At 44.2% G+C, this 71,152-nt stretch overlaps 5 protein-coding genes and 1 pseudogene across 8 annotated transcripts; 4 read left to right on the top strand and 2 right to left on the bottom strand.

The window, feature by feature from the left end:
- Positions 1-21,165: 21,165 nt before the first annotated feature.
- LOC123107920 (MEIOTIC F-BOX protein MOF) lies at positions 21,166-22,978 on the bottom strand. The gene is made up of 3 exons (XM_044529808.1): positions 21,935-22,978; positions 21,673-21,834; positions 21,166-21,593 (listed from the first exon to the last, which is right to left on the bottom strand). Exons 1-3 carry the CDS (start codon positions 22,772-22,774, stop codon positions 21,387-21,389), a joined length of 1,209 nt encoding a protein of 402 aa, XP_044385743.1. The 5' UTR covers positions 22,775-22,978; the 3' UTR covers positions 21,166-21,386.
- A 2,970-nt stretch (positions 22,979-25,948) lies between these two features.
- On the top strand, positions 25,949-27,514 carry LOC123107919 (GDSL esterase/lipase At3g09930-like; annotated as a pseudogene).
- Positions 27,515-35,903: 8,389 nt separating this feature from the next.
- LOC123105261 (probable ribose-5-phosphate isomerase 4, chloroplastic) lies at positions 35,904-38,321 on the top strand. The gene is made up of 9 exons (XM_044527301.1): positions 35,904-36,186; positions 36,281-36,408; positions 36,558-36,627; positions 36,715-36,822; positions 37,120-37,215; positions 37,297-37,353; positions 37,503-37,620; positions 37,734-37,800; positions 37,960-38,321. The coding sequence occupies exons 1-9, from the start codon at positions 36,013-36,015 to the stop codon at positions 38,033-38,035; spliced, it is 894 nt and encodes a 297-aa protein (XP_044383236.1). The 5' UTR covers positions 35,904-36,012; the 3' UTR covers positions 38,036-38,321.
- Positions 38,322-38,538: 217 nt separating this feature from the next.
- LOC123105262 (uncharacterized) lies at positions 38,539-39,749 on the top strand. Its single transcript, XM_044527302.1, has 2 exons — positions 38,539-39,032; positions 39,409-39,749. The coding sequence occupies exons 1-2, from the start codon at positions 38,856-38,858 to the stop codon at positions 39,577-39,579; spliced, it is 348 nt and encodes a 115-aa protein (XP_044383237.1). The 5' UTR covers positions 38,539-38,855; the 3' UTR covers positions 39,580-39,749.
- Positions 39,395-44,396, bottom strand: LOC123105259 (pentatricopeptide repeat-containing protein At4g21300). Of its 4 annotated transcripts, none has more exons than XM_044527297.1 (6): positions 41,772-44,396; positions 40,993-41,196; positions 40,700-40,839; positions 40,087-40,274; positions 39,932-39,988; positions 39,395-39,540 (listed from the first exon to the last, which is right to left on the bottom strand). In XM_044527297.1, exons 1-2 carry the CDS (start codon positions 44,310-44,312, stop codon positions 41,182-41,184), a joined length of 2,556 nt encoding a protein of 851 aa, XP_044383232.1. In that variant the 5' UTR covers positions 44,313-44,396; the 3' UTR covers positions 39,395-39,540; positions 39,932-39,988; positions 40,087-40,274; positions 40,700-40,839; positions 40,993-41,181. The 4 variants fall into 4 exon arrangements, with proteins under 4 accessions (XP_044383232.1, XP_044383234.1, XP_044383231.1 ...); XM_044527299.1 differs by having other exon boundaries at positions 40,087-40,249; XM_044527296.1 differs by having other exon boundaries at positions 40,087-40,241.
- Positions 44,397-44,404: 8 nt separating this feature from the next.
- On the top strand, positions 44,405-47,708 carry LOC123105260 (ribosome-binding ATPase YchF). Its single transcript, XM_044527300.1, has 11 exons — positions 44,405-44,771; positions 45,215-45,403; positions 45,507-45,560; positions 45,939-46,049; positions 46,134-46,196; positions 46,269-46,523; positions 46,621-46,767; positions 46,849-46,876; positions 47,000-47,070; positions 47,188-47,247; positions 47,346-47,708. The coding sequence occupies exons 1-11, from the start codon at positions 44,499-44,501 to the stop codon at positions 47,412-47,414; spliced, it is 1,320 nt and encodes a 439-aa protein (XP_044383235.1). The 5' UTR covers positions 44,405-44,498; the 3' UTR covers positions 47,415-47,708.
- Positions 47,709-71,152: the final 23,444 nt, after the last annotated feature.

Raw genomic sequence — 71,152 nt, 5'->3', positions numbered from 1 at the left:
TCTTCGAATTATCCGTTTGGTTTGGCCAACTAGATTGGTAGTTCTTGCCATGGGAGAAGTGCTTAGCTTTGGGTTCGATCTTGCGGTGTCCTTACCTAGTGACAGAAGGGGTAGCAAGGCACGTATTGTATCATTGCCATCGAGGATAACAAGATGGGATTTATTTCATATTGCATGAATTTATCTCTCTACATCATGTCATCTTGCTTAAGGCGTTACTATGTTCTTATGAACTTAATACTCTAGATGCATGCTGGATAGCGGTCGATGTGTGGAGTAATAGTAGTAGATGCAGAATCGTTTCGATCTACTTGTCATGGACGTGATGCCTATATAAATGATCATGCCTAGATATTCTCATAACTATGCTCAATTCTGTCAATTGCTCAACAGTAATTTGTTCACCCACCGTAGAATACTTATGCTCTTGAGAGAAGCCACTAGTGAAACCTATGGCCCCCGGGTCTATTCTCATCATATCAATCTCCATTACTTTAATCTTGCTTTGCTTTTTATTTTGCCTTTACTTTTTAATTTGCATCTTTATACCAAAAATATTATATCTATCAGATCTCACTCTCGTAAGTGACCGTGAAGGGCTTGACAACCCCTAATCGCGTTGGTTGCGAGTAGCTATCGCTTTGTGCAGGTACGAGGGACTTGAGCGTGGGCTCCTACTGGATTGATACCTTGGTTCTCAAAAACTGAGGGAAATACTTACGCTACTCTGCTGCATCATCCCTTCCTCTTCGGGGAAAACCAACGCAAGCTCAAGACGTAGCAAGAAGGATTTCTGGCGCCGTTGCCGGGGAGTCTACGCAAAAAGTCAACATACCAAGTACCCATCACAATCCCTATCTCCCGCATTACATTATTTGCCATTTTCCTTTCGTTTTCCTCTCCCCCCACTTCACCCTTGCCGTTTTATTCGCCCTCTCTCTCTCCATCCTCCCTCTCTATTTGCCTCTTTTTGCCCGTTTCTTGTTTGCTCGTATGGTTGCAATAGTTGTTTATTTACTAAATAGAGAACCTAAGATCTATGGATCCTCATCCACTTGCTAATCTTTTTAAGAGATCCAATTATGATGAACCAATTGCTAGTGAGTTTTGTGCACTAGATTATCTTTATGAAGTTTTGCTTGAAATTTGTGAATCTGCAAAGTGTGATGAATTACTTTATGAAGCGATTCACGATAGATCTTTGAATAAAAAGCATGATTGCAATGATTTTAATATAAATTCTCTTGATGTCAATTGTGCTAATAATATGCAAAACCCTAAGCTTGGGGATGCTAGTTTTGCTATGTCTACTACTTGTTGTAATGATCATGATTGGGGTGATTCTTCTTATGATATTGAAAATTTATTTAAGCCCCATGATGAATATGAGATTGATAATAGTGTTTGCAATATTATTGAAAGTGGTTTTGGAAGAGTGTCAACTTTAGATCCCACATATTTGGAGAATGTTCAATCTTATGAAATTTTTGATAAAAGTGGGTTTGGAAAGGTCATGACTTTAGTTAATGTTAATCCCACTATTTTGGAAGAGTGTAAACTTTGCATGCATATGGATCGTGTTGAAAATATTTTGTGTGATAGCTATTTTGTTGAATTTTCTTATGATCCCTCATGCAATTATTATGAGAGAGGAAAATATGGTGGTAGAAATTTTCATGTTACTAAATTACCTCTCGTTATGTTGAGATTGCTATTGTTTCTTTCTGCTTCCTTGCATATGCTAATTTTTGCTTGCCTTGACAATTTGTTTGCCTATAAAATGCCTATGCATAGGAAGTATGTTAGACTTAGATGTGTTTGTCACCTGTTTTATGATGCTCTCTTTGTGCTTCAATTCTTGTCTTTCATGTGAGCATCATTAAAATTATCAATGCCTAGCTTTAAGGATTTAAAGAAAAGCGCTTGTTGAGAGACAACCCAATATTTATCCTTCCTGTTATTCAATAAATAAATTATTTAGCCTCTGTTTTGGTTGTGTTTGTTTGTGTTTAATTAGTGTTTGTGCCAAGTAGAACCGTTGGGAAGACTTGGGGAAAGTCTTGTTGAACTTGCTGTAAAAAAACAGAAACTTTAGCGCTCACGAGAACTGCTGTCATTTTTATTTGAAGAGTGTTATTTAGTTAATTCTTTTTGAAGATGATTAATAGATAAATTCCTCACGTCCATAAATTTATTTTAGAATTTTGGGGTTCCAGATCTTGCGCTAGATACAGATTACTACAGACTGTTCTGTTTTCGACAGATTCTGTTTTTCGTGTGTTGTTTGCTTATTTTGATGAATCTATGGCTAGTAAAATAGTTTATAATCCATAGAGAAGTTGGAATAAAGTAGTTTTAACACCAATATAAATAAAGAATGAGTTCATTACAGTACCTTGAAGTGGTCTTTTTTTTTCTTTCGCTAACGGAGCTCACGAGTTTTCTATTTTGAGTTTTGTGTTGTGAAGTTTTCAAGTTTTGGGTGAATTCTTTTGATGGATCATGGAACAAGGAGTGGCGAGAGCCTAAGATTGGGGATGACCATGGAACCCCCAAGATAATCCAAGGACACCAAGAAGTCAAAGCTTGGGGATGCCCCGGAAGGCATCCCCTCTTTCGTCCACTTCCATCGGTAATTTACTTGGAACTATATTTTTATTCACCAACATGATATGTGTTTTGCTTGGAGCGTCTTGTATTATTTGTGTCTTTGTGTCTTAGTATGCCACAATCATCCTTTCTGTACACACCTTTTGAGAGAGCCATACATGAATTAAAATTTGATAGAATACTCTATGTGCTTCACTTATATCTTTTGAGCGTTATAATTTTGCTCTATGCGCTTCGCTTAGATCTTTTAGAGCATGGTGGTGGATTCGTTTTAAAGAAACTATTGATCTCTCATGCTTCACTTAAATTATTTTGAGAGTCTCTTAATAGCATGGTAATTTTCTTAATAATAATATGCTTGGTATTCAAGATTTGTGAAACTTTCTTTTGAGTGTGTTGAATACTAAGAAAAGATTGAAACATGATAATTGTTTTGAGATATGGAGGTGATAATATTAAAGTCATGCTAGTTGAGTAGTTGTGAATTTAAAGAGTACTTGTGTTAAGGTTTGTGATTCCCGTAGCATGCACGTATGGTGAACCGTTATGTGATGAAGTTGGAGCATGATTTATTTATTGATTGTCTTCCTTATGAGTGGCGGTCGGGGACGACCAATGGTCTTTTCTTACCAATCTATCCCCCTAGGAGCATGCGTGTAATACTTTGCTTTGATAACTTCTAGATTTTTGCTATAAGTATATGAGTTCTTTATGACTAATGTTGAGTCCATGGATTATACGCACTCTCACCCTTCCACCTTTGCTAGCCTCTCTAATACCGCGCACCTTTCACCGGCATCATACACCTACCATATACCTTCCTCAAAACAGCCACCATACCTACCTATTATGGCATTTCCATAGCCATTCCGAGATATATTGCCATGCAACTTTCCACCATTCCGTTCATTACACACTCCATCATTGTCATATTGCATATCCCGGTATACCGCTGGATGCATTCACATAGAGTCATATTTTGTTCTAAGTATCGAGTTGTAATTGTTGAGTTATAAGAAAAATAAAAGTGTGATGATCATCATTATTAGAGCATTGTCCCAGTGAGGACAGAATGATGGAGACTATGATTCCCCCATAAGTCGGGATGAGACTCCGGACGAAAAATAAAAAAGAGAGGCCAAAGAAGCCCAAAAAAAGAGGCCATAAAAAAAGAGAAAAGGCCCAAACAAAAAAATGAGAGAAAAAGAGAGAAGGGACAATGTTACTATCCTTTTACCACACTTGTGCTTCAAAGTAGCACCATGATCTTCATAGTAGAGAGTCTCTCATGTTATCACTTTCATATACTAGTGGGAATTTTTCATTATAGAACTTGGCTTGTATATTCCAATGATGGGCTTCCTACAAAATTGCCCTAGGTCTTCATGAGAAAGCAAGTTGGATGCACACCCACTTAGTTTCTTTTTGAGCTTTCATATACTTATAGCTCTAGTGCATTCGTTGCATGGCAATCCCTACTCACTCACATTGATATCTATTAATGGGCATCTCCATAGCCCGTTGATACGCCTAGTTGATGTGAGACCATCCTCTTCTTTTTGTCTTCTCCACAACCATCATTCTATTCCACCTATAGTGCTATATCCATGGCTCACGCTCATGTATTGCGTGAAGATTGAAAAAGTTTTGAAAAAGTTAGAGTATGAAACAATTGCTTGGCTTGTCATCGGGGTTGTGCATGATTTAAATACTTTGTGTGGTGAAGATGGAGCATAGCCAGACTATATGATTTTGTAGGGATAACTTTCTTTGGCCATGTCATTTTGAGAAGACATAATTGCTTTATTAGTATGCTTGAAGTATTATTATTTTTTATGTCAATATAAACTTTTGTCTTGAATCTTTCTAATCTGAATATTCATACCACAATTAAGAAGATTTACATTGAAATTATGCCAAGTAGCACTCCGCATCAAAAATTCTCTTTTTATCATTTACCTACTCAAGGACTACCAGGAATTAAGCTTGGGGATGCCTGATACGTCTCCAACGTATCTATAATTTTTGATTGCTCCATGCTATATTATCTACTGTTTTGGACTATATTGGGCTTTATTTTCCACTTTTATATTATTTTTGGGACTAACCTATTAACCGGAGGCCCAGCCCAGAATTGCTGTTTTTGCCTATTTCAGTGTTTCGGATAAACGGAATATCAAACGGAGTCCAAACGGAATAAAATCTTTGGGAACGTGATTTTCTCACCGAACGTGATCTAGGAGACTTGGACCCTGCTCCAAGGAACAAAAGAGGCGGTCACGATGGTGGGGGGCGCCCCCCCCCCTCCCTAGGGCGCGCCCCTTGCCTCATGGGCCCCTCGTTGCTCCTCCAGCGTACTTCTTCCTCCTATATATACACACGTACCCCCAAACGATCAGAACATGAGCCAAAAACCTAATTCCACTGCCGCAACTTTCTGTATCCATGAGATCCCATCTTGGGGCCTGTTCTGAAACTCCGCCGGAAGAGGGCCGTCATCACGGAGGGCTTCTACATCATCATAGCCTCTCCGATGAAGTGTGAGTAGTTTACCTTAGACCTTCGGGTCCATAGTTAGTAGCTAGATGGCTTCTTCTCTCTCTTTGAATCTCAATACAAAGTTCTCCCCCTCTCTTGTGGAGATCTATTCGATGTAATCTTCTTTTTGCGGTGTGTTTGTTGAGATCGATGAATTGTGGGTTTATGATCAAGTCTATCTATCAATAATATTTGAATCTTCTCTGAATTCTTTTATGTATGATTGGTTATCTTTGTAAGTCTCTTTGAATTATCCGCTTGGTTTGGCCAACTAGATTGGTAGTTCTTGCCATGGGAGAAGTGTTTAGCTTTGGGTTCGATCTTGCGGTGTCCTTACCCAGTGACAGAAGGGGCAGCAAGGCACGTATTGTATCGTTGCCATCAAGGATAACAAGATGGGGTTTATTTCATATTGCATGAATTTATCTCTCTACATCATGTCATCTTGCTTAAGGCATTACTCTGTTTTTAACTTAATACTCTAGATGCATGTTGGATAGCGGTCGATGAGTGGATTAATAGTAGTAGATGCAGAATCGTTTCGATCTACTTGTCACGGACGTGATGCCTATATACATGATCATGCCTAGATATTCTCATAACTATGCTCAATTCTGTCAATTGCTCAACACTAATTTGTTCACCCATCGTAGAATACTTATGCTCTTGAGAGAAGCCACTAGTGAAACCTATGGCCCCCGGGTCTATTCTCATCATATCAATCTCCATTACATTAATCTTGCTTTGCTTTTTACTTTGCCTTTACTTTTTACTTTGCATCTTTATACCAAAAATATTATATCTATCAGATCTCACTCTCGTAAATGACCGTGAAGGGCTTGACAACCCCTAATCATGTTGGTTGCGAGTAGTTATCGCTTTGTGCAGGTACAAGGGACTTGAGCGTGGGCTCCTACTGGATTGATACCTTGGTTCTCAAAAACTGAGGGAAATACTACGCTACTCTGCTGTATCATCCCTTCCTCTTCGGGGAAAACCAACGCAAGCTCAAGACGTAGCAAGAAGGATTTCTGGGTGATACAAGTCATACTGCTTACTAGTATGTCATACTTTAGTTCGGCGGTATTGTTGGATGAAGCGGCCCGGACCGACATTACGTGTACACTTACACGAGACTGGTTCTACCGACGTGCTTTGCACATAGGTGACTGGTTGGTGTCAGTTTCTCCAACTTTAGTTTAATCGAGTGTGACTATGCCCGGTCCTTGTTGAAGGTTAAAACAACACCAACTTGGCGAAATATCATTGTGGTTTTGATGCGTAGGTAAAAACGGTTCTTGCTCAGCCCGTAGCAGCCACGTAAAACTTGCAACAACAAAGTAGAGGACGTCTAACTTGTTTTTGCAGGGCATGTTGTGATGTGATATGGTCAAGGCATGATGCTATATTTTATTGTATGAGATAATCATGTTTTTTATCGGAGTTATCGGCAACTGGCAGGAGCCATATGGTTGTCAATTTATTGTACGCAATGCAATCGCCATGTAATTGCTTTACTTTATCACTAAACGGTAGCGATAGTCATAGAAGCAATATTTGGCAAGACGACAATGATGCTACGATGGAGATCAAGGTGTCGCGCCGGTGACGATGGTGATCATGACGGTGCTTTGGAGATGGAGATCAAAGGCACAATATGATGATGGCCATATCATATCACTTATATTGATTGCATGTGATGTTTATCCTTTATGCATCTTATTCTGCTTGATTGACAGTAGCATTATAAGGTGATCTCTCACTAAATTTCAAGGTACAAGTGTTCTCCCTGAGTATGCATCGTTGCCAAAGTTCGTCGTGCCGAGACACCACGTGATGATCGGGTGTGATAAGCTCTATGTTCACATACAACAGGTGCAAGCCAGTTTTGCACACGCAGAAATACTCGGGTTAAACTTGAGAGCCTAGCATATGCAGATATGGCCTCGAAACACTGAGACCAAAAGGTCGAGCATGAATCATATAGTAGATATGATCAACATAGTGATGTTCACCATTGAAAACTACTCCATTTCACGTGATGATCGGTCATGGTTTAGTTGATTTGGATCACGTGATCACTTAGATGATTAGAGGGATGTCTATCTAAGTGGAAGTTCTTAAATATGATTAATTGAACTTTAATTTATCATGAACTTAGTACCTGATAGTATTTTGCTTGTCTGTGTTGTTGTAGATAGATGGCGTGTGTTGTTGTTCCGTTGAATTTTAATGCGTTCCTTGAGAAAGCAAAGTTGAAAGATGATGGTAGCAATTACACGGACTGGGTCCATAACTTGAGGATTATCCTCATTGCTGCACAGAAGAATTATGTCCTGGAAGCACCGCTAGGTGCCAAACTTGCTGCAGGAGCTGAACCAGATGTTATGAACGTCTGGCAAAGCAAAGCTGATGACTACTCGATAGTTCAGTGTGCCATGCTTTACGGCTTAGAACCGGGACTTCAACGATGTTTTGATCGTCATAGAGCATATGAGATGTTCCAGGAGTTGAAGTTAATATTTCAAGCAAATGCCCGGATTTAGAGATATGAGATCTCCACTAAGTTCTACAGCTGCAAGATGGAGGAGAATAGTTCTGTCAGTGAACATATACTCAAAATGTCTGGGTATAACAATCACTTGATTCAACTGGGAGTTAATCTTCTGGATGATAGTGTCATTGAAAGAATTCTTCAATCACCGCCACCAAGCTACAAGAGCTTCGTGATGAACTATAACATGCAAGGGATGGATAAGACAATTCCCGAGCTCTTCGCAATGCTAAAGGGTGCGGAGGTAGAAATCAAGAAGGAGCATCAAGTGTTGATGGTCAACAAGACCACCAGTTTCAAGAAAAAGGGTAAAGGGAAGAAGAAAGGGAACTTCAAGAAGAACGGCAAACAAGTTACTACTCAAGAGAAGAAACCCAAGTCTGGACCTAAGCCTGAGACTCAGTGCTTCTACTGCAAAGGGACTGGTCACTGGAAGCGGAACTGCCCCAAGTATTTGGCGAATAAGAAGGATGACAAGGTGAGCAAAGGTATATGTGATATACATGTTATTGATGTGTACCTTACTAAAGCTCACAGTAGCACCTGGGTATTTGATACTGGTTCTGTTCCTAATATTTGCAACCCGAAATAGTGACTACGGTTTAAGCGAAGATTGGCTAAGGACGAGGTGACGATGCGCGTGGGAAATGGTTCCAAAGTTGATGTAATCGTCGTCGGCACGCTACCTCTACATCTACCTTCGGGATTAGTTTTAGATCTGAATAATTGTCATTTGGTTCCAGCGTTGAGCATGAACATTATATCTGGATCTTGTTTGATGCGAGACGGTTATTCATTTAAATTAGAGAATAATGGTTGTTCCATTTATATGAGTAATATCTTTTATGGTCATGCACCCTTGAAGAATGGTCTATTTTTAATGAATCTCGATAGTAGTGATACACATATTCATAATGTTGAAGCCAAAAGATGCAGAGTTGATAATGATAGTGCAACTTATTTGTGACACTGCCATTTAGGTCATATTGGTGTAAATCGCATGAAGAAACTCCATTCTGATGGACTTTTGGAATCACTTGATTATGAATCACTTGGTACTTGTGAACCATGCCTCATGGGCAAGATGACTAAAACTCCGTTCTCCGGAACTATGGAGCGAGCAACAGATTTGTTGGAAATCATACATACTGATGTATGTGGTCCGATGAATGTTGAGGCTCACAGCGGGTATCGTTATTTTCTCAGTATGTGGTCCAATGAATGTTGAGGCTCACAGCGGGTATCGTTATTTTCTCACCTTCACGGATGATTTGAGCAGATATGGGTACATCTACTTCATGAAACATAAGTCTGAAACATTTGAAAAGTTCAAAGAATTTCAAAGTGAAGTGGAAAATCATCGTAAACAAGAAAATAAAGTTTCTACGATCTGATCGTGGAGGAGAATATTTGAGTTACGAGTTTGGTCTTCATTTGAAACAATGCGGAATAGTTTCGCAACTCACGCCACCCGGAACACCACAGCGTAATGGTGTGTCCGAACGTCGTAATCGTACTTTACTAGATATGGTGCGATCTATGATGTCTCTTACTGATTTACCGCTATCGTTTTGGGGATATGCTTTAGAGACAGCTACATTCACGTTAAATAGGGCATCATCTAAATCTGTTGAGACGACGCCTTATGAACTATGGTTTGGCAAGAAACCAAAGTTGTCGTTTCTTAAAGTTTAGTGATGCGATGCTTATGTGAAAAAGCTTCAACCTGATAAGCTCGAACCTAAATCGGAGAAATGTGTCTTCATAGGATACCCAAAGGAGACTGTTGGGTACACCTTCTATCACAGATCCGAAGGCAAGACATTTGTTGCTAAGAATGGGTCCTTTCTAGAGAGGGAGTTTCTCTCAAAAGAAGTGAGTGGGAGGAAAGTAGAACTTAATGAGGTAATTGTACCTGCTCCCTTATTAGAAAGTAGTCCATCACAGAAACCGGTTCCTGTGACACCTACACCAATTAGTGAGGAAGCCAATGATGATGGTCATAAAACTTCAGATCAAGTTACTACCGAACCTCGTAGGTCAACCAGAGTAAGATCCGCACCAGAGTGGTATGGTAATCCTGTTCTGGAGGTCATGTTACTTGACCATGACGAACCTATGAACTATGAGGAAGCGATGATGAGCCCAGATTCTGCAAAATGGCTTGAGGCCATGAAATCTGAGATGAGATCCATGTATAAGAACAAAGTGTGGACTTTGGTTGACTTGCCCAATGATCGGCAAGCCATCGAGAATAAATGAATCTTCAAGAATAAGACTGAGGCTGATGGTAACGTTACTGTCTACAAAGTTCGACATGTTGCGAAAGGTTTTCGACAAGTTTAAGGAGTTGAATACGATGAGGCCTTCTCACCCATAGCGATGCTTAAGTCCGTCTGAATCATGTTAGCAATTGTCGCATTTTATGATTATGAAATTTGGCAAATGGATGTGAAGACTGCATTCCTGAATGGGATTTCAGGAAGAAGAGTTGTATATGATGTAACCTGAAGGTTTTATCGATCCAAAGGGTGCTAACAAAGTGTGCAAGCTCCAGCGATCCATTTACGGATTGGTGCAAGCCTCTCCGAGTTGGAATAAACGTTTTGATAGTGTGATCAAAGCATATGGTTTTATACAGACTTTTGGAGAAGCCTGTATTTACAAGAAAGTGAGTGGGAGCTCTGTAGCATTTCTAATATTATATGTGGATGACATATTGTTGATTGGAAATGATATAGAATTTCTAGATAGCATAAAAAGATACTTGAATAAGAGTTTTTCAATGAAAGACCTCGGTGAAGCTGCTTATATATTGGGCATTAAGATCTATATAGATCAAAACGCTTAATTGGACTTTCAAAAAGCACATACCTTGATAAAGTTTTGAAGAAGTTCAAAATGGATCAAGCTAAGAAAGGGTTCTTGCCTGTGTTACAAGGTGTGAAGTTGAGTAAGACTCAATGCCCGACCACTGCAGAAGATAGAGAGAAAATGAAAAATGTTCCCTATGTTTCAGCCAAAGGCTCTATCATGTATGCAATGATGTGTGCCAGACCTGATGTGTGCCTTGCTATTAGTTTAGCAGGGAGGTACCAAAGTAATCCAGGGGTGGATCATTGGACAGCGGTCAAGAACATCCTGAAATACCTGAAAAGGACTAAGGATATGTTTCTCATTTATGGAGGTGACAAAGAGCTCATCGTAAATGGTTACGTCGATGCAAGCTTTGACACTGATCTGGACGATTCTAAATCACAAACCGTATATGTGTTTATATTGAACGGTGGAGCTGTTAGTTGGAGTAGTTCTAAACAAAACGTCGTGGCGGGATCTACGTGTGAAGCGGAGTACATAGCTGCTTCGGAAGTAGCAAATGAAGGAGTCTAGATGAAGGAGTTCATATCCGATTCAGGTGCCATACCTAGTGCATTGGGTCCAATGAAAATCTTTTGTGACAATACTGGTGCAATTGCCTTCGCAAAGGAATCCAGATTTCACAAGAGAACCAAACACATCAAGAGACGCTTCATCCGCGATAAAGTCCAGGTGGGAGATATAGAGATTTGCAAGATACATATGGATCTGAATGTTGCAGACCCATTGACTAAGCCTCTTTCACGAGCTAAACGTGATCAGCACCAAGGCTCCATGGGTGTTAGAATCATTACTGTGTAATCTAGATTATTGACTCTAGTGCAAGTGGGAGACTGAAAGAAATATGCCCTAGAGGCAATAATAAAGTTATTATTTATTTCCTTATTTCATGATAAATGTTTATTATTCATGCTAGAATTGTATTAACCGGAAACATAATACATGTGTGAATACATAGACAAACAGAGTGTCACTAGTATGCCTCTACTTGACTAGCTCGTTGATCAAAGATGGTTATGTTTCCTAACCATAGACATGAGTTGTCATTTGATAAACGGGATCACATCATTAGGAGAATGATGTGATTGACCTGACCCATTGCGTTAGCTTAGACCTTGATCGTTTTAGTTTACTGCTATTGCTTTCTTCATGACTTATACGTGTTCCTATGACTATGAGATTATGCAACTCCCGATTACTGGAGGAACATTATGTGTGCTACCAAACGTCACAACATAACTGGGTTATTATAAAGGTGCTCTATAGGTGTCTCCGATGGTACTTGTTGAGTTGGCATAGATCGAGATTAGGATTTGTCACTCCGATTGTCGGAGAGGTATCTCTAGGCCCTCTCGGTAATGCACATCACTATAAGCCTTGCAATAAATACAACTAATGAGTTAGTTGCGGGATGATGCATTACAGAACGATTAAAGAAACTTGCTGGTAATGAGATTGAGCTAGGTATTGAGATACCGATGATCGAATCTCGGGCAAGTAACATACCGATGACAAAGGGAAGAACGTATGTTGTTATGCGGTTTGACCGATAAAGATCTTTGTAGAATATGTAGGAGCCAATATGGGCATCCAGGTTCCACTATTGGTTATTGACCGGAGACGTGTCTCGGTCATGTCTACACAGTTCTCGGACCCGTAGGGTCCGCACGCTTAACATTCGGTGACGATCGGTATTATGAGTTTATGTGATTTGATGTACCGAAGATAGTTCGGAGTCCCGGATGTGATCACGGACATGACGAGGAGTCTCAAAATGGTCGAGACATAAAGATTGATATACTAGACGACTATATTCGGATACCGGAAGTGTTCCGGGTGATTTCGGAGAAAACCGGAGTGCTTAACGGACCCCCCCCCCCCCCCCGCGGAGAAGTAATGGGCCACATGGGCCTTAGTGGAGAGAGAGAGGGCTGTCCAGGGCAGGCCGTGCACCCCTCCCCCTCTGGTCCGAATTGGACTAGGGAAGGAGGGCGGCGCCCCCCTTTCCTTCTCCCTCTCCTCCTTCCTTTCCCCCTCCTAGTAGGAGTAGGAAAAAGGAGTCCTACTCCTACTAGGAGGAGGACTCCTCCTCCTGGCGCCCTGTAAGGGCCGGCCGGCCTCCCCCCTTGCTCCTTTATATACGGGGGCAGGGGGCACCCTAGGACACACAAGTTGATTGTTCCAAGCCGTGTGCGGTGCCCCCCTCCACCATAATCCATATCGATCATATCGTAGTGGTGCTTAGGCAAAGCCCTGCATCGGTAACAACATCGTCATCGTCATCACGCTGTCGTGCTAACGGAACTCTCCTGTGAAGCTCTGCTGGATCGGAGTTCGTGGGACGTCATCGAGTTGAACGTATGCTGAACTCGGAGGTGTCCTATGTTCGGTACTTGGATCTGTCAGATCATGAAGACGTACGACTACATCAACCACGTTCTCATAACGCTTCCGCTTACGTTCTACGAGGGTAAGTGGACGACACTCTCCTCTCTCGTTGCTATGCATCACCATGATCTTGTGTGTGCGTAGGAAAATTTTGAAATTACTACGTTCCCAACAATAGGCACGGCCCCCTGGCCGCCGGGCCCGCACCCCTGGCGTGTCGTCGTGGTGTCAGACGCGATGACCGGCGTAGTCGTCCAGACGCCCGTCATCGGTTAGGCCGCATGCACCCCTTGTGCCTGCACGCGGATACATACAGTAGTATCGTATTTTCCTTGCCGCAGTTGCACATCACATGAATAAAATCCAACATTTGAAAGCAGGTTTCAGTTCGAGGCAGTGGGATGCACGAATAAAATCCAACATTTGAAAGCAGGTTTCATTACGTGGATGATAGAGAACTATGATTTTCATATTTGTCTTCTCTAGTAATCCTCACTGCATCGATCAAACATGTAGCATAGGTTCAGTTCTTGCGTCTCTAACATCAGGTTGAGGCCCACTTATTGAAGAGAATGTAGATTGATTTCGTTTTCTAGACTAATTTTAGAATGATCGAGCATGAAGTCTCAACTAATCCCCCTGAGGTTGATGGCAAGCGCAATTATGAACCGTGATATTTTACTATTTTTTCAAGTCTCCTTGAGGTTGATGGCAAGTGACAAGTAGAAGAAATCAATTATGGACGTGGCTAGCGGGCGCCCGAGCGCTCGTTGGTGGGATTGAGGGCTCTTCCAATTATGGAAATAACAGCTCACTAAAAAAGGAATTTTGTCTCACATGCATTTATTTGTGGGTCCAAAAAATTTAAAAACCTGTAACTTTTGTTTTATGTGTTGAAATTCAATTTCGTTTTCACAGCTGGGTTTCTCGTGGCGAGATCTTCAAAACTAGATTTCATATAGATAGGTTTCGTCAAACTTTTTTCAAGGCAACTTTGGGTACGATTGTGGCAACTTTAGTGATATAGAAAAGCAACTTTATTTTTTTGTCTAGTAGGACCGCCTATTAGGTTGGTTTGTGTAAAAGTAAGACAATTACACAAAACATGATGCACCTTTAGTGCTACAGATAAGTAACTTTATTGCACTATGTGTATCAATGAATTTTACTAACATTATCACAACTTGCCTACCATGGTTGCCCAGTTGCCTACCATGGATATTCAGTTGCTTATCATTGGTGCCAAGTTGCCTATAATACTACGAGATTGGCCTACCATTGATGTCCAGTTACCTGCTATTGATAATTAGTTACCTACCATTGTTGTTTAGTTGTCTAACTTTGCAAATTAGTGGCCTACAATATTATGAAGTTGCTTATCATTGCTTTTTTTCCTAAGTTGCCTAAAACACTATGAAGTTGCATATCAGTGATGCTCGGTTAACTGGCATTACTATTCTAGTTGCCTACAATACATTAAAAAGTTGTCTGTCAATGTTGCTAAGTTGCCTATATAAGAAACTAAGTTCCTTGCCACACTGAAAAAGTATTGTATGCAACTTAGGATAATGTCATCCTACTAACTAGCCATGGCAGTCAACTTAGGATGATGTTAGGCTACCTCAGAAAGTAAGTTTCCTATAGTACTATCAACTTGGAGATTAAGCTAGTTATGGTAGAATACTTGTGTTATGCACTCGAGTGCCTCACAAAAAAGGTTAGGAACTTTTGTGTGTCTTATAAAACTCTAGTGCACTCACCAGACACCTCATGTGTACTGTAAATTGGTATCTAGAAAAAAAATAAACCACATTTGGAAAATTGTAAGTTCATCATTGATGGGACTATTGGAGGCAAAACAGGGAGAATAACTTTAAGGTCGTTATGCACTCAAGTATCACATAAAAAAGTTAGCAACTTTTGGGGTGTTTTTGTGCAACTCCAGTGCATTCAACAAGCAACTCATGTGTGCTTTTCATCATTATATTTGGAGATTTCAATGATTTTCGTGGGCAACTCATGCCAAAATTATGAACAACTTGTGTAGGTTTGCGGGCAACTGTCTAATCCACCCCCTATAAAACCTCTAATCATCCCCTATGCAAATTCTCATATGTCCCTACTTATGCAACCGGTCAACACCCGTGTGCTCAGTGGGCAGACTCCCTAGAAAAGGAAAAAAATAAGGTTGTCATACCATCCATCCCCACATAGTTTCAAAATTTGGAATCATGATAGGCAACTTATATCCGACAAAAACTTTTCAACATTGTAGGAAAATTAGGTCCTTTGATGGACAACTTCCATAGTATTTTAGGCAATAGGGGATGTAGGAAACTTCGTAGCAATATAGGCAACTTGGTTTCTGAGGCAGCCAACTTAGAAACCATGCTAGACAACTTTCCACTCTACGGTAAGCAACTTTCATAGTATCGTAGGCAACTAAACTATCTACAACTTAGTTTCCGATGTATGCAACTTAGCAACCAAGGTAACCATCAATTATACTACTGTACACAACTATTAGTAGGCTAGTAGGTGAATTTACTAATACACTATGCAATTCATCTAGCATCGAAGTTGCTCCTGTTTAGCACTAAAGTTGCCTCATTTAGTATCAAAGTTGCTTTACAAAAAATATCAAAACATATTCATATGGGGTCTAGTTTTGAAGAGTTCGTCATGAGGAATCCAATGGTGAAAACGGATCATAATTCTGACACGTGGTTTGAACATTATAGCTTTTTGAATTTTTCGTACTAAAATTAATGCATGTTACGTCATCGTTGGGTTCATATGGTTGGTCAGACGAGTTGGAGAAAAATCGACATACTGTAGTAGAGGAATCTTTCCATATATGGGCAACTTAGAATGATGTTAAGCTACTCGCTAGTCATGGAAGGCAACTTATGATATTGTTAGCCTACCTCAAAAACTAAGTTGCTTATAATTCTATGAACTTGGAGGCCAAACTAGTTATGGAAGAATGCTTGCTAGCTATGGTGAAAACTTAGAGGTGAAGCTAGTTAACCTAGTAGTATGGTAACCAACTTTGAGGGGTTTTTTGATAATAGACAGTCATACTACACATACTAACAAGAAGTTGCTTCTGTAGTATCCAAAGTTACTCAGAAAAAAAGTTAGTCAAAACATACTCATATGAGATCTAGTTTTGAAGAGCTTGTCACGGGGAACCTAGCGGTGAAAACAGATCTTAATTTCGATACTCGGTTCAAAAGTTATAACTTTTTAAAAATTTAAAACACACATTAAATGCATGCACGTGTGATCTTGCTGAGAAAATCGCGGGGTGGGAGAGTGCAAGGATACGATGGAGGACCAGATGCTTTTCATGTGAGTTAATCCTCTATATAGGCCCTGTGATTGGATGGATTTAATTGCACTATGCATTAGTGACCATGTGGGCAAGGAGATTGGGGAGACCGAGCGTGCGCTCGAGACAACAAAAAAGCGCAGTTGCGTTTCTGAGCAATTAGGATCAATTATTTTCCTATTTTTTAGTGGAACCCCTCAATTTTGTTACTAAGGTCAGGTCCGAGTTATAAAAAATTAAGTCGGCCCCAAAGGATATCGAATTCATTATGCAAGAAGAGAGTTATTTCAATCTTAAGGCCAGAGTTATTTCAGTCTTAAGAGAAATACGCTTCTACGTCGCTGACTAGTTACAAGCCCGAGTGAGCAATTAACAGCTTGCATACACTTTTTACACAACAGGAAGGATCACTATCCTATCCTTTGAATCATCCGATGCACACAATTCATTTTACACATACGAAGCTCAAGACTTCGAGGCTGAAAACAACACACAGATAGAAACTAGCTAACATCGCCAAGTCTGGTTGAACGACAACATGCAAATCTTGCAACTTATTACTTGGTTTGAACCACCAAAAAGAAGCAACAAACATAGTATATGGATCAAGGGACCAGAGTCCAAGATAACACATTCGGAGGTAGCAACAGCACTACAACAACATTCCTTTCAACCAGTCAGAGAAGGCAGAACACATGATTTACCGAAAAGTTCACCTGACTATCATCTGCCTGATCCACCAAGTGAAGGATATATTTCACTGGAGGCATACTAATATTCCAAGACAAGCCTTTAGTAGGCGATGCCATATGACTTGTTGTTGTTACATCCAACCAATAAATGCCCAAACGAGGCTTTCGCCTCAGAGCTAAAACATGTGCCATCGCTCGACCCAACCAATGAAGGAAAACTGATGTGTTGTTGTCTGGCAAAGCCACGGTGGTTGAAGAACCTCCCAATCGCTTGTATCTGATTGGAAGAGTAGTCGTTCAGTGTACGCACTGCACTGCGCCACTGCCACACAACGTCGAAGTTGTAACCTGATCATCGACACCCTTTGTTAACGAAACGCTGGACTTTTGGCAACATATGGATGTAGGCATGGAAATTAGTTCATGACTATGTACAGTAAGGATAGATACATTGGCAAGATTAGTTATTAACAAACCAAGCCTTTGTTTTGCTGTAAATGTTATGTATATTGTATAGCTTTTCTCTCAGTCAATCAGACCTTGTATCAGTGTGACTGAAACATTGACTCTGTGACATGCTTCATTTTTCAATTAATGGGTGGTGCTATCAACAGCCAACTGAAGCTTTTAGTGTACATACCCAATCCAGTAATGCAATACTCCACTGATGAATAACATCATTCTATTTACAGTGGATAGTAGCCTTGTCTTGGGTACTGATCTTGCGCCGTTGCAAACATTTTTTATCACAGTAATGGGTAGTGCCTTCACGCCATTTGGATCACAGGAAGCAAGAACTGCTGCAAAACAGAGCTTAAAAGTCGGTAACATATCCCACAAAGCACAAGCCTAAAATCACCGAGATGAGGCGATACAACATACTTCCACTTCAACCAAAAAACCATCTCAAGCATCCAATATATTGTTTTGTACCCCCGTCCAAAAAAGTTAATCCGAACCTACCTACACAGGCAGTGTCTCAGTTTCACGTATAACCGCAAGATATGTTGTAGGGCCTTTTGCTTCATTACTGATGCCCCTTGTACACGTACAAGGGAGGATGAAACAACTTGTGCACGGTAAGCAAAAACATCTGCAGAAGAGAGCTTAAATGTGAATGTCAATACCACATCCCAAAGGTAACAACCTTAAATCACCTTGACTAGCTGATACAAGATACTTCCACTTCAACCAAGAATTATACATATACTAAATCTGACCAGGTTTCTTTTACCCTGTTTTTTTTTGACTTTTTCGTATCAGTGAAAATTTAGCCAATCGAGACATGACACGTGCTTTACTGGGGGACCTGACGGGGTATGCACCTGTGTGCAGCTAGCGATTGACGCAGGGAGTTCTACTTCAGTTTGGTATTGGCTGTATGTGCGCGCACGATCAGCCGTTGCTATTGGATTGCATGCATGGTACGTACCAGAGATTGATCTTCTTACGTCTTCCTTTTCTGCTTTTGTTAAGTCGGCCGCCGTTTTCGCCGTGCTTTCCAGGCTTTGCACGTCGGTTGCCGCTTTTCTCCACTTTTCTGGTCGTTTCTTCCTTAAGTACGGTGGCTGTCTTCAAGTTGTTTTCCGTTTCGTGGCTGCATGCTATAAATACGGGCCCTTCTATCCGTCCTCCTTCCATTCTGGCTCCAGCAATTACGCTATCTCTTTTGCGTTTAGTGCTCTCGTCGCCTCCATCTCCGTCGTCTGCTGCCGTCGGCCACCGCTGTTGTCTATAAGCCATACGGGAAGCGAGCAAGAAGAGCACGAGGAGGAGGCGGCGGCTGCTTCTCGCCAGAGTGACAGCGCAACACGGCCCAACCGACCCAGCCGGTGACGAAGGCGCCGGACGTGACTCCGAGGGCAGCTGCATGCCGGCCATGGTGAAGGTTGGTGGCAGCGGCGGGCGCCGTTGCAGGACCCTCTCCGACCTGCCGACATCCTCCTCCAGCTCCCGCACGTGCCACGGCTCCAGCCCCGATGCCAGCAGCCGCCGTGCGCGCAGCTCCCGCTGCCGTCGACGCCGCAGCAGGCGGTGCTCCTCCGGGCCCAGGTCGTCGTAGTAGTCGTCATCTCCGTCGTCGTCATGGTAGACGACTTCCTCTGCCGCCGCCATGATCACGGTTGTGAATATCAACCGATCCATCTTTCTTGCGACGTGCCCGGGCGCAGGAGCGAGTGGAGCAGCAGCTGGTTGCTGGCCGTGGTAGGGCTTTGGTGCTGACGCTATTCTGGTGGTGCAAGACCTCACTTGTCCTTCTGACCATGCCGCCGGCTCCCCGTGCCCCTTTCAGCGCAGCGCCAGCCTTCATCTTCGCTGTAAGCAGCCAAGGTGAAGCAGGAATGCAGGATCGCGGACCCTGAGGAAGGCGGAACTCAGGCCGAGGCGGCGCGAGGTCGACGCAATGGCAGCGGGCTCGAGCAGCTGGTGTGTGCGGTGCCGACCAACGTCAGAGGTGGACGCATCCAGGCGGTAGATGGTGCGGTGGACAGCCAGCGGTGGCCGAAGTGGGAGGCCCTGTGGTGCCGGCGGGCGCCTTTTAATTCCTCCCTCCCTCCTCAAACAAGCGGCAATGTAAGGAACTTGCCGAACGTTGCAACACACAACTGCTACCATCGACAAGGCGATGATTCCAGAGCTTTGCACTCCTATATGTCAATAGAAGATCTATTCACATAAGTGGGCACCTAGAAATATAATACATTTTTTCAGAGATAAAAGTTGACATGATTTCTTACAAAATATCCTGCTGACGGAAGCAACAAACGAAGACAAACTTTTTCCCAGGAAGGGAAATCCAAGGTCAAGGAAAGGTAAGGTAAAAAGATGTTTCCGTAAATAACAAGACGAAGGATCAAGTTTTGGCCCTTGGCTATCAAAATGAGAATCTAGACTATATATTTCAAGCATGTACAAAACCATACATGGAATCGGTTAATTAAGGAAAACCGACGAAGACCACACACACCGAAATAGCACTTAAAAGGACGTCGTCCGAGCCAGATACAAGGGTGCCGAGGTCCAAGGACCATCGTCAACACAACATACCCGACCAAGACAACCACCGCAACCTCAAGAACATGCCTGCAACTAGATGAGAACTCGCACCTAACCTTTTGAAAAATAAGATCAACCATTGACCTCCACCTCTATGTGTGCAAATTAACCCGCTCACATTTGTCATCGTCGTTTACTGAGGAAAGAATTAAGTATTCTCATGAAAAAAACCATCTAAATCACATTTACTTTCAAAATTTAGCCCTCTTAAAAACTACGTGTATGCATGGGATTAATAAACGATGTGACTACGTGCATGAAACTTTCATGTGGCAGCACGGAGATTTTACAAGCTTTGTTTTTTGGTTGATTAGTTTGCACATTTTTTTATGCACATGATGCTAAAGATTTTTCCCTTCATCCATTTTACACAAACATAAGTAGTAATATCGACATGTCGTGAGTTAGTGTCGCAGTCCAATGACACTTATTTAATTTGATTACGGCTCCAATCTTAACTTCTGATGAACTAACTAATCATATTTTCTGTAAAAAAAACAACTTCTCCGCTGGCACTAATCTGGCAAGTGGCCATACAAATTAATCTGAATCAGCAAAGATCACCGTATCAACAATTTTGGCGCTTGGTATTGAAATTTAGTTACTTCCTTGGAATATACCTATTGTTTTTATGTAATAAAATCTTGCTTTTCAGGATGCCTTATCGTCTATTCTAGCTTAATTCCACTATAAGATATCCATCCAAGTTTTCCATCATTTACATACGCAACCACCCGTGTGTAACAAAAATAATAAAGAAAAGAATTACTAACACAGCGGACTTAAAGGGAAAAAAAACAAAGCTATGGTCTCATAGAATAGATCATTCCAGTTATACACCAATGATTCTTGAACGCCCGAGCAAAGAAATGATAGCCAATCTAGCATTCAATCAAACAATCAAAACATTAACAACACATGAGTATCCACTTTACCACTTCTGAAATCTCAACACAAAGTATCGATGAGGTGCGGCGTGCCGCCGCACGGGCATAGCTAGTACAGTTCTATATTAGTTTCAAAAGTAATGAGTTAGTGAAATCAAACTATCTCAGCCATCAAATAATTTTGAAGTGGAGTATCCTTGCGTCAAATAAGAGAGTCAACCAATCCCATGTTCAAGTTTTTTCTCTCCATAAATCGCCCAACTAACAGAGATGACACGCTTCAATGCATGCTTACATGGTTCTTGCAATATATATTTATATAACATGGATTGCACACTTGACGAACTACTAGTAAAAGGAAAAGCTAATGATTCAAATTGGTCACAAATGCAACCTGGGTAAAAATCAGCAAACCTTAGACAACATGCTGTATTTGACAAACAGTTCTGCTAATCAACTTTAGTGAATTCGATCATGTTGTTTGGTAGATTCCTCCGCATGCCGACCAAAAACTTGACCAGTAGGTGGATAGAAGTGTCACCATCTCTGTATATGATTTCAGTAAGCCTAAGGTTCTCACAGTTGAAATCCACCAGGACCTCAGAAGATTTGTGCAGGCGTTTTCTCATCTCCTTGTTATGCCTATAATCCAAGACCTGTTGAACAGCATAAAAGAATTAACATACGGACTAAATTGAGTTATGGAATAGATCATGAAAGAAGGCGTAGGAGCACCTTGCAACAGCGCAAAGTGAGTTTCTTCAGGTTACGCGAGTTGTGCAGGTATTGCTGCAGCCCGAGGAAGTCGTCGCTGATATGACACTCATCTAGCAACAAGCTTCTTAGGTTCTCAAACTTGAATACAGGAAGATCCTCACGAGTCGCATAGAACAACAACTGAAACCCAGGCAATCGTTTTCTTATCCTTAAATTGTTGCAGATATAGGAGATGCAGACTGACTAAAAGGGTATGTCAAGAAGAAAAAGAAGAATATACCATGACCGCAAAATGCGACAAGCGCAAGGTTGTCACGTTAGACAGCGCACCAAGAATACCCAATTCGTGATTCACGCGCTTCTCGACCCTGGGAAGCTGAATCGACGCGTCGACAAGAGACAGCACGGTATGCGGTTCAGTCATATCGACAATGTGTTCAAGCTCCCCGTCGAGGCATAGAGAAACAAGAGCAGGAGCCTCTATAATCAACGCAAAAATCTCATCGTCATGCACCATGTAGTAGCCATCAACGACAGCCAATTTCTTGAGTGAGGAGGAGACAATCTTAGCATTGCTGGTGAGCAAAAAGCTGCAGTTTCTCAGTTGCAGGTCCTCCAGAGCATGGCAGCGGAAGCTGATGAGGCTCCCAAGATCTGTCAGCTTCAGATTAAGCAGGCTGAAGAGATGCAACCTTTTGAGCCGGCAAGGCCATGCCTCGCCTTGGCCTACGGCGCGGCGGACCCATCGGTCAGAAGTCCTGTGGGCGTGCAGCCGGAAGTCCTCCAGGAGCGCGATGTCATGGCTGCGCAGAAGGTTGTCGGTGAAGTTGTCGAAATTGTTGTAGGCGCCGGTCTCCGCCTCGTCGACGTCGAGGCACGGCACGGCGCGCCAGAGGTGCCTCCACCTCGTGGACAGCACGCACGTCCGCGCCATCTGCAGGGCCTTGAGGCGCGACATGATGGCGTGGAGGAGGTCGTCCGGCAGCGCGCTCAGACGGTCGCCGGCATGCCCGATGCCGCCGCCACCACACGCATCAAGGCTGCTGCTTCCGTCGTCGCCACCTGCAGGGCGCGGATGCTTCGGCTTGGCGGAGGCGTCCGTGCAGCGCCCTCCAACCATTTTCGTTGGTTTGGGATTACTGCAGTACGAGTACGAGGGAGGGTGGGCGCTTGTGCTTATATGCAGCGATGGTGGTAAGGAGAAGAAGGCTGCTAATCCGGAGGAAGCACAAAAATGTCTACTGGCTGTCCCTACGCCGCCGCCATGGCGAAATTGGGGATCTTGGAGTCGGGAGTGAGGGGAGAACGATGGAGACGAGGCGGATGAGCCTAGTGGGCTGTACTGTACACGACGGGCCCTTTCTTTACGTCCGGGCCGAAAGGAACTTTTTTTTTCTCAAAAATAAAATCTGTCAGTCCACATTCGGTGCGAGATTGCTCACTAGTCAGATGCCGACAACATTGAGACTATGATGTTAGAATAGCGATCATATTGAATTGACCCAAATTATTTGTTATATTTAGAGATGTTATCGTTGCAAGTCTAAAGTAATAAGATCGAGAGTTAATGTATGCCTAGTTCCCTAGACCATGAGAGTATTGAGTCAAATATGCCAAGGCGCTTTTCCTGCTCTACCGCTCATCATTGCCAATGAGCAAACAAATCGGAGGATTAATTCATTAACTGTTTTAATTTATGTGGATGGACATAAATACCCTTTTAAACCTATGATGAAAAGAGGGGTGCATGATGAAAGTGTACTTTTGAAGTACTGGAGCATCGGAGCACTTTATTTCAAATAGTTTAAAAATTATATTTGAAGCTTAAAAAAGCCCAAAAAAGACCTCTACATGTTTATATGGATGTATATTACACAATATTAATCTAAATAATGAATCCTAAACCCCAGAAATGTGTAAAAGGATAGTAAAAAAAAGCATCCGAAGCAGGAAGTAGAGAAATCATTAGGTGGCCTCGCCTAATTAACCACTTCCTCTGTCTCGGCGTAGTATAAGTTATATACAACAAAAAGTGTACCATTAAGAGCTACTTTGAAGTACTTTATGGGTCTCTAGTCTTTTTTTGTTGACACAACTGTGTTTGGATGCTATTCCGCCACATCCATAAGGACAAACGCTTGCTAGCTAACCCAAATGGTGAGCCTTGCAACAACTTTATTTTGGGAAGGGCCAACGGCCTTGAAGCACATGTGAGTACTTCCATGCTCGATAAGAAATGGTATGGTTGGGTGTCGTATGCAATGTGTTCCTCTGTCGCGCCATGTGTCTTCAGACATGGCTGTGCTGACAGAGCTGATGTGATTGGATTCAGCTTATTGCCCAGCAATGGATGCACACCCAGTCAATGGATTTTGAGCGCTTGATTGAGCAAGTCTAGTATCTTGCCACGACCGATCCATCCAGGAGAGCCATCCATGCCTTTTTGACCATCAACGTAAAAGATGTTTCTTCGATGCCACTCATTTCGAAGTCGTGCTTGCATGCACCATATTTGCATTAACCACGTGATTTTGTTTCCAAACGCTCACCAAACAAAATAACCTGAGGTGTGGCATTAGACGCGCAAAAAGTGTGTGCGTGCTTGTGTGTGAACCGGCCTCTAGGCTGGGAACTGCAAAGATCATACATATATATACTACTAATGGTCAGGCACTGAGGTAATAAGCTCGCACATGCCGAAGTTACTTTGAAGCATCTCCCCGCCATGTGGATGGCTCTAAGTACAGTGCACTTATGAACCACATGATAGGTTACAAGTAGAAAAAAATAGTCTATTATTTTACTGATTTTCTTGAGTAGAATCTATCATGTTTGTTTAAGGCCGGGGCTATCTCGAGTGAAATATGCGTCTATCATCACTGACTAGCTACAAGACAATGTGGCCAAATATTAGTAACGACATGTATACACTTTGTACACAACGGAAGGATCATTATCCTAGCCTTAGAATCATTTGATAAACATAACCCGTTTTATTCATGTGAAGCTCAAGACTATATTCAAATATAAATCAAGTAACATCGCTAAATCCCACCACTAATTAAACAACCGCATGCAAATCTTAAAATTTATAACTAAATTTAAACCACCGAAAAGAAGCAACTAATTTAGTACGTGGATGGGGCCATCAAGACAACACATTCAACAAGGTAGCAACAAACCAGTCATTGAAGGGGAAACACATGATTTTACCACCGATTTCACCTCACTAGTCACTACCATCTGCCTAATGCAACAAGTGAAGGCTAGATTTATCTTGTTAGAAAACTCCCAAAATAAATGGTGGCAAAACACTCACCATAATAATTGTAGCAATGTACTCAAATGATGTAAAATCCCCGCCACTATGTTGCATGATTTCTTCAAAGCATCTCAACACGACGACGTGCTACAAATTCTGGCTACAAATATTCACTGGACTTTTCCTGAGTTGCATCGACATATGCTTTTAAAAACCTAAAGAATAGCTCACCAAGAAAGGTGCCCAATCAGAACAGCCACATTTGTAAGTACTGGGCAAGATACAACACGTTGAATCATGCAAACAAATTACGCAATAACAAGATTCCAGAAAGAAAGAAAAAAGAACAACCGTAGTCATAACAAATAAAGGAACCATAAAAAAGACACCTGGAACAGTTTTTCCTACTACAGCAATGGCGGATGTTTCTGAATATGGTTGATCAGTTATTAGTTTACAATAGCGGACACCGATATACCAAAAAAACGGAACAACTAACAGAGTAACCTTTTTATAACTTAATCAAATTCAGAAAAGTTGAGTACAAGACACGCAGCAACCGACAGAACACCGAGGCTAGCTACCTGACGGACCAAGATTGCCCAAGGAGAAGAAGCTCCAACGCGCCCTTAGCCGGTTAAGCGTCCGCGCTGTTAGATTGCCCGCTGGGAATGGCTCGTCAGCCGAGCCAAACAGCGTAGTGCCGATGTCGCTAACTCTTGGTGACAAGTGACATCAACGAGGGAGATGACAAGCTACGCTGATTCCTCAAGAACTTTGCCAACGCCGTCAAAGACGGCACCCACCGGCAAATCATTGACATCCACTGCAGCGTCGTAAGCGAGACGCTCCATCGATCCTGTCCGTGACGCATATCCGTGTCCGTGTCCGACCTCCGACGATGCTGGGGCTCCGACTCCGATCGATCGAGGTCGCAGGCCCGATTTCGATTTGTTTTCCTGCTGGTCCATACCAGTAGTTCTATAAATTGAAGCGAGAGGGCCAGGCCATGGCGTACGTGCATCGCAGACAAGCCCTTTGTGTCCCTGATTTTCATCGGCGAAAGAGTAGCGGTTAGAAGCCGCAGAAACCAGCAGTTCTCGTAGGATCCTCCCTCGATGAAGCTTCTTCCGGCCGCCCTCGGCCTCGTCCTCCTCCTCCTCCTCGTTCTAAATCCCAATGGCGTGGAGGCCCGGCCAGCCCCTGCCGGCGGCCATCAGAAGAAGTCGTCGAGCAACACTTTCTTCGTCTTCGGGGACGACTTCTCCGACAACGGGAACCTCCCTCTCACCGACCCCGTCACGAAGATGTCGCGGCGATGGGCCTACCCCTACGGCTCCGTGTATACCGATGCCCATGGGTTTCCGCGACCAAATACTCCGTCTGGCCGCTTCTCCAACTACAAAATCCAGTCAGATTTCATCGGTAAGGCACTACCTTATGTTACCACAAAAAAAGTAATCCCTGCCCCTGGTGAATCACAATTATCCCTACTAACTGCTTTATTAATAAATTGCAGCGACAATGTTGGGGTTGGAGGAGGCCCCTCCTGCGCATGCCCTCACAGCAGACAAAACCTGCGACCCGTCCGGCATGACCTTCGCCTATGGTGGTGCAGGTGTGCTGGAAAGTACATCACACGGGGTTCACACCCTCCGCAAGCAGGTCGACGCTTTCAGGAAGATGGTCAAGGATGGGACCATCTCTGAGAAGCAGTTGAGTCACTCGGTAGCGCTCGTGGCCATCTCCGGCAACGATTATGCAAGCACAGGCGTGATTGGCCTAAGTAACCCCAGTGATGTGAGTATCATATCAACGCAGAATGTATATATATCCATACACTAATTTGTTTGTGCATCTTACTAACTTAATTTCATGTATGTGATGCTGATTACTGCTTATATTGGAAAGGTGACAGAAGAGATCGCGGCTAATGTGGAGCAATTGTTGAAGCTCGGAGTGAAAAAAGTTCTTGTCAACAACTTGCACCCTATCGGTCGCACGCCGTCACAAACCCGAACCAATAACTACACCGCGTGCGATATTTTGGAAATTTGGGTGCATCAATTCACAACGATAACCTGAAACAAGTCATGACAGTAAAGAAGAATGTCCACATCATCGACCTATACACCGCATTTACTAGTATTGTGGATCATGCGCCAGGTACGTATGTATTTTCATGCAAAGTTTCTCATTATTTTAAAAGTTCCTAACATTATTAGATGGAGTTTGATTGTATGCTTGTACTACTTCTTATGAACTTTTTTATTTTTATCGGCATTAATGTAGGTAAAGGCTCAGATCTATCTAAGCAATTCAAGCGCAAACTATCGCCATGTTGCGAGAGTTTGGATTCGAATGGCTATTGCGGACAACAAGGTGAGTCGTCCTTGGAGCTTCTATACACCGTGTGCGACAAGTCCGACAAATTTTTCTATTGGGACGACATGCACCCCACATATGCAGGATGGGAGGCTATCATGAAGCAGTTGGAAAAGCCCTTGAAGGAGTTTGTAGATCAAGACTAGGTAGCTAGGTTCTAAATAAATTATCTACGTATGCATCCACGATGACAATCTTCTGATTGTATTTGTTTGATAGTTTCAAGTATTTCAAAGACTGGATTTTCTAGGATGAATATTAAATTGTATTTGCATCTAGTTTTGCGAAAACTATATTCATAAGATGTAACTATTGTATATCATATGCCACATTTACAATAAAGATGTGTTCTAGCTATACAAGTCGAGTACTTGCCTATATATGGCTCAATAAGCTCAATGCAATTCCACATCGATTGATTTTTGCTGTCAGCATGGTCTACCGGGACAACGTGTTCTAAGGGTGATGACGGGTGCTTTGTCGACGGTAGTGGTTGTTCGGTCAGCCAGAGCCCTCAATGTATTTATTTTATTTGGGCTGCTTTGTACTTATGATGAACCTTATAATAGATAAAGTCTTTTTTCACCCAAAAAAATATGATAGAAAAACTAAAGCCAATCATTCGAGCTTGATCACCCATTCTCACAAGATCAGAGGATGTTCAGATAAGAATAAGGTTTATTTTTGAGGATCTTTGGGATTTAATTAGTTCATCAGAAATACACCATCCAAATACACCTTTATGATCTTCGAGATTAACTTGCTGGCTTACAAAAAACTAGCACCGAGATGCTTGTTTATTTTTAAGACGGAACTCCTGAAGGGCTGCTGCTTTTCCATTAAGAATGAAGATAGTTACAGTAGACTTCCGAATTAAATAACTGCAACTTGGGCATGTGTTGCAACTTGACAATAGAGACTCCATCAAAATTGTCGACTTGGGCATGCATTGTGACACTGTAGATGGATGTCTCTTGTGCAGTCAACGCTTTTCTTGATTCAGGCAAGGATATATAGATTTGAAATTATTTTAAAAATGGTGTTGTATTCAATTTTTAGGGGGTGCACAAGTACTTCCATGACCGTCCAGCCGACAATCGAGTGTAACAAAATATGATATTAATATGGAAAAAAGAAACATCACTAGAAAGGGTATTCATTTTTAGACATAGTGGAAGGTCAAGAATTTGTTCTCTCGTGTGGAACTCGTGGTTATTCCATTAGCACTCCGGCTGAACAAAATATCTGGCCACCAATACTCTCACATAATCGGCACACCTTTTGGCCGTAGCAACCTAGGTCCATATGCCTCCTCGCTCCCATTGCCCGCAAGGAATGTGCGATTTTATTACAAGCCCCAGGGTTTAAAGAAAGAATGACTGAACCAGAGTTTAGATGGTCTATGAATCTGGATGCAATTTTCATTATTTCTGGTGTTCATTGTACTGCCATGATTGAAGATGAATAGATCGACAATTTCTCACACAAAAAATACATAGGGTCAAAGTCTGTAATCTGCAGTGCACCGGTCAATGGGGAGTCAAGAATTGGCAGAGAGAAAATAGATGAAGTCACGTATGATAGAAGTGGTAACAGAAAAGGATAACCAAAATTAACAGCACTACCTAAACTACCTGACAAAGGATGGAAACCGGGGGTAGGCCTGTAGGGGGTAAAGGTCAAAGGGGCCCTGTAATGGCAGAAACATTTGAAGAGAATAACTTAGATTTGGCGTAGATGAACCAAACAGAGTGAAGTACCAAAAAATTGATGTTCCCAAATATCAAATAGTGATAGATGTTTTCCTGAGGTCACTCATTCCGAGCAGTAAACTTATAAAGTGGCTAAGGTGTCGGTATGTTACAACGCACGCCATGTGCCTCATGCCAATATACGGCGATTCGTTATATATGGCCCGACTAAGTCCACTGCTAACCTCAAGTAATGTAAATTCATCATCGAGCATGGTTTTGTTATGGCGGTCTATTCCAACAAACTAACATATACTAGGATCATAGAGTCTAAATGATCACATAGCTTGAACCATTCACAAGGCGCTTCTAATATATGAAATGAAAAGTAGCTTGATGGTTATATATAGAAGCATATGTAGAGCAAGGTGCGGTTGGCAATGTCATAAATTAGACTTATTAGAAGCACTTCCTTGTGGAAACTGGAACATGTAAATGTTGTACATATAGGCTACCGCATGAGCTAGATGGCATAGTAGGTCTCTCTCATTCCTCACCTCTCATGATAGCAGTTCTAGGGTTCCTTCGTGTTGTCAATGATGTGGCAACGAGAGTAATGGGGAATGTTTTCCATCAACGACATCCATGACTCTAGCACTGCAATATGTACAAGGGACGGTCAATGGCGGGTGCCTTGCTTCGAGGCAGTGACGTCAGTGCCTTGGGGATGACTTCGCCGACAACGGGAACCTCCCTCTCACTGAGCCCGTCACTGAGATGTTGCAGCAATGGGCCTACCCCTACGGCTCTGCATATGCCGACACTTATGGGTTTCCGCGACCAAATACTCCGTCCGGCCGCTTCTCCAACTATAAAATCCAGTCTAATTTCATCGGTCAACACTCAGCACTCAACACTATGTTATAAGTACTCCCTCTGTCCCAAAATGCATAGTGTCAAAAATGATCTTACATTTTGGGACGGAGGGAGTATTATGTTAAAGAAAAATTGTAATCTTTGCTGCATAATAGTTATCCTACTCACTATTTTATTAATATCCTACTCATTATTTTGCAGAAGCATGCTTCTACATCACGCACTAGATACAAGACGGTGTGACCAAATATTAATAACGACTTGTATAGACATTTACACAGCGCAAGGATCATTATCCCAGCCTTCGAATCATTTGATAAACATACCTCATTTTATTCATGCGAAGCTCAGGATATTGAGGCCAAAAACAACATGCCAACAAAACCGGCTAATATGGCTAAATCACGCCATGATTACACAACAACATGCTAATCTTGCAATTCATTACTAAATTTAAACCATTGAAAAGAGGCAACACATTTAGTATATGGATCGGGGCCTCAAGACAACACATTTAACAAGGTATCAACACCAGCACACCAGCATCTATTGAACCAGTCAGTGAAGGCGGAACACATGATTTTACTATTTGAGTTCATCTCACTACCATCTTCCTGATCCAACAACTGAAGAGGCATACTAATATACAAGACAGCCTACACATAGTCGATGACACATGACTTGTAGTTGTTAGATCCAACCAATGAAAGCCAGAACGAGGCTTTTGCCTCGGATCTAAAATGTCAAAAACTGCTCGGCCCAGCTAACGTAGGAAAACTGATGTGTGGTTGTATGGCAAATCCAAGGTGATCAAAGAAGCTCCCTGCCACTTGTACCAGATTCAAAAAGATTAGTCGTGCAGTGCACGCTAGCATTGAACCGCTACATAGCGTCAAAAATCCTATTGGGCCGCCCCGCCACCTACATACAGGGGCGGAGCCAGCTATGTGGCGAGGTTTGGCAGGCGCCATACCTAAAATTTGGCAAAAATACTACGTATATATACTATACTTGTCTGAAGATTTGAGCTGAGTTCAGTTTCGTCAGTTTGGAGGAGGAGAACACTCTCAGAGGCGCGTCGAATTGCCCATGGCCCAATTATCCTCCCAGCAGCCCACCTAGCTGCATGTACCCCAGCTTCAGCCTCTAGTAGTCCAGTTACCCTACAAATCGAGCCGCCTGACGGAAATCACGCAGAGACACAGCCGCAATTACGGAATAGGAGCACGATCTAGCTCTCGGTTACGGGGATTCCGGCGGCGACCATGCTCGGCGAACGCGGCGGCGGCGGGTGGCACTGCAGCGGATTAGGTAGCGAGTGACACACCCGCGACGCAGACCCAAAAGCGACGAGCTTAATGCCTCTATGTGCCAACGACAGCGACGCCGGAAGCAATGACGTCAGGTCAGGATCCTGGCCGTATTGGTTCTAAAATTTCGTACTTCCTGTGTCCATTTTTTCAGTCCATACACTAGTAAACATCAATTCTTTTTTATAAATTCGATTAGTTGTTTTTTAGGGGAATTCGATTAGTTGTTGTGTGATCTATGATCGGTGAATTTGTTTTTCTGATCTATGAAGTAACTTGTGTTAAAAAAGGAATCTACTATGTAGTAACTAGAGAGATTAATAAGCAATTTTAGAAAAAAAATGGAAGAAAGCTTCAAAGAACACTCATTCAACACCGACAAACGTTTATGTTTTGCAGTGAACGATTTGTGAACCTTTATGTTTTCGATTTTCATTCTAGACTTTGAATACCCATTGAATGTGGCACTCCGCACAGCTACTCTCCAAACTCGCGAGCCTGCATAGCTTCGTGTGATTCTTCCCTGGTTCCGACCTGCCGTCCCTAGCCGGCTAGGTCCTAGGGCAAGTGCCAGAAGATCGAGTAAGGCATCGATCAAAGAGCAACCGTGTAAGGTTGGAAGTGCCGGGTCGGGCAAGGCAGCGGCCACGAGTGGCACATAGTTATATTGTACATTGGTCTTTCCCTCGTGAAATCCGCCACACCTATAAATTATTCCTGCCTTCGCCACTGCCTACATATGTGCACTAATCCTAAAAAGGACCCTCCAAAATCATTTGATGGATCCATAGAGTGAGGATGGATGAAGACAATACCAGCTACACCGTGAAAGGACACCTGCACAACCACCATGCATGACGACCGACACAATGTCTAGATTTCTCTTGACTAGTATACAAGTACTTCCATGGCCCTCCAGCCAGCAAATCCAGCGCAACAAAAAACGATATCGATATGAAAAAAAATCATCAATAGAAATGATTTAAATGAGCCCTGTAACCAACATTGTAAACACGTCTGTTCAGATACTATATAAGGCATGAACAGTACATCAACTCATTCACTTCAGTCTTTCTTTTCTTCTCAGTTGCAATGCCGAATGCAATGAGTTCCTCGGGCGTCGCGTGCAACTTGGAGAGCTGTGACAGTGCCAGCGGAGCTGATGTGATGGACACATCTTTTAGGGCAGCAACCGATGCACACCCACGCAAATTGATTTTGAGCGCTTCAGCGACAAAATTTTGTGATGATGGATCCAGCCAGATAAGCCATACATGCATTGTCGACATAATACATAAAAGATATGTTCACGATGCCCATGCATCAACAAAATAACTTTATCTTTAGACGCTCACCAAACAAAGAACCTACTGGGAGGTATGGGATTAATTAGACTCGCGACATGGTGTCCATGCGTGTTTGTATGTGTGATTGTGTGAACCGACCTTTGAGGTAGGGAAATGCAAAGATCATACAGCAGTGCTACATGCACGACACTGGCCGGACGACATGCAGACGATATGACATATCCCACCATCAGAGTCCAAGGCAAAACATCTCCAGCGGTTGGATTAGCTATCGTCCTCGTGTCGTTCATTGGAATTGTCGTGTGTGTAGTAGTTTCGAAGATCATACTGCTTTATACTACTTGGTCAGAACCCAAGGTAATAAGCTTTGCACGTGGCAAAGTTACTTTCAAGTCTCTCCCTGCCATGTTGATGGCTCTAGGTACAGTGCAATTATGAACCATGATAGGTGACAAGTAGAGGAACTCAGCCTCTTATTTTTAATATATTATTTTGTGGAACCTACCATCATAGTGTTCAGGGTAGCTATGTCTATCTTGAGCGAAATATGCTTACAAACCGGTGTGATCAAATATTAATAACGACTTGTATACACATTTACACAGCGCAAGGATCATTATCTCAGCCTTTGAATCATTCGATAAACATACCTCATTTTATTCATACAAAGCTCAAGACTTTGAGGCCAAAAACAACATGCAAAGAAAAAATGGCAACGTCACTAAATCACAGCACAGATTACACGACAACTTGCTAATCTTGCAATTCATTACTAAATTTAAGCCACTAAAAAGAAGCAACACATTTAGTATATGGATCGGGGTACCAAAACAACACATTCAACAAGGTATCAACACCAGCACACCAGCATCTCTTAAACCAGTCAGTGAAGGCGGAACACATGATTTTACTATCGAGTTCACCTCACTGTCGTCTTCCTGATCCAACAATTGAAGGCTAGATTTCACCAGAGGCACACTAATATCCAAGACAACCTTCACATAGTCGATGGCACACGACTTTAGTTGTTAGATCCAACTAATGAATGACAGAACGACGCTTTTGCCAGAACGGGGCTTTTGCCCAACCAACATAGGAAAATTGATGTGTGATTGTATGGCAAAGCCACGATGATCGAAGAAGCTCTCTAACGCTTGTACCAGATTCGACAGCATTAGTCGTGCAGTGCACGCTAGCATTACACCGCTACAGAGCGTCAAAACTCCTATGGGGCAACCCGCCACCTGCATGTGTGAACTAATCCTAAATGGGACCCTCCAAAAATCATTTGATGGGTCCATAGAGTGTGGATGGATGAAGACAACATGAAGATACACCATGAAAGGACACCTGCACAACCACCATGTATGGCGACCGACACAATGTTTAGATTTCTCTTGTCTAGCGTACAAGTACTTCCATGGTTGTCTAGCCGGCAAAATACAGCGCAACAAATAACGATATCGATATGAAAAATAATCAATAGATATGGTTCAAATGAAATGTTTAGAAGTAGTGTAAGTTCAAGAATTTGTTTTCTTAGATGAACTCTTGATTCCATTAGCACTCAACCTGGACAAAATAGCTGGCCACCAAAACTATAACATCATCGGGCACACCTTCTGATCATAGCAGCCTAGGTCCATGCCTCCTCACTCTCATTCCCGCCAAGGAATTAATGAGCAATTTTATTACAAACCTCATGGTTTAAAGAAACAATGACTGGACCAAAATTTATGGACGCCCTTAATGTCATGATACGCAGGAACACGATGTCAAAGTCTGTAATCTGCAGTGCACCAGTTGATGAGAAGTCAAGAATTGGCAGAAGGAAAATAGATCAGAAGTCATGTACTAGAGAAGATGTAAGGAAAAATAACCAAAACTAGCAGCAATATCTATACTACTTGCCAATGGATAGGGGGCTTACCAAAGGTCAAAACGGCCCTGGAAAATTGGAGAGGAAAACTGACATTTGTTGCAAAGAAACAAAAAAAAAAAAAGAGTGAAGCGCGACAAACTTGATGTCTCCAATGATCAAACTGCGATAGTGTGATACTCCCTCCGTCCCACATTATGGGATGGATGGAGTAGATATTTTCCTAAGGCCACTCATTCCGAGTAACTTATAAGCCGCTTAAGTTGTTTGTATGTTACAATGCGCACCTTGCGCGTCATGCCAATATATGGTGCTTCCTTATATATGGCACAGCTAAGTCCACTGCCAACCTCAAGTGATGTGAATTCCATGATCGAGCATGGTTTTGTTTTGGTGGTCTATTCAAACAAACTAACATGTACTAGAATCATAGAGCTTAAATGATCACATAGTTTGAACCATTCACAAGGGTCGCTTCTGATGTATGAAATGAGTAGTTGGTAGATGGCATATAGAAGCATATGTAGAGCAAGATGCAACTGGTAGATGGCATATATTAGACCTATTAAAAGCACTTTCCCATATAAACCGAACATGTAAAAGTTGTACATATAGGCTACCGCATGAGGTAGATGACATAGGTCTCTTTCCTTGCTCACCTCTCATAACAGCGGTTTCTAGGGTCCCATGATGTTGTTGACCATGTGGCAGTGGCAGTAATGGCTAAGATATAAGGCACGCTTGACTTTAAGAGTACAACACAAAGACATACAAGTATCAATTGCTAAAGATTTGCGAGCACACACTTTATTTTAGCACACACCTCTACAGATGTATTTTAGTGAAGAAATTTTGCAAGATGATGGGAAACTTGTTGATGTTCATCCAAAAAAAAATCAGATGTCTTTCAATTTAGTTATGCTTGCAATTTTTTGGAATTATGTTCATGCAGGTGCATTTGTGCTTGAGATTAGAATAATACTTTCGCTCAATAACACCTAATTAACACGTGACGTATTTTTACTGTCATCTCTTGAAACTGAGGCGGGCTATAATGGTGATATCTTAATCGATACCATGCACTCAGGAATAGCAAACACGCTGATGTGACAAAGAATTAAACAAGAGAGATGGTTAGAGTAATATAAGTAGATATCATATCATAGTAAATGATATGCTACTTTATATCATGCATGGTCATAAATAAAATTATCTATTATACCATTCTATGTGTATCATACACGATACTAGTATATGATACTCCTCATAATGAGTAGTCTGAGTAGCCTCTAGTAACAAAAGTACCCCCTCTGTCTCATAATGTAAGACGTTTTTTGACACTAATGTAATATTAAGAAATGTAAGACGGAGGGGTATCATTTATACCATGATGGAAATCTTAATAAAAAGATATAGTAATTTCACAATTTCTTGGAGTGGGCAGAGCAGAGAAAAACATGGGTTCCCAAGTCCCAACACATCTTATTTCACTTGGAATTGTCGCGCCGCTCGTGCGCTGTCACACTCCTTATCCTCTGAAGCGGTGGTGCTTACCCAAACTGTGTGGCAGGTCTCGAAACCGCTACGCTACACCGGCAAAGCTGACGCTAGAGCAGAGAGGCAGCCCCCGTGTTCGCCGCTCGTCTCCATGGAGGCAGTCGCCAGAGCAAGCATCGCGGCAGGCTCGCACGCACGGGTCCCCCTGTGCCGGCGACCGCGGCCGCGCCACGCCGTGCGCTGTCTCCGGGGACGACCCTCGGTGGCCTGCGCGGCCGCCGCCGACGCCGATGTCGTCCGTCTCTTCGACGCCGCCAAGCTCACGGTAATAAGGGAGACGCTCTGCCGTCCTCCAGCATTCACGGCGGCTTCCTTCGAATGCTGAGGCACTTATCTCGTATTATGCGGCATTGTTTCAGGTGGACGAGTTTGTGAAGAGCGGGATGGTGGTCGGGCTCGGCTCCGGCGCCGCGTCCGGGCTCGCCGTCCAATACCTCGGCACGCGCCTCCGGCGAGGCTCGCTGACCGGCATTGTTGGCATACCCTCGTAAGCATTCCAATTGCTTCACTGCCACTCCGTGGTTCATCTGTGCCACATGAGCTTTACTTGCATCCTGCACAACCGCAATCCCGCATGCATTCGCTCGCTCCTGATCATCGGTTGCGTCTAATCGGTTGTTGGGGTTGATCAGCCAGGTCTGTGATCTGTGCAAGTGAGGCGGAGAAAGCCGGGATCAAGGTCGGCAGCCACGAGGAAGGCACCCAAGTACGCTCTATTCTCTTGTCACCATTGTAAATCTTGCAGGCAAGAAAGAAGAGGATTTTGGCTGAAACCATGCTCACTGACGTATAGATTGATTTTGCTTTCGCTGATGCTGATGTAATTGAAGAGGGCACACTCGCTGCTGTCATCGGGCGCGGGAAAACCGAAAGCGGACAGCCTTCTTTCATACAAGAGAAGGTTAGCGCAACTCTTCAGAAATTTGTAAACCAGCTCTTCAAAAACTGCTTAAACCCATTCAGGCTCCCTGCCTCCCTGACTTGTGTCTGTCTAAATCATCACTTATCCTTTTTGTTTCCTGAAAAGTCGAACAAGCATGCATCTTAGTAAGTTCATGAAGATGGAAATATTGCTGTTTTCTGAAAAAAAAATACAATGTAACTATTTGCTTGTGTTCACTGCAGATATTTCTGTTATGTCAATTATATTATTATCTCATCTTCCTATATGCAACTCTTGATTGGTCTGGAACCACAGGGTATTGTTGAATCGGCTGACAAGGTTGCCTTTATCATTGACAACGACAAATATGTGAATGGCATCGAGGGATCCATTCCAGTTTTGGTCAAAAGTGTAAGCAATCTCTACCTTCTGCCACCAGACATCAGATCAGTTCTCTGTAATGTTCGTTAAGAGAGGGGCAGATCATTTCAGGGGAACTGGATCGACACCGCTGAAGAGATTGATGATTTGTTCCTAGGCGACGCAGAGGTGCACAGCTAATCAATCTCTTAATAATTTCTGAAATTTCATACTCTGAGCAGCTAATGGGTTTCTGAACCTGAAACCTGTCCGTGCCCTGCCGACCCGGCAAAAAGAGAACCCTTTTTGACTGATAACCATTGTGTGATTGCCTGAAGGTTTGGAGGAGGCCATCAATTGGAACTGCCGGTCCATCGGGAGGCGACTTCCCGCTGGTAACCAAGGAGGGCCATCACATACTTGATGTTATCTTCACAACCCCAATCCAGGATCTTGGTATGTGCGTAAATGGAAGCCTGTTACCTCTCGGAGGATCTAAATTCGACATAATAAATCAGCAACTATTTCTCCAGTGGAGTTTTTAGCTGGTTCCTTTGGTCACCGTGCAGGAAAGGTAGCAGAAGACTTGGAGAAAATCGTTGGCGTTGTGGACCATGGGATAATTTGCAACACTATGTAAGTTTCTCAACCTAAGCAATTTCTATAACAAAAATCCAGTTTTTAACCAGCATGCTTCAAAAACAAACGAATAAAAAGGTATTAGACCACAAAGCAAACAACGCGTATGCAGCTACACGCTGCAGTGTCTAAGATATTACAATCTGTTACATGCAGGCCGTATGCCGTAATTGCGTCGAAAGGGGAAGTTCAGGTCTTGGATCGGAAGTCATCGGTGATACCGAACACATAAATCTACAATTGAGTTGCAGAGCAACCATTTCCCCCGCATTTCGACGGGAGAATCTATTGCGAGTTGGCTGGTGAAAAAAAAATGCAATGAGTCAAACGTGCGATAGCTATTTTTTGTACCGTCCGACGTGTAAAATTCTGTGTGGCATGTCCAAAGTTTTCCCCTACGGATGTATGAATATGATCTTCAGATATGTGCAGCTACTGACTCTGCTAGCACTCTGAAGAATCTGAATCACTTGTTTATATAAGTTGGTCATGTGATGGCATCTGCCAGTTCGGCCTGAGGCATCTTTTGCAGCTAAACCTCTACGCTTTCACTGTTCACTAGTACTGTGAGTTGCGTATTGCAATGGACCATCTCTGACCCAGCCGTGCACACAAAGGAATGCATGGCTGCGATCAACCATGGCTAACTAAGCCAGGGGACTTAAACTTGGAACCCACGCTTAGTCCTATTAGGTTATTATTATACTTATATCACAGCTCAGAGGCTAACTAAGCCTGGGGACTGAAAACAATTAAACAAAAGTGACCAGCGAAGAGACCAAACGCGTTCCACTTCCACCTAAGTTTCAACTCTTCTAGAAAAAAATCTACTCAGGTTTCAACTAACGTTGTGCTACCGGTCAACGGTCCGTAGGACCCGGTCGGTTCAGACGAGGTCACCACCGGCGCACCGACGCCTTCCGCGACCAGCCAAGATGCGATACCTTGCGTACTGCTGCTGCTGATACTAATACACCCTGGACGGCTCTATTCTGTTCCCACCCAAGTACTTGGAGCAGGGGAAAGCTAGAGGAGAGGAGAAGGGAGCAGGCATGGCGTCGGAGATGCTGCTCAGGAGGATCCATTCCATCTGCCGTCTCGCCCCCGGCGACCGCCAGTCGCAGCTGTTCGGACGCGGGGAGGGGCTCCGCCGTCTGGTTCCTACGGCGAGCCATCCATCGTTCTGCAGCAGCGTGTGTGAGCAAGCCGGCGCGGGCAGCGCAAGCAAGGTTCGCCCTTCTTTACTTTACCCACAGATTTCTCCCAGGAATGGATGAATGCAGGGTCTCTTCCTGCAACTTGCTGATGGGCAAAGCAATGAGTGCCCCTGGACCCATTTCTCCACCAAATCAACATGTTTTTTATTTATTTTATGCATAACGGCTGAAGGTTTTCTTGGTCTGAACGAATAAATGCAAGATTGCCCAGCGTTTTATTTACAGTTTCGAATCGAGCGATGAGGTAGTCATGAAATAAAACCTAACCTGTGCATACTTCTGAAAAAATAAACAGTGGTATTTTTGGAGGATGGTTAGTACCATGTGTATGTTGCTTCTCTTGAAGAGTTCGTCCATTTATCGATGCCTTTTGCTTGTAATGGTGCAGGATCAAGATAACCTCGCTAGGTTTTCAGACCCACAGGTTGCTCACGAGGATCGCCGGTTCGTTCAGTTCTTGGATAGGATGCTGGACGCGACGAGAAATCCCCAGAGTCTTGCGCAGATACGGCGCGAGAAGCTTCCAAATGATGTGAAAATATTGGATGATGAGATATGAGTCAAGTTCTCTTACAGGAATATAATAAGAGTTAACAAGCGTGATTTATGACATGTAAAGTGACCTTGAGATTAACCTGCCAAACTTGAGCATGTGAGATTTTTATTATTCAAGTTCTAATTGTGGACCAAAACACCAGCTGATGAAAATATATTGTGCATTTTGAGTTATTTCTCTGCGACTGATTTCGTATCATGTATGAAGTATGAACTATAGAGGAAACAAATATATGGCTGGCCAATTAACTACTATTCCATATTCTGTTCCGAAACATCTGAAGAGCAAATGTGAATTTTCAGCAAGTTATCATTTTCATCAAACGATAATATTTCTTGTCAAGATTTGAACAGACCTATAGAATAACTCCAAGCCATACCACCCAGGGGTCCTCTGTTCTAGATCCAAAGACCTGTGACACGAATTCAAGCATATATGGCGATCAATTCACTGATACAAGACTTGTTTGAAAGGTGTGCACATAGCAGTAGGGAGAAACAATAAAATTACCTAGTGATCAGTTCAAATGATCGACTGACTCAACAGGTCGCTCACATTTCATCGTTAACCTTGTTGTGCTACACAACCTTGTTTCATAAGCATGTCGAGCTGTTGTGAAAATGTTGAATCTCACGTGTTCTTATGGTTTTCACAGGCCTGCCAACCTGCATAACTAGGCTTACGAAATGACCAAAAAACTGTGTAGAGGGCAGAAACACGAAACTCAGAACCAACAGAATTAGATATTCTTTTCACTGGACAAAAATGATTAACTTTAGCACAATCTATACACCAATAGCTTAGATTTATCCATCCGGACAGCACTTTTAGATTTTCTTTTCACGGGACATAACTTTCCAAGAAATTACACCAATAGCTTCTACTCCCTCCGTTCCTAAATATAAGTCTTTTTAGAGATTCTAATATGGACTACATACGGAGCAAAATGAGTGAATTTACACTCTAAAATACGTCTATATTCATCCGTATGTAGTTCATATTCAAATCTCTAAAAAGACTTATATTTAGGAACAGAGGGAGTAGAACATTATGGCACACAAATAGAATAATGCTGTCCAAGTTCAAGACGAAAAGGCCATACAAGTTAGCTTGCAGAACTTACACAGTCCCAAGGAATAAACTGTCAGCATTGAGAGTTTGAGCCGTCAAAGAATTATATGAACTTTGTTGATAAGACCGCGCCTATGTACAGGGGATACATGACCAAGATGGACCTGACACATTCCATGGCCATTTGAATTTCTGTGGAAAAGTAGTGTTAGGAATTAGAACTCGTAGTTAAACAAAAAGGAGAAAATGAGAATAGGCTTTTTCTTACAACTATCATATCTTTGCAAAGGATGATAAAGAAGTTAACCAGAAAACAAACAAAACAAAAGGGGCATGTGTTCTTACTGCATTACGAATTGAGCGTTTAGGGTTCAGCTGATGCACAAGCAAGTCAACTCGCCACTTCTTCACATGGAAACATGGAATCGTACTGCAGTAGAAGCTTTGCTTTGCTCTATGCAACATTTGTACAATAACGAGTTCTCCTTTATCACCATCAGAATATCAGATAACTTCCACTGGGATAAATCACAATCAAATTGTCATTACCTACAGTAAGAAAAGAACATTAGTATACTCTCAATTGCAATTGAGAAGACAAAAGAACTAACTGCATGGGACAGTCTTCCAAATCGCCCAAACTTGCCTTCTACAGCAACATAGAAACAGAACAAAACAGGCAAGCAAATCACTAAACGACTATACCATATTAAAATGGCTTTTTCTGCAACTAACTGTACAGTTTTGGGTTTTAGTCGGCTTTGGTTCTTAGTTCTTCGACTCCTAATACAAAATGACACGCATTTCGGTGCATGTTCTAGAAGAAGAAAATATATATACAAGAACGATTTTTTTTACTAACCTGCAAACTATGTTAAAGGAAAAAATGTAATATGTTGTCACCTCATTAGGAATGACAGTATACTGATCCTGATTCCTGCTGTCTCATTTAGTTTGACATGGATGGATCAGCAATACAGCGGGACCTTGTCCAAATAGTTCATTTTTGTATCATTTTAGTTACAGAAGGTGATAAGAACAAAGAAACGCAATGGTTGAACAAGGGTTTGAACTATGAAAATGCATGGTGAATAAAATAATCTGCAGAGAAATCATTGCTGAACCTGGGTGGTGTTGTCTGGTTGCGTGGTATAACATATGTCTGGCCTGGGAACGTAGCCTTCATGTTTTAATTCTAGAAGAAGGCTCTTCAAAGACATGTAAATATCTTCAGAATCAGGATGGCTTTTGTCTGCTGCAACAAATAAATGGCTGGTATTATTAACATCTACCCAGCTGTAACCAGGTATCTTCTGAACTTTCTTATCCTTCATCAATCTTCTCATTTTTGAGACACCATCCCACCGTCCAGCAACAGCATTGATATTGGACATGAGCACATAATAACCTGAATTATGAGGATCCAACTTGAATAGTTCTTGAGAAGCAATCTCTGCAAGTTCAACGTTGCGATGCACACGGCAAGCATGGAGAAGAGCACCCCAAATGCCAGCATCCGGCTTGAAAGGCATGTCAGCAATAAATTGCATGGCTTTATCCAACTTCCCAGCCCGGCTATATAAGTCAACCATGCAAGCTAAGTGTTCCACTCGAGGTGCAATCTGATATTCCTCAGTCATGCATTTAAAAAGTCGGAGTCCTTCTTGAACCTGCCCAGCGTGAGCACAAGCAGATATCAAAGCAAGGAATGTTACATGGTCTGCGTTGAATCCTTCCTCTTGCATGCGGCATAATAAACTCACCGACTCTTTAACAAGGCCATGAGCCCCATAGGCAGAGATTATACTATTCCATGACACTTCATTCTTCTCAGGCATGAATTCAAAAACACGAAAAGCCAATTCTAAGTTCCCACATTTGCCATACATATCTATGAGAGCACTCTCAGCAAACACATCTGCTCTTATGGGACCCTTTATAATGATACCATGGATCTCCTTTCCATAATATATAGCTGGTAAGCCTGCACATGCTGATAGGATGGAAGATATGGTCACATTACTGTACTTCACTCCTTCCATACTCATTTGACGAAACAACTCAAGAGCTTCTTCAGGTTCCCCATTCTGTGCAAAGCTTGAAATCATCGAGTTCCATGTCACCTCATCCTTAGCAGACATCTTAGAGAAGATATAATGGCTAAGGTCAAGTCTACCGCATTTCGCATACATGTCCATTAATGCACTCTCCACATAACACCTTCCTTCATATGCATTTTTCAGAACATACCCATGGAGCTCCTGACCAAGCTTCATAGCAGCCATGCAAGCACATGCTGGCAACGTGCTAGCTACCATGACGGCATTTGGTTTGATGCCCACTTCCAAGAGGTACCGAAACATTTTCACTGCCGCTTCGCTCATCCCATTAAGAACATAACCCGAGATCATTGTACTACCAATAACCACATCGATGGTCTTTGTAGCATTAAAGACATTTTGTGCCATCCTCACATCCCTGCACTTGAAATATATGTCCACCAAAGCACTCACCAAGAAGACATCCAAATGCACACAGTTCCTGACAATGTAGCCATGTATCTCCTTCCCCTGCTTGAAACCATTCAAATCGGTCAAAGCTGGTAACAAGCTTGCCAGTGTAACTGAATCAGGCTGAAGACCACTCTTCTGCATGTCACAGAACAATCTCAATGCATCGTCGACAAGCCCGTTCTGAACGCACCCGGATATCATCCCGTTCCAGGTTACCAAATCGTCCCGCGGCATCAGGTCAAACAACCTCCACGCATCATCCAAGCACTGGCATTTGGCGTACATTGACACCAACGTGTTCGCCACGGCGACCTCTGGCTCTAACCCATACTTCACCGCCAGGGTGTGGAGCTGCACCCCTGAGAGTAAGTCAGCCTCCGTGGCGCACACAGACAGAAAGCACGCCAGGGTCGCGAAGTTGGGGTCACAGCGGGACGCCCTCATGGCTCCGAACAGCCCCACCGCGCTGGCCACGTCGCCACCCTTGACGTACCCGTCCATCATCACGTTCCACAGGACGCAGTCCCGCTCGGCCATTCCGTCGAACACCTCGCGCGCGCCCCCCAGGAGGCCGGCGTCCGCGTACATCTTGATGAGCGCGCTCCCGACGTACATGTCGCGGTCGAGCCCGAGCGCCCGCGCGGTGCGGTGCACGAGGCGGCCGAGGGCGAGCGCGCCGAGCGCGGCGCACGACTTGACGACGTAGGGGAGGGTGTGGCCGTCCGGCCGCGGCGCGGACGGGTGCGCCCACATCTTGACGTAGAAGAGCACGGCGAAGCGGTGGTGCCCGGCCATGGTGAGCCCGCGGATGAGCCAGTTCCAGGGGAGCGCCGACGCGGCGGCCGCGCGCGGGAGCGAGGAGAAGACCGCGACCGCGTCCCGGAAGCGCCGCGTCAGGACGTACATGCCGATGAGCCGCGTCTGGAGCGCGCCCGCCGGCCCGTCGGCGGCCGCGAGGAGGCCCGAGGTGACGGCGCGCGCGTGGATTCGGAGGCCCAGCGGGAGGTGCGGCGGGGCGACGCAGCCGCGGAGGAGCGCGAGCAGGCGGTAGGCGCTGGGCGCGGCCGCCGCCGTCGAGGCCGCGGTCGAGAGCGGCGCGCAGAAGCATCGCCGCGCCGGTGGCCTGAGGCGGATGAGGACGCGGCGGCGCATGGCAGCGCCGGCGAGGGCGACGCGAGGAGGGAAACGAAACGAGACGGAAAAGTGCGCTATGGGCTTCAACTCTCACGTGCCGCTCACGTGGTCCTATCGCTCTATTCTATCTCGCGCTAGTCTCTCGTGTGTCTCTCGCCGTACGCCTCCGCCTCTTCCCGCCTGCTTCGCCGGCGGCGAGTGCCCATGGCGACGATGTCCCGCGCCCTCGGCTCGGCGTTCGTGGGGTTCACGCGGACGCCGGCCGTGCCGGCGACGACGCCCTTGCCGTTGCCCTCCTCTCGCGCCTCCTCGGCGCTGCTCCTGCGCTGGCAGCGGAGCCGGGGCGTCGGCGGCGTCGGCGGCAGCGGCGGCGCGCGGCGGTACTCCTCGGGCCGCAACGCGAAGATTAGCATGAGCCTCCGCGCCGGCATCGTCGGCCTGCCCAACGTCGGCAAGTCCACCCTCTTCAACGCCATTGTAAGTCACCAATTGAACACATACAGAACCCGCTGCTTGAAAATTAAAAATGCTCCTGTCCGTGAGAAGGATGTCGTCTTGTCCAGAGCTCGAAGTAGCCGGGGGCAATGAAATTTTCTCCTTCTATTCGTGCACTGGTTTTTCTAGTATATAAAGCGTGCCTGTAGGACTGTAGGGCCAATGTCACTGCATTTGAAGTGTTCGATGTTTTGCCGCTTAGAGATGCTGTCGTCCAAAGGTTGAAATGGTTAATATGTTTGGAACATGAAGAGAGTTTTGATGAATTATTCTTGTTTCTTGTGTTATTCACGCTCACTGCATAATTTATGCTCTTGCAACAATGACTGCTTCATGGAATGGTTTCTATGTTTCGCAATGTGAAATGCAATTGGCACGTATTTATCGCAATAACAAAATGTGAGTTCGTTTCTCAATGCTGTTAGGTTGAAAATGGGAAGGCCCAAGCTGCAAACTTTCCCTTCTGCACCATAAACCCAAACACTGGCGTCGTGGCTATTCCCGATCCTCGCTTGGACGTGCTCTCAAAGTTAAGCAAGTCCAAGCAGACGGTCCCGACATCCATTGAGCTTGTCGACATTGCAGGCCTCGTCAAAGGAGCAAGCAAAGGAGAGGTACCAGCTGTCTTCGTTTTACTCCAAGTGCAGAACACAACATGTCGATGATTGTTTTTCAATAGTTTATATATGAAAATGTTTACCTGGTTGTTGACTTCAGGGACTGGGAAATCAATTTCTTTCAAACATCCGTGAAGTTGATTCTATACTCCAGGTCAGTTTGCTGACTTTTATATGTTTGTGCTCTCAGGCATTTGTCAAGTTTCTGGAAACTCAAACTTTGCATCTTTTTTACTAGCTGCATTCCCATGTTTTCTCAACTGCTGCATGCCATTCTGTTGGTGTCCTCTTATTTTGCAGATTTTGAATCACTATAATTCTCCAATAGATGTTCCTTTATCAGTTCAGTGGTTGTAGTTGTACAATGTTGGAACATCCGATGATTACCCTTTTTTCTGGCACTGTTATTCATTAATGGGACTTGGTCCTTGTTGTGCTGCCTTGCATTTAGTTTGAAAAACATAATAGGCTATTGGTTGTTGAGGTTCTAAGGATGAACTTAGCACCAATCTTTTCTTCATTGGATTTTCAGGTTGTGCGATGTTTTGAAGATGATGATATTGTTCACGTGAATGGAAAAGTTGATCCCAAGTCAGATATTGATGTGATTAACTTAGAACTCATATTTTGTGATCTTGAACAGGTAATATAATGGGCGAGGGATTTAAGTGTGGATTTTTTTTTGTTTATGTTCATACTTAACCAAGAATTTTGTAAAATACTGCAGATAGAGAAGAGATTGGATAAGCTTAAAAAGAGCAAAACTAAGGATCCACAAGTAAAAGTGAAGGTAAGTAAGATATTCACAAGCTCTACCATTATTTGATAGGTTTTGTTCTTGATTCCAGTTTTCATTACTCAGGAAGGAGCGGAAAGGTCAGGATTAGAAAAAATTCTGGATGCACTTATGGATGGAAAGCCTGCAAGATCTGTTGATTTGCCTGACCATGAGAAAGAAGCTATACAACATCTTTATCTGCTCACTATGAAGCCAGTCATTTATGTTGCTAATGTAACAGAGTCTGATCTTGCCGACCCTGATAAAAATCCCCATGTCCAGGAGGTGGCCAAACTAGCATCAGAGCTGAAATCTGGCATGGTTACAATATCAGCTCAGGTTTGTGATAAGTGATACCATATGCATCGACCTAGGCATTAGACAATTTCACCTGATCTATTATCTATGTAAGCTAATGAAATTGTGAGTGCACCAGGTTGAGGCTGAACTGTCTGAACTACCACTGGAAGAGAGAGTTGAATACCTAAATTCTCTTGATGTTGCCGAAAGTGGGCTAGGCAACTTGGTAAAAGCAACATATAACCTTTTGGGACTAAGAACTTATTTCACTACCGGAGAGCAGGTGAATCTCTTCTGCTGTTAAGACACTTTGTTCTTCAGCTGTTGATCCTAACTTTCAAATCCTTTTTTTTCCTTTTGTCAGGAAACAAAAGCTTGGACCATTATTGCAGGTTTTATTCGCATTCTCACAATTCTGTTACTGTATTTTCAATTACTGTAGGAACTGCCTTCATCTTTTTGCACCATGGGCACAAAATTTTGACTATGTTTTGTCTTGGATGTTATTGTTACAGGCATGACTGCACCTCAAGCAGCCGGAGTTATTCATAGCGACTTCCAGAAAGGCTTCATTAGAGCTGAAACTGTAAGTATCAGGGTACTGTGCTAGTAATGAGATAGTTTCAGGTTCTTTTCATGTACTGTACCATTATTTTCTGGTGTTATTTTAATAATTTCACAACGGTCACATACCATGACTCAGGTATCTTACGATGATTTTGTTGCGGCGGGTACTCTTGGAGCAGCAAGGGAGAAGGGAGTGGTAACAATATGTGCACTTATATGAATAAATACTAGCTAGTTTTAGAGATGAAGCACATAAGGAAATTTCTTTATTTATTTCCCTCTCTATGACTGCAGATGAGGTTGGAAGGGAAGGAGTATATTGTGCAGGAAGGAGATGTCATGCTCTTCCGATTCAATGTGTGACAACGATACCATGCAAGAAGTTCCAGGCTTTATTCAACTCGAATTTCATACGGACTTACAAGGCAAGACAAAATTTGGGTCGACCATCAGATTTTGTCTTTGAGGCATCAATTGTTCATGTACTCGGCAACATTGCATTTTCAGAGGAAAATACAATCATTTTTGTTTTATGTAACATCTGCGGATACTTAATGGGTCTGCATCATAACTTGGGATCCTTAGTGAGTTTTGTAAATCACTTCAATAAACTCTGCCTGTTATATTATGAGCAATAATATGTAATCCCTTTTTGAAGTAACAAACAGTAGGAGTGTCCTACTGCAATATATTAAGACAAAAGTTATCTACAAATCAGTTATAGTATTATGTAATCCCAGGAGTCTATAACTCCAATATACTCCAACATCTGAAGTTCTTAATTACCCCCTAAATGACTTCGGTAATTACTCCAACATCTAAAGTTATTTCTAAGATTGCCTCATTTTATGTTACATGAAAATTGTCATCTGGGCCATTTACATTTTATAACCTTTTCTCATTTATAAAAGGACAACATATGCTAATTATGCAAGCAGAATAGAGGCCAGTTCTTTTCGGCGATTCTCCCAGAATCGCCCCCCTCCTCAGCTTCTCCCAGAATCGCCACTCCATATTTTTTTTACAATCCTATTTAGTTAAGGTCTAATTAGCTAGTATTGTAAAAAACATATGGAGTGATTATTCTGGGAGAAGCTAGGGAGGGGGGTGATTCTGGTAGAATCGCCCAAAAGAACTGGCCCTAGATATTTTGGTAAAGAGAATATGCAATCCATTTTGGAGTACCTCATACTATCCAAGTACTCCCTCCGTATCAAAATGCAAGACGTTTTCTTACACTATGATAAAGAGGAAGTGGAGTATATTCAAAAAGAGATAAATTGGTACAGCACACATATGTATATAAGTGATGCATGAGAAGTGGGAACACATACACCATAGCAGGAAATATCTTTTGTGCCACGGGCGCGTGGGGCGGGCCTAGGTGAGAAATCACCATGTTTTTTTCTCTAACGCTTAGTTGCTGGCATTGTGAACAGTGGCGGAGACAGGGGTGCCAGCACGGACCCTGGCCCCTAACAACATGAATTTACTACTAAATTACTGGTGAATAGTGTTGAATTAGAATTTTTTTTTACTACTAAACATCTATTTTTCTATGAATTGGCCCTCCCCAACCTATTTCAGTGGCACTTGCCCCCCCCCCCTAATCCAATTTTTCTGCCTCCGCCACTGATTGTGAATGCCTCTTCTCAAGAGTGTGATAATACCACATTGATTTGATATCACAATATAAATATACATCATCACAATCGATAATCCAATCTGCTCCTCATGAACAGTAAATTTTGCGAATAAATAGAAAAATATTCTGTTTTTTTTAGCACCAAGGATGCTTGAGTGTGCTAGGAGCATGCAAATTTCCGTGGTCATTTCTCCATGAAATTTTTCATAGCACACTCCGAGCATATTCGGTGCAAAAAAACAAACATACTTTTTTGAAGAAAAAAATCAAATTTACTGTTCATGTCGGAGCAATTTAAAACCGTCTCTACTTTTTTAACATAGTACAACACATAGATGTCATATACACACACACATACACTCACCCCTAAGAACGCACGCCCTACCCTTATGAGATTTGTCGGGATACTGAACCGGCATAATATCTTATGACGAAGTCACCACAGGCGCCTTCATAGTCGACAGGAATGTCTTCTCCCATTGAACGAACATCACCAAAAGTCTGAAATAAATCTGGTAAAATGCAAGAGTTTAGGACTTGAACCATGGTGGGTTGGCTCCATCACAAGGAACCTAACCATCTTAGTTGGGCTCGGTTCACAAACCATCATTATTAACTTCACAAAGATAGACTTGCAATAAGTGCATAAACTATTATGATTAAGTTGTTTGATCATCAGGGAACATCAGGGGTTTTGTCTTGCAATCATGATGCAAAAACCACCAATAATAGCTTGATCATCCATCATCAACATCAGGTATTTCTAATATACCCTAACCCAAAGCCCACCACAACATGCACATGACCCTCCTCATAAGTAGGGAAAAATAGGGTGATAATGACGAGTGATCACCCTCTCCGTGTAGTGGATGGAATCATAGATCCCAACCTTCATGTTTGACTCGTGATTGAGCTTCAAGATCAGGATGGCATTGTTCTTCGAGCCATGGATCTATAAATTGCGTCCATCGGGCATGAAAGATGAGCTCCCTAGCTAGCAACGATCCTAGGTTGTTGATACCATGAGTAGCGAGCATACTCTTGAGCCTCGAGCTCCTCGGCAAGAAGACCTTTGATCAACGGCTTGAATGACCTTGATGTGACAAGTATGTCAAGTCAACTTCATTGAGTTATAAATAGACCCGTGTTGGCTAATCCTCAATAGCGAAGTGGCCTGGCCGGCACCATCATCTTTTTATGGCCTTTGTCAAAATGGTGCTCTCTAAACCTAGTGGGCCAAAAGGATGTTGGGTATCAATAGCGCGATCGAGATCAGTATCATCTTCTCCAACCTTCACGGCCAAATGCTCCTACTTCAAATGTTATGCAACTATTGGAGACACCATCAATATAGAAGGGTGTCCTAGTGGAAGAGCTATTGTCGCAGAAGAAAAGATAGAAGGGTGTCCTACTGAGTGGGGGGTAATGAGACAACGATGTTCCGTAATGCATTATCACCTACCAGCTTAAAGGGGACAAATTTCATAGATGGACAGGAGGAGCCCTATTGTGGCCACGCTGAAAATGAAAGAGCATCGAATGTGGCAATTGCTTGAGGCACTAGTAGAAAAGGGGGCAACGGTCCAGGCCGGGTCAGCCCATTAGTCCCGGTTCAGTCCAGAACTGGGACCAATGGGGGCATTGGACCCAGTTCGTGAGCCCAGGGGGCCGGCCGGGCCACGTTGGCCATTGGTCTCGGTTCATCTGGACCTTTTGGTCCCGGTTGGTGGGACGAACCGGGACCAATGGGCCTCGCTCCTGGCCCACCACCATTGGTCCCGGTTGGTGGCTTGAACCGGGACCAAAGGCTCCCCTTTAGTCCCGGTTCATGCCACCAACCGGGACCAATGAGGTGCCTATATATACCCCCTCGCGTAAGAGCAGAGCACACTGCTCTGTTTTTTTCTGGCCGAGGGGGAGAGGGCTTGGTGGTGCTCTAGCTCACCTCCTATGCACACAAGGTGTTCGATGGAATGCCCGAGCCACACTACTTAAGCTTTCTCCTCTCCAAGCTCGACCTCCAAGCTCCATTTTCCTCAATATTTGTCTAGGTTTAGCGGTCCGTCACGCCCCGTCCCCGTCTTCACCGCCGTCGATCACCCGCGCCGAGCTCATCGCCGGCACCACCGTGGTGAGCCTCTTGTTCTTATCTTCTTTCTGAAAGGAAAAATATTCTTACTTGTATGTTTACATAGATACTTGTATTATTTTCTTACTTTTATTATTGCATCTTATATAGTGCGATGGTTTTGGTATCCGCCCCCGTCGGCCCTCGTCCTGTCTATGATTCGGATGTGGTATATATATTATCTTTATAACTATTGGTTCATTTATTGTTTATGAAAATTATGCCGACCAACGTGACATAGATTTTATTTATGTAGGATGTATGTGAATCGGAAATTCCAACCGACCCTATTGTCGAGAGGTTAAATTTAGTTGAAGAAGAAAACAATTTGTTGAAGGAAAAAATAAAAAAATTGAGGAGGAGAAGATGATATTGGAGTTGCATGTTGCGGATGTCGTCGATGATCACAAGATCAAGATGGATGCAATGCGCTTGAAGATTAGAAAGATTAGAAAATATGCCATTCATACCGAGGCTTGGTATCATTATGCCGTTGGATCAATTGTTACCTTGGTTGCGATTATGATCGCATTTGTTTTCGCATTGAAATGTTTTACATAGTTTCAATGTATGGTTTAATTAATTAGATGCTCTGGAGAGCTATATGTTGTTAGATGAGAACTATGTATGTACTTTGGTTTTAATGTGATGATGAACTTCTATTAATTTGGACACTTAATTATATATAATGCACGCAGATGAACCGGCAATGGATGTACGGTGACAGACACACCTCCGAGTACATTAAGGGCGTGCATGAGTTTCTCGATGCGGCTGAGGCAAACAAGCAGAATGGTTTTATGTGTTGTCCATGCACTGAATGTGGGAATACGAGGTCTTACTCTAACCGGAAAATCCTTCACTCCCACCTGCTTTACAAGGGTTTCATGCCACACTATAATGTTTGGACGAGGCACGGAGAAATAGGGGTTATGATGGAAGACGGCGAAGAAGAAGAGTACGATGACAACTATGTGCCCCCTGAATACGGTGATGCTGCAACGGGGGGAGCTGGTGAAGATCAAGAGGAACCAGACGATGTGCCCAATGATGCTGCAACGGGTGAAGCTGCTGAAGATCAAGAGGAACCAGACGATGTGCCCGATGATGATGATCTCCGCCGGGTCATTGTCGATGCAAGGACGCAATGCGAAAGTCAAAAGGAGAAGCTGAAGTTCGATCGCATGTTAGAGGATCACAAAAAAGGGTTGTACCCCAATTGCGAAGATGGCAACACAAAGCTCGGTACCGTACTGGAATTGCTGCAGTGGAAGGCAGAGAATGCTGTGGCTGACAAAGGATTTGAGAAGCTACTGAAAATATTGAAGAAGAAGCTTCCAAAGGATAACGAATTGCCCGACAGTACATACGCAGCAAAGAAGGTCGTATGCCCTCTAGGATTGGAGGTGGAGAAGATACATGCATGCCCTAATGACTGCATCCTCTACCGCGGTGCATACAAGGATCTGAACGCATGCCCGGTATGCGGTGCATTGCGGTATAAGATCAGACGAGATGACCCTGGTGATGTTGACGGCGAGCCCCCCAGGAAGAGGGTTCCTGCGAAGGTGATGTGGTATGCTCCTATAATACCACGGTTGAAACGTCTGTTCAGAAACGAAGAGCATGCCAAGTTGATGCGATGGCACAGTGAGGACCGGAAGAAAGACGGGAAGTTGAGAGCACCCGCTGACGGGTCGCAGTGGAGAAAAATCGAGAGAAAGTACTGGGATGAGTTTGCAAAGGACCCAAGGAATGTATGGTTTGCTTTAAGCGCGGATGGCATTAATCCTTTCGGGGAGCAGAGCAGCAATCACAGCACCTGGCCCGTGACTCTATGTATGTATAACCTTCCTCCTTGGATGTGCATGAAGCGGAAGTTCATTATGATGCCAGTTCTCATCCAAGGCCCTAAGCAACCCGGCAACGACATTGATGTGTACCTAAGGCCATTAGTTGAAGAACTTTTACAGCTGTGGAATGGAAACGGTGTACGTACGTGGGATGAGCACAGACAGGAGGAATTTAACCTAAAGGCGTTGCTGTTCGTGACCATCAACGATTGGCCCGCTCTCAGTAACCTTTCAGGACAGACAAACAAAGGATACCACGCATGCACGCACTGTTTAGATGACACTGAAAGTATATACCTGGACAAATGCAGGAAGAATGTGTACCTGGGCCATCGTCGATTTCTTCCGACCAACCATCAATGTCGAAAGAAAGGCAAGCATTTCAAAGGCGAGGCAGATCACCGGAAGAAGCCCGCCATGCGTACCGGTGATCACGTACTTGCTATGGTCAATGATTTACACGTAATCTTTGGAAAGGGTCCCGGCGGACTAGCTGTTCCGAATGACGCTGAGGGACACGCACCCATGTGGAAGAAGAAATCTATATTTTGGGACCTACCCTACTGGAAAGACCTAGAGGTCCGCTCTTCAATCGACGTGATGCACGTGACGAAGAACCTTTGCGTGAACCTGCTAGGCTTCTTGGGCGTGTATGGGAAGACAAAAGATACACCTGAGGCACGGGAGGACCTGCAACGTTTGCACGAAAAAGACGGCATGCCTCCGAAGCAGTATAAAGGTCCTGCCAGCTACGCTCTTACGAAAGAAGAGAAAGAAATCTTCTTTGAATGCCTGCTCAGTATGAAGGTCACGACTGGCTTCTCGTCGAATATAAAGGGAATAATAAATATGCCAGAGAAAAAGTTTCAGAACCTAAAGTCTCATGACTGCCACGTGATTATGACGCAACTGCTTCCGGTTGCATTGAGGGGGCTTCTACCGGAAAACGTCCGATTAGCCATTGTGAAGCTATGTGCATTCCTCAATGCAATCTCTCAGAAGGTGATCGATCCAGAAATCGTACCAAGGCTAAGGAGTGATGTGGCGCAATGTCTTGTCAGTTTCGAGCTGGTGTTCCCACCATCCTTCTTCAATATCATGACGCACGTCCTAGTTCATCTAGTCGACGAGATTGTCATCCTGGGGCCCGTATTTCTACACAATATGTTCCCCTTTGAGAGGTTCATGGGAGTCCTAAAGAAATATGTCCGTAACCGCGCTAGGCCAGAAGGAAGCATCTCCATGGGCCATCAAACAGAGGATGTTATCGGGTTTTGTGTTGACTTCATTCCTGGCCTTAAGAAGATAGGTCTCCCTAAATCGCGGTATGAGGGGAGACTGACTGGAAAAGGCACTCTTGGAAGTGACTCAATAATATGCAGGGACGGATATTCTTGGTCTCAAGCACACTACACAGTTCTACAGAACTCTACCTTGGTGACCCCGTATGTCGATGAACACAAGAACAGTCTGCGCTCCAAACACCCGGAGCAGTGCGACGACTGGATTACATGTGAACACATCAGGACTTTCAGCAGTTGGTTGGAAACACGTCTCAGAGGTGACAACACTGTTTGTGATGAGCTGTACTTGTTGTCCAGGGGACCATCTTTGACTGTATTGACTTACAAAGGATACGAGATAAATGGGAATACATTTTACACGATCGCCCAAGATCAAAAGAGCACCAACCAAAACAGCGGTGTCCGCTTTGATGCAGCAACCGAGAGCGGAAAGGACACATATTATGGTTACATAGTGGACATATGGGAACTTGACTACGGACATGATTTTAAGGTCCCTTTGTTTAAGTGCAAATGGGTCAATCTGTCAGGCGGCGGGGTACAGGTAGACCCACAGTACGGAATGACAACAGTGGATCTGAAAAATCTTGGGTACACTGACGAACCGTTCGTCCTAGCCAATGATGTGGCACAGGTTATCTATGTGAAGGACATGTCTACCAAACCGAGAAAAAGAAAAGATAAGGAAGCGAATACATCATACGATGAGCCAAAGCGCCACATAGTTCTTTCAGGAAAAAGGGATATCCTGGGAGTGGAGGGCAAGACAGACATGTCTGAAGATTATGAAAAGTTTCATGAAATTCCTCCCTTCAATGTCAAGGCTGACCCAAGCATCCTGATAAACGATGAAGATTATCCATGGTTACGGCGCAATAAGCAAATGACACAAGCGAAGAAAAAGTGAAGACTTTCTCCCGCAACTATTATGATGATACCATGCCAACTTTGTAACACACGAGTATGCTATGCCAACTTTTTCAGAGTTCATTTGAAAACTATGAATTTAGGTCGAATTTTCTCTATAGGTGCATCTATGTTCATTTTTTAGTAAAGTTAATCACAAACTTGTGATTCACACAAATTTCAAAGAATTCAAATTTTAACTATTCAAATTTGAAAACTAATGGCACTAACAGAAAGTTTATAATTTTTCTAAAACTAATGGCACTAACAGAAAGTTTATAATTTTGCTGACCTAAAAGCAAAAAGAATTAAAAAATAAAGCAAAAAACAAAAGAAAATAAATAATACAGAAAACAAAACAAAAAAACTGAAAAAAATAAAAATAGCAACAATAAGTATTTTGTTGTAAGTAGAAACAAAATAAAATAAATAAAGCAACAAAGAAAACAAAAAAACTAAAAAAGTGTTTTCAAATTTGAAAACTAATGGCACTAACAGAAAGTTTATAATTTTTCTAAAACTAAAAGCAAAAAGAATTAAAAAATAAAGCAAAAAACAAAAGAAAATAAATAATGCAGAAAACAAAACAAAAAACTGGAAAAAAATAGGCACTAAAAGCAAAAAAAACAAAAAAGTGTTTTCAAATTTGAAAACTAATGGCACTAACAGAAAGTTTATAATTTTTGTGACCTAAAAGAAAAAAGAAATCACTAAAAAACTATAAGTATTTTGTTCTAAGTAGAAATGAAAAATATAAATAGCAAAAAAGAAAAAAATGCCTATAATATTTGTTATGACTAACTAAAATTACCAAATTGAGTATAATGATAAAACACAGTAATATTAAATAGCAGGAAAAAGAATGACTCAAAAATCAATTTTTATAGTAAAGTTATTCATAAACTAGTGATTCACACAAATTTTAAAAAATTCAAATTTAAACTATTCAAATTTTAAAACTAATGGCACTAAGAGAAAGTTTATAATTTTTGTGACCTAAAAGAAAAAATCACTAAAAAGTATGAGTATTTAGTTCTAAGTAGAAATGAAAAAAAAAAGTAAAAAAAATGCCACCTACTGGGCCACCACGGCCTGAATACGACTAGAAGCCCATCCATGGGCCAGGATTCAGGCCCGCAGAAGGCCCAGCAGGCCCATATGCATAGCGGTATAAGATTAGGCCCAAAGGCCTGCAGTTCTGAGGAGTTCGATGGAGAGGGCGGGGCAGCGCTTATAAACAGGTGCGGCCGCTCCTCAGCTAGCGAGGTGGGACTAAACATCCCACCGCACCGCGGCTTTGGCAGGCGCAGGCCTTTGGTCCCGGTTGGTGGCACCAACCGGGACTAAAGGGGGCATTGGTCACGGTTCGTGGCACAAACCATGACCAATGCCCCCCTTTAGTCCCGGTTGGTGCCACCAACCGGGACCAAAGACCGCCGCTTCCCGCCCTTTGGGCTGCTGAAAAGAGGCATTTGGTCTCGGTTGGTGGTACCAACCGGGACTAAAGATGGCATTGGTCCTGGTTGGTGCCACGAACCGGGACCAATGCTCTTGGTATATAACCAGGACTTGTGAAAATTTCAGTTTCTCATCGACCATTTGCCCCGACGACGCCGAGCTCATCGACGCCGCTAGGCTGCCCCGACGCCGTCCGCCGCCCCTGCAGTCGCCCCCGACCGCGCCGTCGCCGTCGCACGTGCCCTCGCCCGCCGCCCTCGTAGTCGCCCCCGGCCCGCCCATCGTCGTCGCCCTGCCCCACCTGTCGCCGTTGCCCCTGCCCCGCCCCGCCCGTCGTCGTCGCCCCTACCCCGCCCGTCGCCGTCGCCCCGCCCCGCCCGTCGCTGTCGCCCTGCCCCTCCGTTGGTCCCCCCCGTTTTATTTAGTTCTATATGTTTGTATTTTGTATTTTGCTTTTTTTATAAAAATGTATATATGTTTGTATGTTCTCTGTGTATATATGTTCATATATGCAAAAGTTAGATTTAAATATTTAGAAAAGGATTATCTATATATGTTCTCTGATTTAGTACATTTTAGGTTAGTTTCATTTCTAGAAAAGTTTTATATATTTAGGAGAGGAAAAAGGAAAATAAGAAGAGGAAAAAGGAGAAGAAGAGGAGAGGAAGAAAAGGAAGAGGAGAAGAAGAGGAGAGGAAGAAAAGGAAGAGGAGAAGAAGAGGAGAGGAAGAAAAGGAAGTGGAGAAGAAGAAAGGAATAGAGGAGAAGAAGAAAAAATAGAAATTTTCTATTTTTTTCTTCTTCTCCTCTATTCCTTTCTTCTTCTCCTCTTTTTTTTTCTTCTTTTTTTCTTCGATCTTCTCCTCTATTCTTTTCTTCTTCTCCTCTTTTCATTTCTTCTTTGTATTCTTATGTTTTATCGGGTCTGTCATCGTCGATATACCCCTCCCGATAACTTCAACACGAGGGGGGGTCGATATACCCCCTCCCGATAACTTCAACACGAGGGGGGTCGATATACCCCCTCCCGATAACTTCAACACGAGGGGGGTCGATATATATACCACCTCCCGATAACTTCAACACGAGGGGGGGTCAATATACCCTAAATAGCAAGTATCGTCGGTGTGAGATACATGTGGCCGTCGGTGTCGGACAGTACATCCACGTCCCACAAGTGATGCGGGCGTCGACCCGCGTCACTTGTGGGACGTGGATGTAGTGTCCGACACCGACGGCCACATGTATCTCACACCCACGATACTTGCTATTTAGGGTTTCCTCTACCGCTCGGTGACCCTGACCCTCGACGACCCTTGTTCCCGATAAAAAAAAGAGGAAGAAGAAGAAAAAAAGAGGAGAAGAAAGAACCGCTCGGCGGCCCTCGTTCCCGATAAAAAAGAGGAAGAAGAAGAAAAAAATCTTCTTCCTCTTTTTTTATCGGGAACGAGGGTCGTCGAGGGTCAGGGTCGCCGAGCGGTAGAGGAAACCCTAAATAGCAAGTATCGTCGATGTGAGATACATGTGGCCGTCGGTGTCGGACACTACATCCACGTCCCACAAGTCTTTCTTCTCCTCTTTTTCTTCTTCTTCTTCCTCTTTTTTTATCGGGAACGAGGGTCGTCGAGGGTTAGGGTCGCCAAGCGGTAGAGGAAACCCTAAATAGCAAGTATCGTGGGTGTGAGATACATGTGGCCGTCGGTGTCTCGCGTCGGCCACATGTATCTCACACCCACGATACTTGCTATTTAGGGTTTCCTCTACCACTCGGCGACCCTCGACAACCCTCGTTCCCGATAAAAAAAAGAGGAAGAAGAAGAAAAGAAAGAGGAGAAGAAAGAATAGAGGAGTAGGACTCCTCTATTCTTTCTTCTCCTCTTTTTTTTCTTCTTCCTCTTCTTTTTTTATCCTTGAAGCGTTGTCGAGGCCACTCCAAACCCTAGAGAAGCAGCGTCGAGGCCACTAATTAATATTAGTTCTACGTTTGCCACTAATATATCCATCTGTCATGTTTGAATAATAATTTCCATGTTGTAAATATTTGTAGAAACTATAGACACCGCCCGAGACGAAGTACAAGAAGAGTTGTTGGGGGACATAATCGCACGAGGAAGTGATGTCGTCTGCTTGTTGTTTCTCAACGACACCGATGGTCTGGAAGCAGCTGGCTATGATTATGATGGCTCCGGTGACCTAATGCCGGTGCAAGAAGGAGACTGTGAGGACAGCTCCGGTGACACAATGCCGGTGCAAGAAGGAGACCGTGATGATGTCTCCGGTGACCGAACTGAGTCCGGCCAGGTATATATATTAGTTAAGCTTCTGCTGACTAGCTAATTGATGCATTCATTGTTTTGGTATGTACACATATTAATTAAGTCTTTGTTCTTTTTTCTAGCCCTCCGGATCGAGCACAACTTCAGTAAAGAGACGAGGCCCGAAGAGAAAGTTGAGCTCGAATGAAAAGTTTGAGATCATAGCAATCGCGCCCGACGGCCAACCGATTGAACCCCTCCAGACAAAGAGCACATTTATTGCTCAGTGCGGGGTTTTGGTTAGGGACAAGATCCCGATCAGCATCCAGCAATGGTTAAAGCCGGCTACAGAAGACCCTGAGGTGTCTTATGTGAATGATATGCAGAAAAATGATCTTTGGACTGAGCTGAAGTCAAATTTCACCCTACCGCCAGAGGATGATCCGGAGAAGCCAGTTAAAGAGCAATTAATCAAGTCTTTTGCTCTTAAGAGGATGGCAGAACTATTCATGAGGTGGAAGAAAGAGCTGAATAAGTTTGTCGAAAATAAAGAGACACCAGAATTCAAGGGCAGATATGAGAAGATCAGAGATCACTGGCCCGCATTTGTGGCCCACAAGACATCAGAAAAGAGTAAGAAGATGTCAGCGACAAACAAGCAAAATGCTGCGAAGAAGAAGCATCACCATTGCACGGGGTCAGGTGGCTACCTCGCAGCCCGGCCTAAGTGGGCCAAGATTGAGAATGATCTGGTTGATAAAGGGATCGAACCAGAGACAATTAACTGGCCAGACCGTTGCCGGACTTGGTTCTTCGGGGCTGGCGGAACCTTGGACCCTATATCAGGGAAGTGCATTTGGACGGACGAGCAAATGGAAATACCAGTCAAGAGGCTTAAGCACTATATCGAAGCAGCGTAGCAAGGGACGTTCGTTCCAGACAGAGAGAACGACGAGCTCACAATGGCCCTCGGGAATCCTGAGCACCCTGGACGGACACGAGGCATGCCAAGCTCCATTCCGTGGAAGGCTGGGTTTCCGGACACAGGCGGTTACAAATGCCATGAGAGGAGGAAGAAAGTGGAGCAGACCCAACTGCAGGCGCTGCACGCTAGGGTACAAGCGATAGAGGAACGAGAGGCAAATCACAGCAAACGAACTACCAAAGCTACCCCACCATCTCAGCAGAGAAGCAGCATGGCTTCCACCGAGCTGCTTCAGCCAGAGCATGTCTTGACGGCTCCTGCCAGCTATCCCGTGGATGCTATCACGGAGTCTCAAAATTGCCACCTTATGATGCAATGGATTAATATGAAGGTCAAGGCGGCTGTTGGCTCTGTTTTTCCTACTGAACCCGGCGCAACTTTTCACTACCGGCCGATTCCAGAAGGATATGCTAGGGTGATGGTGGATGAAATAACGAAGGGATTTGAGGACCTCCAGCTTGACCACCCTACCAGTGAAGGGGAGACTCGGCTGGGTTCTGCTCTGAAGACTCCATGCCTATGGCGGAAGGAGCTCATCAACCTTCCAAACTGGACGCCTTCGCCTCCTCCTCCTCCTCCGGCGAGTCAGGGCACTCTGCCTCCTCCACCGCCTCCTCCTCCGGCGAGTGACGATCAAGGCACTCGGTCGGCTCCTTCTCCGGCGTGTGGCGGCACTCCGCCTCCTTCTTCGCCTGTGTCGGCGCGCCCGAGCAGCCAGCCTCCTCCTTCTCCGCCTCGTCAGCAAGGGCGGAAGAGACCTACCACCGCTCCGGCTGCTCCGGCGCGTCGTAGTCCTTCTCCTCCGCCTCGTAAGCAAGTAAAGAAGACAACCGCTCCGTCTGCTCTACCGTCGTCTAGCAGTACAGCCAGAGGCGGGAGGACATACAGATTCGGTCCTTCTCTGAAGACTCCAGAGAAGTTACCATACGAGAGGACCCCGGAGGAGAACGCCGAGATCGCGCGAGAAGAAGTGAGGAACTTCTTTGAAGGGGTGAAAGTAAAGAAACATCCACCTCCGAAGGAGAAGGTAGATCTGGTGAAAGCGAAGCGCACTCTGGCTGCCTTGACAAAACCACCCAAGTCTCCGCCGAAAGGAAACTATGAGCGCATTATTGGAAAGGAATTTTGTAACACCCTCAATGCAGCTATAGCTCCCACGTGTCGAGGCACGACTTAGAGACATAATCGCATTGAAAGCAATGTCGCAAGTTAGGCAATCTTCACAACATCCCATGTAAAATATATAATAAAAGGGGAGATACATAGTTGGCTTACACTCGCCACGTCAATCAAAGTACATAAATAGCATTACAACATTCAAACACTCATGGCCTGACTACGGTGCCAAAATAAAAGATAAACCCAACATGCGACACGGTCCCGATCACCCCAACTGGGCACCACTACTGATCATCAGGGAAAGACACGTAGTATCGACGTGAGTCCTCATCGAACTCCCACTTGAGCTCAAGCATGTCATCTGGAGCGGAAACATCAGGCCCTGCATCTGGTTTGGAAGTAATCTGTGAGCCACAGGGACTCAGCAATCTCGCACCCTCGCGATCAAGACTATTTAAGCTTAATAGGTAAGGCAAGGAAAATATGTGGAGCTGCAACAAGCGACTAGCAGATATGGTGGCTATCCTGTTCGCAAAAGAGAGCGAGAAGAGGAGGCAAAGCGCGAGCGAGAAACTAGAGAACAACCTGCGCAAGCATTACTCCAACACTGTGTTCACTTCCCGGACTCCACTGAGAAGAGACCATCACGGTAACTCACACTGTTGATTCATTTTAATTATTTTAAGGTTCAAGTTATCTACAACCGGACATTAACAAATTCCCATCTGCCCATAACCACGGGCACGGCTTTCGAAAGTTCAAATCCCTGCAGGGGAGTCCCAACTTAGCCCATGACAAGCTCTCACGGTCAATGAAGGAATAGACCTCCTCCCGAGACATTCCGATCAGACTCGGTATCCCGGTTCTACAAGACACTTCGACAAGTCAAAACCAATCCAGCAACACCGCCCGAATGTGCCGACAAATCCCGATAGGAGCTGCACATATCTCGTTCTCAGGGCACACTCAGATGAGACATCCTACGAGTAAAACCAACCCTCAAGTTGCCCCGAGGTGGCCCCGCAGTCTACTCGGTCGGACCAACACTCAGAGGAGCACTAGCCCGGGGGGGATTAAATAAGATGACCCTCGGGCTCCGGAAACCCAAGGGAAAAAGAGGCTAGGTGGCAAATGGTAAAACCAAGGTTGGGCATTGCTGGAAAAGCTTTAATCAAGACGAACTATCAAGGGGTTCCCATTATAACCCAACCGCGTAAGGAACGCAAAATCCGGGAACATAACACCGATATGACGGAAACTAGGGCGGCAAAAGTGGAACAAAACACTAGGCGAGAGGCCGAGCCTTCCACCCTTTACCAAGTATATAGATGCATTAAGATAACATGGCAATATAATGATATCCCAACAAGTAAATAATGTTCCAACAAGGAACGGTCTCCAATCTTCACCTGCAACTAGCAACGCTATAAGAGGGGCTGAGCAAAGCGGTAACATAGCCAATCAACGGTTTGCTAGGACATGGTGGGTTAGAGGTTTGACATGGCAATTTGGGAGGCATGATAAGCAAGTGGTAGGCATCGTAGCATAGGCATAGCAAAAGAGCGAGCATCTAGCAAAGCAAAGATAGTAGTGATTTCGAGGGTATGATCATCTTGCCTGCAAAGTTGTCAGAGTTGACTGGATCCTCGAAAGCAAACTCAACGGGCTCCTCGTTAGCGAACTCGTCTCCCGGCTCTACCCAAACAAGACAAACAAGTAACAAGGACACAATCAACCACGTGCAAACTCAAACAACATGATGCAAAGATGGTATGCTATGCGGGATGCAATATGCGATGCATATGCAAGATTAGACAAGGAATGAATGAACCTGGCCTCAACTTGGAAATCCAAGTGTGCCACTGGAAAGATGAGATGAAATCGCTTGAAAACGATATAAAGAACGCCGAAATCGGAGTTACGGTTTGGAAATGGCAAGCGATTCAAATATGGCCACGTTCTGCGATTTACAGTAAGTAGCCATCTAAATGCAACAAGATGAACATGCTACAACACTCAAACATGGCATCAAAATACATGGCAGGGATCCATTCATGATGCTTAACAAAAGACTAGCACTGAGCCACGGCCAAAACATCCATTCACAAGTTCAAACAAGCATGGCAAAAATGCATTTGGTAAACAGATCTCAGACTTAGTGAAATTAACACTTGTCTGGAATTTCAGATCAGATAGCACTCTTTGGAGCATGAAAACAACATGCTACAGGACCTGAACATGGCAAAGTAAAGCATGGCATGGAGCTACTCAAAGAGCTTAACAAAAGTCCCTTAGTGACCTTGAGCCAAAAGGGATCAGAAAATACATTTGCAAGCATGTGAACATGGCAAAAACATAATCAGTTCTCAGACTTAGTGAAAACTGGAGCATGCTGAAACAGATATCAAGTAGGCATGTTTACGAACTCGATGCACTCGCTACAGAGCAAGTCATGACAATCTAAGCATACACCCATCAAGAATACACAAAATACAAGCTAGACATGGCAAGAACAATAACATAGCATGCACGGATCAACTACAACATCCTCGGCAAAATTGCTAACAAGTAGACAATCTGCCCAGATTCTCGAAATGACAAAAGTAGAACTCGATTGACTCAAGCTAGGGTGCTCCATAATTGCAAACAAAGACATGGATGGATAGAGCACTACAAGATTAACAAAACATCCTTACTGATCATCCTCAAAAGAGGCACGGATCACTAGGAAACAACAAGAACATATGGCATATTGAGATCCCTGAAATCAGCATTAACGAATGCTCCACTTTGCAAGCTTGTGCTAGTCACCACACACATCACAAAAATACATGGGTTGCACCTCTGGATAGATGGCAAAACATATAACAAAACTCATGAAGAGCTCAGGGGCATATCATGCACACAATAATCATGGCAAAAATGACAAATATCTAATTGGAGCAGCAGATTTGACAATTATCTCAAATAGCATTCTTCCAACAGCATTTCGAGCATCAAGATGAACTCAAATGAAAATGATGCAATGATATGAAATGATGTGCTCTCTGAGGCGAACATTTTGATATACTATATGCCCAAAACGGAGCTATGGATGCACAGTTACGATGCGATGAACAGGAGCAAATTATTAGGGTTTCGGGGCAAAAGTCAACCGAGGCAATTCCAGATCTAGATCCGGCCGGGTACTGTAGCAGCGGCGCGGTTCCCGAGGTTGGCCGGACTTGTCGGAGAGGAAGAGCTCGCCGGTGGAGGGGGGAGGCCGGCGAAGGCACCGCGGCGGCCGGCGCGCTCCCCGGGTGGCGGCGCGGAGCAAGGACGGAGGCGGTGGCGCGCATCGGCTGGGTAGAGGCGCGGGCCGGAAGGCGGCGGTCGGCGGCGTGGATCCGCGGCGGCGCGGCGGTCGGTGGCTGGGCGAGGCGGCGGCAGGACCTGCCGGCGTCGGGGAAGGCAGGCGCGGGCGAAGGACGGCAAACGGGCGGCGGGGCGCGGCGATGTGGGCCTCGGGGGCCTCCCACGGGCTCGGGCGGGCCGGCGGCGAAGTGGGGCTGCGGCGCGGTCCAGCGGTGGCGCGACACGTGGCGGCGGGGTGGAGACGGACACGTCCGGCGGCGGCGGGAGGGGATGGATCTAGGGTTTCGGGAGGAAGGGGAAGGAGAAAAACGGGGGTGTCTTTTTATAGGCATAGAGGGAGCTAGGAGTGTCCAAATGAGGTGCGGTCTTCGGCCACGCGATCGTGATCGAATGCTCTAGATTATGGAGAAGGTTTTGGTGGGTTTTGGGCCAACTTGGAGGGGTGTTGGGCTGCAACACACACGAGGCCTTTTCGGTCCCTCGGTTAACCGTTGGAGTATCAAACAAAGTCCAAATGGTACGAAACTTGACAGGCGGTCTACCGGTAACAAACCAAGGCCTCTTGGCAAGTCTCGGTCCAATCCGGAAATGTTTAATCCCCACACATGAAAGAAAGGTAGAATTGGCCACCGGAGGAGAACGAAGCGCCGGAATGCAAAACGGACAACGGGGAAAATGCTCGAATGCACGAGATGAACACGTATGCAAATGCAATGCACATGATGACATGGTATGAGATGCATGACAACGATAACAACACATGGAGAGAAAAAAAAACCCGAACCCGAGAAAATAAAATAACTTAACGCCGGAAACGGCAAGAGTTGGAGTACATATTGGGAAAATCATATCTGGGGTGTTACAACACTCCACCACTACGAGAGGATCTCGTCCCGAGATCTAGGACTGAAAGAACGCCGGGTACTCAGAACGGAGGTGATCCTCGCGTTCCTAGGTAGCTTCACGGTCAGAATGGTGTGACCACTTGACTTTGAGGAATTTGATTGACTTGTTGCGAGTCTTGCGTTTAGTCTCTTCAAGAATAGCCATGGGGTGCTCACGATAAGAGAGATCTTCTTGGAGCTCAATGTCCTCGAAGTTGACGGTGCGGTCAGGAGTCTTGAAGCACTTTCGAAGCTGAGAGACATGGAACACGTCATGAACATTTGCAAAGTTTGAAGGAAGCTCGAGTTGATAGGCAAGATCGCCTCTCTTGCTGACAATCTTGAAAGGTCCCACGTATCTAGGGGCAAGCTTCCCTTTGATACCGAAGCGACGAGTACCTTTCATTGGAGAGACGCGGAGGTAAACATGATCTCCGATCTCGAAGGCCAATCACGGTGCTTACTATCATAGTAGCTCTTCTGGCGGGATTGGGCTGCTTTGAGGTTATCTCGAATGACTTTGCACATCTCCTCTGCCTCTGTGATTAAGTCATTGCCGAGAAGCTGACGTTCACCGGTTTCAGACCAGTTGAGAGGGGTACGACACTTCCTGCCATACAGAATTTCAAATGGGGCCTTGGCCGAACTTGCTTGAAAACTGTTGTTGTAGGAGAATTCAGCATATGGAAGACAATCCTCCCACTTCATGCCGAAGGAGATCACACAAGCCCTGAGCATATCTTCAAGAATCTAGTTGACACGCTCGACTTGACCGCTAGTTTGAGGATGGAAAGCTGTGCTGAAGCGGATGTTGGTGCCCATGGCCTTCTGAAAAGAATCCCAAAACTTGGAGGTAAAGATGCTGCCACGGTCTGAAGAGATCACTTGTGGAATACCGTGCAGAGAGACAATCCGAGAGGTATAGAGTTCCGCCAATTGAGCTGCAGTGATTGAATCTTTGATAGGCAGAAAGTGAGTTTGTCGATGACAACGAATATAGCATCATTGCCACGTTTGGACTTTGGAAACCCAGTCACGAAGTCCATCTCAATGTGGTCAAACTTCCATTCTGGAATGGCAAGAGGTTGGAGGAGACCCGCTGGCCTTTGGTGTTCTGCCTTCACTCTTCTGCAGACATCACATTCATTCACGAATTGAGCAATCTCGCGCTTCATTCGAGTCCACCAATAAGCCTGCTTGAGGTCCTGATACATCTTCGTGCTCCCAGGGTGGATGGAGAGGAGAGAATTGTGAGCCTCGTTCATGATCACTTTACGAAGGTCACCTTTGGGCACAACAATACGATCCTCGAAGAAGAGAGTATCCTTGTCATCAAGGCGGTAGCACTTGTACTTGGGTTGACTCTTGGCAATCCCAATCTTCACCTTTTTCACCATAGCATCAAGAAGCCGGGCTTGGCGAATCTGGTCTTCCAAGGTAGGAGAGACTTGAAGGTTGGCGAGGAAACCTTGAGGAACAACTTGCAGATTAAGTTTGCGGAAAGCTTCACAAAGCTCGGGTTGATAAGGCTTGAGAATCAGACTGTTGCAATAAGCCTTCCTGCTCAATGCGTCAGCAATCACATTGGCCTTGCCTAGAGTATACTCGATACTCGGATTATACTCTTGAATCATTTCGACCCATCGAGTCTGCCTGAGGTTGAGATTAGGCTGAGTGAAGATGTACTTGAGACTCTTGTGATCAGTGGAAATGTCCACTTTTCTTCCCAATAAGAGATGTCTCCAAGTCAAAAGAGCATGCACAATTGCCGCCAACTCGAGATCATGAGTGGGGTAGTTCTTATCATTGGGCTTCAACTGGCGAGAGGTATAAGCCACAACTTTCTTCTCTTGCATCAACACTGCGCCAAGACCTTGGAGAGAGGCATCACAAAAGACCTCGTACAGCTTGGATTCATCAGGCGGAGTCAGAACTGGAGCAGTGACCAATTTCTCTTTCAAAGTGTTGAAAGCAATGTCACACTCCGGAGACCAAACGTACTTGACGTGCTTCTGGAGAAGATTTGAGAGAGGCTTCGCGATCTTAGAAAAGTTTTCAACGAATCTTCGACAATAGCTTGCGAGGCCGAGGAAGCTACGGAGTTGCTTCACGTTCTGAGGTGGTTCCCAATTCACAATTGCAGACACCTTCTCAGGATTCACCGCAATGCCCTTGGCAGAGATGATATGTCCAAGATAAAGAACCTCATCGAGCCAAAATTCGCACTTGGAGAACTTGGCATAGAACTGGTGTTCCCTCAGCTTATCGAGTACCAAACGCAAGTGCTTGGCATGATCTTCCTTGTTCTTCAAGAAAACCAGAATGTCGTCGAGATAGAACAAAACGAAGTCATTGGTGTAGGCGTTGAAGATGAAGTTCATCAAGCGAGAGAAAGTCGGAGGAGCGTTGACGAGGCCAAAAGACATGACAGTGTATTCATATGACCCATAGCTTGTTCTGAAAGCCATCTTGGGAATATCTTGTTCACGGATTCGAATCTGATGATAACCCATACGGAGATCAAGTTTGGAGAATACTTGGGCGCCTTTGAGTTGTTCGAACAGCTCGTTGATGTTGGGAAGTGGGTATTTGTTCTTGATGGTCTTCTTGTTCAATGGACGGTAATCAACACAAAGTCGGTCCGTTCCATCCTTCTTCTTTACAAAAAGAACATCACAACCCCACAGAGAAGAACTAGGCTGGATGAGGCCCATTCTCTCTTGAGCATCGAGTTGCTTCTTCAGCTCCTTCAACTCTTCAGGTCCGAGCTTGTAAGGACGCTTGCACACTGGTTCCGTGCCGGGCTCAAGATCAATGACGAATTCAACTGGCCGGTGCGGAGGCATTCCTGGAAGCTCTTCTGGAAAGACGTCTTGATATTTGCAAATGACTGGAATTTGCGAGATAGCATCCAGTTCACCCTTGTCATTGAGAGAAAACAGACGGATAGTATTATCCCGAGCGGCAAATACAATTACATCCTCAGACGAATGAGTCAATTGAATCTGCCTGGCTGCACAATCAAGCTGAGCCTTGTGCTTAGAAAGCCAATCCATCCCGAGAATAAGATCAATATCCGAGTTACCAAGAACCATTGGAGAAGCCAGAAACTTGAAGTCACCCAACATGATAGAAATATCCGGAACCTCGTGGTTAGCGAGCAAACATCTACCCGGAGAGACAACTGCTAACGGTGTATGCATAACTTGGGAAATCAACTCATGCTTAGATGCAAAAGGTTTCGAGATGAAACAATGCGATGCACCAGTGTCAAAAAAAACTTTTGCAGGAACATCATTAACAGGAAGGTTACCCATGATGACATCTGGCGAGTCCTCTGCCTGAGCTGCATTCAGCAAATTGACCTTGGCGTGCTTGGGGTTATGCTTGACCACAACTGTACTTGCCGATCTCACAGGAGGAGGAGGAGGGAGACGCCTCTGATTCAAGCATTTGTTGGCATAGTGACCCTTCTGTTGGCACTTGTTGCACGTGACCTCTAAAAGCGGACGGTGATACGGAGCACTCGATCTTGGAGCTTGAGACGAAGTCTTGTTCTAAAAGCCAGGGTTGGGTGGGTGGGAAGATCCACTGCCACCTTTGCTCTTCTGTTGATACAGCTGACGAAACGGAGGAGGAGGAAGCCAATACTTCTGCTGCTTGGCCACTTGAGTAGAGGAAGAAGGAGTAGCATCTCTGACTCGCTTCTTGGAAGCATCACACCTTAGTTGAGCAGCCTCTTGCTTCAATGCCATGTTGTAGAACTCATCGTACCTCAAGGGCTCAAAGAGAACAAGAGCTAGCTGAATTTCTTCCCTGAGACCACCGCTGAACTGGTATATCATGCTCTTCTCATCAGGGACGTCCTGCTTAGCAAAGCGGGCGAGCTTCTGAAACAACTTATTGTAGTCATAGACAGACAAAGAGCCTTGCTTCAGGTTGCGGAATTCCTCACGCTTGCTCTCAACCACGCTCTAAGGAATATGGTGAGCTCTGAAGTCTTGACGGAATTCATCCCAGGTAATCACACGTCCTCCTCTGGAATCCTTGTACTGCTGGAACCATTCTGCAGCTTGATCTTTGAGTTGGAAAGAAGCAAACTTGACGAAGTCCTCAGGCCTGACGTTACTGCACTCGAAATGCTTGCACAGATCCACGAGCCAATGTCAGCATCAGTTGCCTCAACACAATTGCTGAAAGTCTATGTCCCGTTAGCAAGGAACTGGTTGAGTGTAGCAAAGTGATTCTGATTGTTGCCTTGGTTGCCTTGGTTCGCTTGATTGCGCTCTTGAAGAATTTGCATGATTAACTGTGTGTTTGCATTGGTTGCGGCCATCACAGCTTGCCATGCCTCTGGAGGAGGTGGAGGTGGTGGCGGACCTTGATTCTGATTCTGATTGGTGCTCTTAGCGGGAGCCATCCTGAAGAGGGTGACAACCATTAGCACATAGATAGACAAATATTGAAGCTGAATCCAACGGAATGAAAATTGCAACATATAGTCTTCACATCCGAACATAAGAACGAATGCATTCCTCTTGAAATGGTCACATATCCATAAATTGAGAAGCCACTTAGAATTTAGGTAGAGAAATAAAACAACAAGGTACGGATCAAGAACGAATACTCGGTAAGAAATCCCAATCTCAAACCAACTATCCGTGGAAGAAGGACTAGAGCTACAAGAATTCCCACCTATGAAACTCTGAAAGAACAAGTGCTCCCTAGGTGGTTTTGGTAATTGATGACAACATATCTCTTGTTGGACTAATGTTTCTATCTAGCATGTTTCAGATAAGTTCAACAATGGAGTGGCATGGACTAAAAGTTGTGGGAACTCCTTCAAGATGCTAAGGACAAAGGATTGGCTAAAGCTTCAAGCTCAAGACTTCTCATTTTACATTTTAGTGATCCAAGATCACATTGAGTCCATAGGAAAAGCCAATACTATCAAGGAGGGATGAGGTGTTGCTTAATGAGCCTCTTGCTTCATGTGCTTAGTGATATGCTCCAAAACCCTCAACTACTTTCCCATATCCACATATGACCTAAACCCTAAGCCAAAATCGGTCCTACCGATTTTTCCTATCCGGCGCCACCGAGTTTTCATTTGTCATAAGCCACTGCCAAATCCTAGCAATTCGGTCCTACCGATAGGGATCTCGGTCTCACCGAGATGGGGTTGCAAACTCTCTGTTTCCCTTTCGTAACTTTTCGGTCTCACCGAAAGAGTGAATCGGTCCCACCAAGATTGCAATGTAAATTCAGTGTTTCCCCTTTGTAACTTTTTGGTCTCACCGAAAGAGCAAATCGGTCCCACCGAGTTTGCCTGACCAACTCTCTGGTTAGCTAATTACCAAATTCGGTCTCACCGAGTTTGTGTAATCGGTCTCACCGAGATTACGTTATGCCCAAACCCTAACCATATCGGTCCTACCGAGTTGCATGTCAGTCCCACCGAAAATCTCTAACGGTCACTAGGTTTACATTTTCGGTCCGACCGAGTTTGTTGATTCGGTCCCACCGAGATTGGAAAACTGTGTGTAACGGTTGGATTTTGTGTGGAGGCTATATATACCCCTCCACCTCCTCTTCATTCATAGAGAGAGCCATCATAACACACACACCATTCCAACTCATATGTTCTGAGAGAGAACCACCTACTCATGTGTTGAGACCAAGATATTGCATTCCTACCATATGAATCTTGATCTCTAGCCTCTCCAAGTTGCTTTCCACTCAAATCTTCTTTCCACAAAATCCAAATCCTATGAGAGAGAGTTGAGTGTTGGGGAGACTATCATTTGAAGCACAAGATCAAGGAGTTCATTACCTACACACCATTTGTTACTTCTTGAAGAGTGGTGTCTCCTAGATTGGCTAGGTGTCACTTGGGAGCCTCCGACAAGATTGTGGAGTTGAACCAAGGAGTTTGTAAGGGCAAGGAGATCGCCTACTTCGTGAAGATCTACCGCTAGTGAGGCAAGTCTTGTGTGGGCGATGGCCATGGTGGGATAGACAAGGTTGCTTCTTCATGGACCCTTTGTGGGTGGTTGCTTCTTCGTGGACCCTTCGTGGGTGGAGCCCTGTGTGGACTCGCGCAACCATTACCCTTGGGTGGAGCCCTGTGTGGACTCGCGCAACCGTTACCCTTTGTGGGTTGAAGTCTCCATCAACGTGGATGTAGGATAGCACCACCTATCCGAACCA

The sequence above is a fragment of the Triticum aestivum genome, chromosome 5A (assembly GCF_018294505.1).
Source record: "Triticum aestivum cultivar Chinese Spring chromosome 5A, IWGSC CS RefSeq v2.1, whole genome shotgun sequence".
Lineage (NCBI taxonomy): Eukaryota > Viridiplantae > Streptophyta > Magnoliopsida > Poales > Poaceae > Triticum > Triticum aestivum.
The sequence above is the reverse complement of the archived record's forward strand: the minus strand, read 5'-3'. Positions and strand labels throughout refer to the sequence as shown.

Excerpts from the sequence above, each read along its gene's own strand:
- LOC123107920 (XM_044529808.1), bottom strand. The coding sequence starts at position 22,774 with ATGGTTGGAGGGCGCTGCACGGACGCCTCCGCCAAGCCGAAGCATCCG. Across the intron at positions 21,835-21,934 it reads TGTCGCATTTTGCGGTCATG|TTGTTGTTCTATGCGACTCG; the intron begins GTATATTCTTCT and ends CCTGGGTTTCAG. Across the intron at positions 21,594-21,672 it reads TCACTTTGCGCTGTTGCAAG|GTCTTGGATTATAGGCATAA; the intron begins GTGCTCCTACGC and ends GCTGTTCAACAG.
- LOC123105261 (XM_044527301.1), top strand. The coding sequence starts at position 36,013 with ATGGAGGCAGTCGCCAGAGCAAGCATCGCGGCAGGCTCGCACGCACGG. Across the intron at positions 36,628-36,714 it reads GCCACGAGGAAGGCACCCAA|ATTGATTTTGCTTTCGCTGA; the intron begins GTACGCTCTATT and ends ACTGACGTATAG. Across the intron at positions 37,801-37,959 it reads GGGATAATTTGCAACACTAT|GCCGTATGCCGTAATTGCGT; the intron begins GTAAGTTTCTCA and ends TGTTACATGCAG.
- LOC123105262 (XM_044527302.1), top strand. The coding sequence starts at position 38,856 with ATGGCGTCGGAGATGCTGCTCAGGAGGATCCATTCCATCTGCCGTCTC. Across the intron at positions 39,033-39,408 it reads GCGCGGGCAGCGCAAGCAAG|GATCAAGATAACCTCGCTAG; the intron begins GTTCGCCCTTCT and ends GTAATGGTGCAG.
- LOC123105259 (XM_044527295.1), bottom strand. The coding sequence starts at position 44,312 with ATGCGCCGCCGCGTCCTCATCCGCCTCAGGCCACCGGCGCGGCGATGC.
- LOC123105260 (XM_044527300.1), top strand. The coding sequence starts at position 44,499 with ATGGCGACGATGTCCCGCGCCCTCGGCTCGGCGTTCGTGGGGTTCACG. Across the intron at positions 44,772-45,214 it reads CCACCCTCTTCAACGCCATT|GTTGAAAATGGGAAGGCCCA; the intron begins GTAAGTCACCAA and ends CAATGCTGTTAG. Across the intron at positions 46,877-46,999 it reads AGCTTGGACCATTATTGCAG|GCATGACTGCACCTCAAGCA; the intron begins GTTTTATTCGCA and ends TTATTGTTACAG.